The sequence below is a fragment of the Arachis stenosperma genome, chromosome 9, assembly GCF_014773155.1.
Source record: "Arachis stenosperma cultivar V10309 chromosome 9, arast.V10309.gnm1.PFL2, whole genome shotgun sequence".
Lineage (NCBI taxonomy): Eukaryota > Viridiplantae > Streptophyta > Magnoliopsida > Fabales > Fabaceae > Arachis > Arachis stenosperma.
The window spans coordinates 70,944,702-71,016,790 of NC_080385.1; the positions used below are offsets into that span (position 1 = coordinate 70,944,702).

A 72,089-nucleotide genomic window follows, 5' to 3' on the forward strand; every position below is an offset into this window, starting at 1 on the left:
TCCAAGGTAATGGCTTCAAAAACTTGGTGCTTAATACCATGGTCTAAACATAATTTCACAACTTCGCACAACTAACCAGCAAGTGCACTGGGTCGTCCAAGTAATAAACCTTACGCGAGTAAGGGTCGATCCCACGGAGATTGTTGGTATGAAGCAAGCTATGGTCACCTTGTAAATCTCAGTCAGGCGGATTCAAATGGTTATGGATGATTTACGAATAAAACATAAAATAAAGATAGAGATACTTATGTAATTCGTTGGTGAGAATTTCAGATAAGCGTATGGAGATGCTTTGTCCCTTCCGTCTCTCTTCTTTCCTACTGTCTTCATCCAATCCTTCTTACTCCTTTCCATGGCAAGCTGTATGTTGGGCATCACCGTTGTCAGTGGCTACAGTCCCGTCCTCTCAGTGAAAATGTTCAACGCGCTCTGTCATAGCATGGCTAATCATCTGTCAGTTTTCAATCAGGTTGGAATAGAATCCATTGATTCTTTTGCGTCTGTCACTAACGCCCAGCCTTCAGGAGTTTGAAGCTCGTCACAATCATTCAATCATTGAATCTTACTCAGAATACCACAGACAAGGTTTAGACCTTCCGGATTCTCTTGAATGCCGCCATCAATTCTAGCTTATACCACGAGGATTCCGATTAAGGGATCCAAGAGATATCCACTCAATCTAAGTTAGAACGGACGTGGTTGTCAGACACACGTTCATAGGTGAGAATGATGATGAGTGTCACGGATCATCACATTCATCAAGTTGAGGAACAAGTGATATCTTAGAACAAGAATAAGCTGAATTAAATAGAAGAACAATAGTAATTACATTAATACTCGAGGTACAGCAGAGCTCCACACCTTAATCTATGGTGTGTAGAAACTCCACCGTTGAAAATACATAAGAACAAGGTCTAGGCATGGCCGAGAGGCCAGCCTCCCAATGATCTATGAACTAGATGTCCAAAGATGATCATAAGATTTAAAGTGATCAAAAGATGAAAATACAATAGCAAAAGGTCCTATTTGTAGAGAACTAGTAGCCTAGGGTTTACAGAAATGAGTAAATGACATAAAAATCCACTTCCGGGCCCACTTGGTGTGTGCTTGGGCTGAACATTGAAGCTTTCATGTGTAGAGACTTTTCTTGGAGTTAAACTCCAGCTTTTGTGCCAGTTTGGGCGTTTAACTCCCATTCTTGTGCCAGTTCCGACGTTTAACGCCGGGCAGTTTTGAGCCAATTTAGAATGCCGGTTTGGGCCATCAAATCTTGGACAAAGTATGAACTATTATACATTTCTGGAAAGCCAAGGATGTCTACTTTCCAACGCAGTTGAGAGCCCGCCAATTGGGCCTTTGTAGCTCCAGAAAATCCACTTCGAGTGCAGGGAGGTCAGAATCCAACAACATCTGCAGTCCTTTTCAGCCTCTGAATCAGATTTTTGCTCAGGTCCCTCAATTTCAGCCAGAAAATACCTGAAATCACAGAAAAACACACAAACTCATAGTAATGTCCAGAAAGGTGAATTTTAACAAAAAACTAATAAAAATATAATAAAAACTAACTAAAATATACTAAAAACATACTAAAAACAATGCCAAAAAGCGTATAAATTATCCGCTCATCAAGGGCTTAACTGCAGTTGAAGATGGCTCTGCCACTAATGCTCTTTTTGTTCCTCTCTTTGCTGTGGATTTGGGGGTAGCTTTCTCATTGCCTTTCTTGGTGGCCATCCTGAAAGGAAACGAATAAGGGCATGAATATTTCAAGGGTTATAGCAAAGAAAAGAATAGGAACGGTGGTAATCAATGCACAGGAAGGGATAATGATGTGAACACATGGTCATGACTACTTGTGGCAAATCAACAATTGAAATATACCAAGTGCATAGGATAACAGTTAAATGCTAGGTGTTTATTGGCATGCCGGCAAGGGCATGAGTAGCATAGATCAAGCATACAATGTCCAAGTTAGATTACCAAGTCATTCAAACTAACAATATGTTTGTAATAATAATTATATTTAATTAATAAAATAGAAAAAGGGTTTTGTGAAAAGCAAGCATTTAGGGTAGGAGAAAAAATAGTGCACAATGCTAAATAAGGTATGGAAATTATTAAGTTGAACATGCAAGCAACCCTATAATAATATTATATACTTGTTAAACAAGTCCTAAACAATCCACAAGCAACATATAAATATAATTACCCAAATAAATCTCCAACACCAATATGAGGAAGAAGAAATAAAAAGAAAATATGGATGAGGAAAGTAGAAGAGAAAGAGAAAGAAAACATGAAAATAAAAAGAAGAATGAAGAACTAAGGAGGGGAGAAGAGAAGAAAAACCTTGACAATGGGGGTAGGAAAGAGGGAGTAAAAGGGAAGAAGAAAGGGGAAGGAAGAAGAGGGAGAATTAGGATTGGGGTGAGAAAAGAAAAGACAATCTGGCAGATTTGAATGAGTTGGGCGGCGCAAGTGACGCGAACGCGTAGGGCACGCGGTCGTGCGAAGAGCCCTTGAAGGAAATGACGCGGACGCGTCGGTCACGCGGACACGTGATATGATTTGTGCTAGGGGCGTGGGGGTAGCTTCGTGCTCGCACAACTCTCTGTTTGAAATATGTTTTTACCAAATTCAGGGTGACGCGATCGCGTGGGGCACGCGATCGTGTGAATGGTCAACTGGAGAAAATGGCACGGACGCGTGGGGCACGCGTTCGCGTGACAGGGCTTGTGCGGCTATCACAGGTTCAGCCCAGCTCCAGCGCAACTCACTGCCAAACACCCTTTTACGTCGAATTGCAGAGCCACGCGTTCGCGTGGTTGACGCGGACGCGTGAGGAGGCCATGTTACAAAGGACGCGATTGCATCATCCACGCGGTCGCGTGGGTCAAATTGTGCCAAAGGCACGCCTCCAGCCAAAGTCCTAATACTTTCCCTTGGGAAGGATTAGAGTTAGTGACTAACAAGCCAACCAACAATGAATCAATTACAATTGAACTCTTGAGTATTCCAACTCAAAGTTCTCCTTTTAATCAACTCCCAATCAAGTTGGGGGACTACTCCATCATCATAAATATAGACTTCACAAAGTTAATGGGAGAAATAAGAAGAGACATAATAAATAATAATGAAAGAGATTAGTTAAAAGAAAAAATAGTTTTTGTATTAATAAATTCTTAAAATAATCCAATATCATCTCTAAGCAAATTAAGAATATGGAAGAGTAAATGAAAAATAGATAACAAACTATAATAACCAGTTCTGGAGGTAGACTCTTCTCAAAAGCTAATGCCAAAAATCTTCAACTCCTAATTTATGAATATCAAAGAGAGAAAACCTAGGGGAGGAGCAAATTCCGATCTAATAACATGAAATTATGCGGAATGAATTGTTGCCTTCTGTTCCGAGGGTTACCTGAAACGTGTATCTCGGTCGTTCAGGCAAGGTCCGAGGTAGGGGTCTGTGACCCGAGCTTGGTGTGCTGAACGGCGGGGGGGTGTACCTGCAATGACACTCCGATGCTTAAGTTAGCATGGGTCCAAGCAGATATCGAGTAGAATTAGAGTATGAGTTATACCTGGGTGCTCCAGTGTATTTATAGTAGTTGGTCGTGATCATCCCTGGATAAGATATTCTTATCTTATCTTATCTTTTGGGAGTTTTATCTTTATCTCTGTGGAACCGCCTTTCCCAGGCCTTTTCGGCCTTTAGGTTTTGGGCTTCGCTCCTTTTGATGGGCCTTTTCCTTTGTTGGTCTGAGGTCCGACCTCAGGCGTGGGCCTTTGGGACGACCTCGGACCTTCTGTGGATTAGCCGGGTTAGGAGAGCTCGGTCAGGGTATGAACACCTTCTGTCTCTGCATGTTCCCTGGCTCTAATTTGTGTTTCTGGGCTGAAAACTGGGTTGAAATGCGACCCAGAATCTGTGCTAGCGACTTCTGTATTTCTGCAGATCGCGCACGTCACGCGACCGCGTCGTCCATGCGTTCGCGTCACTCAGCGTTCTTCATATCACACGTGCGCGTCGTCCTTGCATTCGCGTGGTTCGTGCAGCTTCCAATCTGCGCGGTCGTGTCAGGCATGCGAATGCGCCACTATGATTTCTTCCATTTTGCGTAGTCGCGTGGGCCATGTGACCGCGTGACTTCTTGCTGGTCATCTCCTTAATTCCTTGTGTTCCTTCCACTTTTGCACGCTTCCTCTTCATTCCTTATGCCATCCTTGCCCTATGAAGCCTGAAACAGTTAACAGACAGATCACGGCATCGAATGGTACGAAGGAAAATAAAAATGTACAACTAAAAGGTCTTTAGGAAGCAAGTTTTCAAGCATAGAATATTTTTAGGAAGGAATTATAAATACATGCAAATCATATGAATAAGCGGGTGAAGACTTGATAAAACCACACAATTAAACACAATATGAATCATAAAATAGTGGTTTATCACTCTTCTCCCCCCTAAGGTCATTCCTCTTGACAAACTGGAAGACGAGGAAGAAAGTCATCAGCAACATGTCAAGCTAATGACACTAAAAGAGCGCTTATTGGGAGGCAACCCAAGTAGAGGTAGTTTTCCTTTCTTAGTTATTTCAATAATGAAGTTAATTAGATTTCTCTGTATTGCAAGGAGCTAAGTTTGGTGTTGCACACGAAATAACTTCAAGGGTGAATGTGTGATGCTAAGTTTGTTGTTCCACCACATATTTCATTTAAAAACACATTGCAACCCTCCTATAACTAGTCATTGACTCCCAATAATCAGAGAAGCTACTTAACCATTGTTTAGTTTCTAGTTCACAGTTAGTTTTCTTAGTAAAAGCACATGAGATTTTTTGCATGTATTTAATCTACTGCATATAGAAATAAGCAAAGAACTAAGTTTTGTGTTCCCACACCAACTTAAGTTCAGAAAATTACAAGCATACATGCATGCTAACCACTTCTCAAGTGCTTGGGGAACAAGCAACTTTCAATATCTTTGCAGGAAGTTACTCAATCTCTTGAGGGGTAAGATGCATCATCATGTGGAAAGACAAGGGAAAAACAAAAAAGCCAACAATGATGATGACATAGAGGAAAAAGTGCACTTCAAGAGGTTGTATTATTACTTAAATGCCTGTTGATGAGGGAAAAATGATTCCACACAAACTCACTGGTAAGTGTATCGGATCGCATCAAGTAGTAATTACTCACAAGAGTGAGGTCGATCCTATAGGGATTGATGGATTGAGCAATTTTAGTTAGGTGATGAATCTAGTTAAGCAGATATTTGATGATTTGAGTGAATTTTGATTAACAGAATCTAAATTGCAAGTAAATGAAAAGGAGAGGGGAAATTGACAAAATGTTAAAGTGCAGAAAGGGTAAATTGCATGAAACTTAGAGTGCAAGAAAGTAAATAAACTGAAACTTAAATTGCAAGAAAAGTAAATGACTAAAACTTAAAGTGCAAGAAATGTAAATTGCAGAATCTAAATTGCTGAGAAATGTAAATTGCTTGAAGAATTAAAGGGATTTGGGTACTGGGATTCAGAATTGAACTAGAAATTGTAAATTGAAGTAAATCAGAGAACTATGAGATGAAGAGAATTGCAGAAGAACTAAAACAGAATTTAAAAATTGCAGAAGAAGTAAAATCAAAGAGAAACAATCGAGATCCGATCTTTAATTCTTAAATTCAGAAAACAGAAAAGAAATGGAACTCCAAGATAAAGAACTTCAGAGAATTCTTCAATCAGAGTTCAAAAACCCAAAATCCTCAAGTAGGAGTTGCAGAAGAAAGAAAGTGAAAACAGAAAATAAGCTCAGATTTGATCTCAATTACTCAGAATTCTAAAAGGAAAATTTAAAAGAGAAAAGCTAAAAATGAGCTAAAGGTCCTCTACAAATTAGATTTGATCCTATTTATACACTTTCTACTTTGGCCTTCAAAACTTGGAATGGGCTTTTCAAATTTGTGAAAAAGTGGATCCAAGATGGCCCTTGATTGAAATTGGGTTAGCAGTGGCTTGGTTCAAGCTCCAGTGGAGCGTTCAGTTCATTTTAGTGAATGCTACATTCACTACTCCAAGCATGTGCTTCCCTCGTGCCAATTTTCCTTCATTGGTGTGTGCTTCTTCGAAAACGTTCACAAAAGTGAACGCGACGTTCATTAAATTGAACGTTCCTTCCTTGTTGCGTCCTTGATGTTCACTTAGCGTTCACAAAGTGAACGCTGCGCTCAAATTGTGAGCGCTACACTCATGATGCATGGCCCCTTGGGTGCTCCCCCTTCGAGCCTTGGCATTGCCTTTAGTGAGTGCTACGTTCAATTCTTTGAACACTCCTTAGTGAGCTTTGAAGTGCACCTTTCTTCCCAAGCTAAAATCCACGAAAAAGGTGGAAGGAGTGAACGCTACGTTCGGACTTTTGAGCGCTACTCCTTTGATTCCTTGGGCGCGCCTTGCTATCCTTGGCCAAGAGCACGAAAAAGCTCACAAAAGTAAATGTGGCATTCACTTTAGTGAACGTTTCTCCCTTTGTTGCGTGCCTTGTTGAGCGCTACGTTGCCTTCCCTAGTGAGCGCTGCTTCCTTTGGGTGCTTGGTGCGCACCTTCTCCTTGGGCCAGCTATGCCCAAAAACGTTTATATTTGTGAACGTGGTGTTCACTTGTTTGAACGCTGCTCTTGTTGCGCGCCTTGGTTGAGCGCTCCCTTCTAGTGCTCCCTTGGTTGAGCGCTCCCTTGTGTTGCTTTGGTGATCGCCACGCTTCGAATGCAACGCTTTCCTGGTTCTTTCCTTTTTTCGTCATTTCTTCACCTACAAGCAACCAAACAACCAATCATAGTCTCACCAAAATCACTAGATATTTGCATCATTTATAAAATCAATTAATTCTAGCATAAAACCTATGATTTTGTGTAAAATAAATTATGTTTGATTGATTTAAAATAATCATAAAAATCCACTCCAATCACTCACTTATTGTGCAAGAAGGTGCATAAAATCAAATGAAACTAACGAAAAATGCTTGTAAAACTAGCATAAGATGACTGGTGCACGAAATTGTTATCATCAATGGAGCCATCAACATGGTACGCTCAATTGCAATCTCAACTCTTTATCACAACTTTGCATAACTAACCAGCAAGTGCACTGGGTCGTCCAAGTAATAAACCTTACGCGAGTAAGGGTCGATCCCATGGAGATTGTTGGTATGAAGCAAGCTATGGTCATATTGTAAATCTCAGTCAGGCAGATTCAAATGGTTATGGAGGATGAATGATTAAAAGATAAATAAAACATAAAATAAAGATAGAGATACTTATGTAATTCATTGGTGAGAATTTCAGATAAGCGTATGGAGATGCTTTGTCCCTTCCTTCTCTCTGCTTTCCTACTGTCTTCATCCAATCCTTCTTACTCCTTTCCTTGGCAAGCTGTATGTTGGGCATCACCGTTGTCAATGGCTACAGTCCCGTCCTCTCAGTGAAAATGTTCAATGCGCTCTGTCACAGCACGGCTATTCATCTGTTGGTTCTCAATCATGTCGGAATAGAATCCATTGATTCTTTTGCGTCTGTCACTAACGCCCCACAATCGCGAGTTTGAAGCTCGTCAAAGTCATTCAATCCTTGAATCCTACTCAGAATACCACAGAAAAGGTTTAGACTTTCCAGATTCTCAAGAATGCCGCCATCAATTCTAGCTTATACCACGAAAATTCTGATTAAGGAATCCAAGAGATAAACATTCAAGCCTTGTTTGCATGTAGAATGGAAGTGGTTGTCAGGCACGCATTCATAAGTGAGAATGATGATGAGCGTCACATAATCATCACATTCATCATGTTCTTGGGTGCAAATGAATATCTTAGAACAAGAATAAGCTGAATTGAATAGAAGAACAATAGTTATTGCATTAATACTCGAGGTACAGCAGAGCTCCACACCTTAATCTATGGTGTGTAGAAACTCCACCGTTGAAAATACATAAGTGATAATGGTGATCATTGGCTTCAGCCCCAGAGAGAGAACCAGAAGAACCAAGATGAAAATACAATAGCAAAAGGTCCTATTTATAGAGAACTAGTAGCTTAAGGTTTACAAAAATGAGTAAATGACATAAAAATCCACTTCCGGGCCCACTTGGTGTGTGCTTGGGCTGAGCATTGAAGCTTTCATGTGTAGAGACTTTTCTTGGAGTTAAACTCCAGCTTTTGTGCCAGTTTAGCCGTTTAACTCCCACTTCTGTGCCAGTTCCTGCGTTTAACGCCGGGCAGTCTTGAGCTGATTTGGAAAGCCGGTTTGGTCCATCAAATCTCAAGCAAAGTGTGGAGTATTATGTATTGCTGGAAAGCCCAGGATGTTTACTTTCCAACGCAATTGGGAGCACGCCAATTGGGTTTCTGTAGCTCCAGAAAATCTACTTCGGATGCAGGGAGGTCAGAATCCAACAGCATCTGCAGTCCTTTTCAGCCTCTGAATCAGATTTTTGCTCAAGTCCCTCAATTTCAGCCAGAAAATACCTGAAATCATAGAAGAACGCACAAACTCATAGTAAAGTCCAGAAAAGTGAATTTTAAATAAAACTAATAAAAATATAATAAAAACTGACTAAAACATACTATAAACATACTAAAAACAATGCCAAAAAGCGTATAAATTATCCGCTCATCACAACACCAAACTTAAATTGTTGCTTGTCCCCAAGCAACTGAAAATCAAACAGGATAAAAAGAAGAGAATATACAATGAATTCTAAAAACATCTATGAAGATCAGTATTAATTAGATGAGCAGGGCTTTTAACTTTTTGCCTCTGAACAGTTTTGGCATCTCACTTTATCCTTTGAAATCCAGAATGATTGGCTTCTATAGGAACTCAGAATCCGGATAGTGTTATTGATTCTCTTAGTTAAGTATGATGATTCTTGAACAAAGCTACTTTATGAGTCTTGGCCGTGGCCTAAAGCACTCTGTTTTCCAATATTACTACCGGATACATCCATGCCACAGACACATAACTGGGTGAACCTTTTCAGATTGTGACTCAGCTTTGCTAGAGTCCCCAATTAGTGGTGTACAGGGTTCTTAAGCACACTCTTTTTGCTTCGGATCACGACTTTAACCGCTCAGTCTCAAGTTTTCACTTGACACCTTCACGCCACAAGCACATGGTTAGGGACAGCTTGGTTTAGCCGCTTAGGCCAAGATACTATTCCTGTGGGCCCTCCTATCCACTGATGCTCAAAGCCTTGGATCCTTTTTATTTTTACCCTTGCCATTTGGTTTAAAGGGCTATTGGCTTTTTCTGCTTGATCTTTTTTTCTTTTTCTTTGAATTCACTGCTTTTTCTTGCTTCAAGAATCATTTTTATGATTTTTCAGATCCTCAGTAACATGTTTCCTTTTTCAACATTCTTTCAAGAGCCAACAATTTTAACATTCATGAACTACAATTTCAAAAGACATATGCACTGTTCAAGCATACATTCAGAAATCAAAAGTATTGCCACCGCATGAAAATAATTAATCTGCTATAAAATTCGAAATTCATGCAATTCTTCTCTTTTTCAATTAAGAACATTTTTCATTTAAGAAAGGTGATGGATTCATAGGACATTCATAACTTTAAGGCATAGACACTAAGACACTAATGATCATGTAATAAGACACAAACATAGATAAACATAAGCATAAAAATTCGAAAAACAGAAAAATAAAGAACAAGGAGATTAAAGAACGGGTCCACCTTTATGATGGCGACTTGTTCTCCCTCTTGAAGATCTTATGGAGTGCTTGAGCTCCTCAATGTCTCTTCCTTGCCTTTGTTGCTCCTCTCTCATGACTCTTTGGTCTTCTCTAATTTCATGGAGGATGATGGAATGTTCTTGGTGCTCCACCCTTAATTGTCCCATGTTGGAACTCAATTCTCCTAGGGAGGTGTTGATTTGCTCCCAATAGTTTTGTGGAGGAAAGTGCATCTCTTGAGGCATCTCAGGGATTTCATGATGAGGAATTTCCTCATGTCCATGAGTGGGATCTTTTGTTTGCTCCATCCTCTTCTTAGTGATGGGCTTGTCCTCATCAATGAGGATGTCTCCCTCTATGTTAATTCCAATTGAATTACAGAAGTGACAAATGAAATGAGGGAAGGCTAACCTTGCCAAGGTAGAAGACTTTTCCACCACCTTATAAAGTTCTTGGGATATAACCTCATTAACTTCTACTTCCTCTCCAATCATGATGCTATGAATCATGATAGCCCGGTCTATAGTAGCTTTGGATCGGTTGCTAATGGGAATGATTGAGCGTTGGATAAACTCCAACTATCCCCTAGCCACGGGCTTGAGGTCATGCCTTCTTAGTTGAACAGGCTTCCCTCTTGAATCTCTCTTCCATTGAGCGCCCTCTTCACAAATGTCTATAAGGACTTGGTCCAACCTTTGATCAAAGTTGACCCTTCTAGTGTAGGGGTGTTCATCTCCTTGCATCATGGGCAAGTTGAATGCCAACCTTACATTTTTCAGACTAAAATCTAAGCATTTCCCCCGAACCATTGTAAGCTAATTCTTTGGGTCTGGGTTCACACTTTGATCATGGTTCTTGGTGATCCATGCATTGGCATAAAACTCTTGAACCATTAAGATTCCGACTTGTTGAATGGGGTTGGTAAGAACTTCCCAACCTCTTCTTTGGATCTCATGTTGGATCTCCGGATATTCACTCTTTTTGAGTTTGAAAGGGACCTCGGAGATCACCTTCTTCATGGCCACAACTTCATAGAAGTGGTCTTGATGCACCCTTGAGATGAATCTCTCCATCTTCCATGACTCAGAAGTGGAAGCTTTTGCCTTCCCTTTCCTCTTTCTAGAGGTTTCTCCGGCCTTAGGTGCCATAAATGGTTATGAAAAAACAAAAAGCAACACTTTTACCACACCAAACTTAGAAGGTTTACTCGTTGATGACAAGTCATCATATACCCATTTTTCAAGCTAATTTCACTTGTTTTGTTAGCATTTATGCACTTTCTTGCATCCTAAGTAAGTGATTTGGAGTGAAAATGCATAACTTCTCTAAATCAAGCAACCACCATGAAATCAATGTTAAATCATGAGGTTTAAGCTAATTTTAATTGAATTTTAATTGATTTATAAGCCTCTTGAATTTAGTGATACTTTGAGTGGTTGTTTTGGTTTATTATAGGTGAAGAAAAGAAAAGAAAAGGAAAAGCGTGGCCTAAGAAGTGTAGCCCAAGGAAAGGAAAGTGTGGTCAAAGAGAAAGGAAGTGTGCCGCATGCAAAGGGGAGGCAAACATTGCCCTCCACAAGGGCACACTGACCTCTAGCAGGGCAACATAAGGGAACCAAGGAGAGAAGGCAACTCTGCCCTGCCCACTCCAAGGGCAGAGCATAATTTTGTGCCTTGGAACCAAGAAGAACAAAACCTTGCCCTGCCCTCCACAAGGGCAGAATCGGGCTCACCAAGGGGGAAATTCAAAGGAAAAATGTCACCCATGCATGCCACAAGAATCGAACACGGAACAAGGGAGAAGCAAGGAACTAAGGTTGAGTGCCGTGCCAAGAAACCAAGGAAAATTGAGTAGCGTGTGCGTCCGCCCAGGTTCGAACACGGGACATCAAAGTTGGAAACACTGCCCTGCCCTCCGCGAGGGCAGGGCAGCATTTTGTTGGTGCATGGATCTGGCGCACCAAGAAACATTTCTGGCGCACCAAATCCCTCTCCTGGCAGCATCAGCGCGCACCACACTCATTCCTGGCAGCACCAATTTTTTCTGCCCTGCCCTCCGCGAGGGCAGGGCAGCATCCTATGCACCAAGGCAAATTCTGGCGCACCAATTCTTGATTCTGGCCGCACCAACAGCGCACCAAGGCAATTTCTGGCGCACCAACTTTTTCTGCCCTGCCCTTGGCGCGGGCAGGGCAACATTCTGCGCATCAAGCCCAATCTTCCACGCCAAGCACGCACCAAGCACCAATTTTCTGCCCTGCCCTCAACAAGGGCAGGGCAGCCTCCTGGGAGCAACTTCTCATGGGCCGAAAATGCAAATTAAATCCCCATTTTAATTCATTTCTTCACCAATTCAAAAGCCCATCCAAATCCAAAAATCCAAGAATAGAAAGTGTATAAATAGGAGCTAGTTTGATGTAATTAGGACTTTTGGACGGGACCTTTACTTTCACTTTTAATTTTTTGACTTATTTGGCACTTCTCTTTGAGTTTTGAATTCTACAACTTCTCTTGGTGACTCCACCGAGATTTCAGAGAATTGGGGAGGGGAATTGATCTCTCTTCTTCCTCATTCTTGCTAGAGCATTTTTAATTTCCTTGTTTTGAGTTTTGGGTGTGAGAAATTGAGGAAATTCTGTCTCAATTCCCATTCAAATTCTCTTTTAATTCCTTTCTGCATAATTACAATCAATTTCAATTTCCTTTACTGCTTCTTCTTCAATTTCTTGTCAATTGCTTTGTGAACTTGGATCTAGGAAGGCAAATAGAGGTCTAGGCTCTGCTACCTAGTCTCTTGAGACCTGAGACCCAATTTTACTTTTGGTTCTTCTGTGAACCTTGCTGCATTTCAATTTCAACTTCTGTTTGAATTACCATTGCTTCCAATTCAATTTCTGCTCTATTAATTGTTGCAATTTACTTTCTCTTTGTTTAGATTTTGCAATCCCAGTCCTCAAATCCCTTTTACATTCAAGCAATTTACATTTCTTGCCATTTAAGTTACTGCAATTTATATTTCTTGCACTTTAAGTTTCAGCCATTTACTTTCTTGTTCTTTAAGATTCTGCAACATTTACTTTCCTGTTCTTTAATTTACTGCACTTATCCCTTTCCCCTTTACATTTACTGTCATTTACTTCCTGCTAAACACAAATCACTCAACCAAATCTTGATTCGCTTGACTAAATCAACCACTAAACTAAAATTGCTCAATCCTTCAATCCCTGTGGGATCGACCTCACTCATGTGAGTTATTATTACTTGATGCGACCCGATACACTTGCCAGTGAGTTTTGTGTTGGATCGTTTTCCACACAACAAGTTTTTGGCGCCGTTGCCGGGGATTGAAATAGATTGACAATGATTAAGTGAAGTGAAGGTCTAGATTAAGCACTTTTCCTTTTCTGTTATTCTAATTCCTACTAACACACTAACTGTTTGAATTTTTGCTTAAACTAACTAAAACCTCATTCTAGCAATAGATTGAAGTTTTATTGGTTTTTTTTTTTGGGTCTGTGTGTTTATTGTTGTGTGTTTGTATGTCAGGTACAGGAAGATCTTCCCCTATCTTCTCTGAAATTGATCAAAGAACTCTTCGGAGAATAAGAAGAGCTGAAAGAGGGAAGAACGTTATTGGAGAAGAAGAATCTGAGGAGGAATACCAAGAAATGGAAGGAGATACCTCAAATCCCAATCAACCAGAAGGAGGAGCCAATAATAATCAACATCAAAGAAGAGTCCTGGCTTCATACACATTTGCCAATGCTAGACACTGTGGAAGCAGCATTCTCCCTCCTAATGTCAATGCAAACAATTTTGAATTAAAGCCACAACTCATCACTTTGGTTCAAAACAACTGTTCTTTTGGAGGAGGACCTTTGGAGGATCCAAATCAACATCTGTCTACCTTCTTGAGAATCTGTGACACGGTGAAAACCAATGGTGTACCTCCTGATAGCTACAAGTTGCTGCTCTTTCCATTTTCTCTCAGAGATAAAGCCACTCAATGGCTAGAGACCTTTCCAAAAGAAAGCATCAACACTTGGGATGACTTGGTGAGCAAGTTTCTTGCCAAATTTTATCCCCCTCAAAGAATCCTAAGGTTGAAGACTGAGGTTCAAACGTTCACTCAATTGGAGGCTGAAAACTTATATGAAGCATGGGAAAGATATAAGGCTCTATTGAGGAAATGTCCACCAGAGATGTTCACTGAGTGGGACAAGTTGCAGAACTTCTATGAGGGACTCACTCTTAAAGCTCAAGAGGCTCTTGATCACTCTGCCGGAGGCTCATTACAACTCATGAAGACCACAGAGGAAGCTCAAAACCTCATTGATATGGTGGCCAACAACCAATATTTCTTTGCTCATCAAAGACAACGCCAACCATCACAGAGAAGAGGAGTAATGGAGTTGGAAGGAGTTGATTCTATTCTGGCTCAGAACAAGATGATGCAGCAGCAAATTCAACAACAATTTGAGCAAATGGCCAAAAAAATTGATGGCTTGCAAGTGGCAGCAGTGAGCACCACAAGCCAACCTCCAACCACTTGGGTGCAAAATGAAGAAACTCAACAAGAGCAACAGCAAGAGCAAGTCCAATACATGCACAACCAAAATCCTGGAGCAAATGAAGTTTATGGGGATACTTACAATTCATCTTGGAAGAACCATCCCAACCTCAGATGGGGAGATAACCATACTCAAAACCAACAACCATGGCAGAGAAACACAGGCCAGAACAATTGGAAGAACACAAACCACAACCCCCAACCAAACACTAACCAAAATGCATACAGAAAACCACAAAACAACTACCCAAACTCTAACCATTACCCACCCAATAACCACCCAACTAACCAAAACACCTATCATCATCCATCAACACCCCAAAATCAACCCATCTCACAAGACTCACAGAGAATCACCAATCTAGAGCTGCTCATGGAGAAACTGATGAAGAACCAAAAATTGACAACAAAGAACCAAGAAGCCTCTATGAAGAACCTAGAAAGGCAGATTGGACAAATCTCCAAGAAGATTTCTGTTGAACAACCATCAAGTTCACTACCTAGTGACACCATTCCCAACCCAAAAGAAGAATGCAAGGTCGTGCAACTAAGAAGTGGAAAAGTGTTAACAGATGGTAACCAAGGAGCAACCAAGCATAATGACACTGAGCCGACAAAGAATGATGAAGCCATCAACAAGGAAATGATAACCGAGAATGTTCCAGAAAAATTCACAGAGGAAGACAACAAACCACAGAATTTGAAGATAGGAAAGCAAATCTTGGAAGAACCAATTCCAAAGCATCAAGTAGAGAAGAGCTCAACACCACCACTGCCTTATCCACAGAGATTTCACAAAGAAACCAAGGATCAACATTTCCACAAATTTCTTGAGACTTTCAAGAAGTTGGAAATCAACATACCTTTGGCCGAGGCTTTGGAGCAAATGCCTCTGTATGCCAAGTTCTTGAAGGAGCTCATCAACAAGAAAAGAGATTGGAATGAGAAGGAAACGGTGATGCTTAGTGAGGAATGTAGTGCCATGCTCCAAAAAGGAATCCCACCAAAACTTAAGGATCCAGGAAGTTTTGTAGTAGCATGCACTATAGGCAAACTATCCTTGGACAAGGCTCTCTGTGATCTTGGAGCTAGTATCAACTTAATGTCTCTGTCCATGATGAAGAAGCTTGCTATAGAAGATCTCAAACCCACCAAGATGTCACTAGTCATGGCCGACAGATCAATCAAAATACCCAATGGAATTGTGGAAAATTTGTTAGTAAAGGTTGGAGAGTTTATCTTCCCTGCGGACTTTGTAATTCTAGACACTGATGAGGAAGGAAACAACTCAATCATCTTGGGAAGACCATTTCTAGCAACTGCAAGAGCCATTATAGATGTGGAAAAAGGAGAAATGATTTTCAGAGTACACAATGAGCAAATGATCATAAATGTTTTTAAGTCAATGCAACATCCTCCTGAGCAAGAAGATCATGTGAGAGTGGATATGATAGAGAGCCTGGTAGAAGAAATATTAGATCTTGATCAGCACGAGCAAGAAAGAAATAATCAAGAAACAATAGAGGAACATGTAGCTGAGGTGTCCATAGACAAAGAGGTGGAACCAAGCAAGAAAGAAGAGGTGCCAAAGCAAGAACTGAAGCCATTACCTTCTCATCTCAAATATGCATTTCTTGGCACTTCAGAGAGCTTCCCAGTGATCATCAATTCGTCCTTGACAAAGAAAGAAGAAGGAGAGCTTCTTGATGTTCTCAGAGCTCACAAGGATGCTTTAGGATGGACCATTGATGACCTGAAAGGCATCAGCCCTACAGTATGCATGCATAAGATTCTTTTGGAGGACAATTCCAAAGCAGTAATTCAACCTCAGAGAAGACTCAACCCTGCAATGAAGGAAGTCGTCCAGAAGGAAGTAATGAAATTGTGGAATGCAGGAATCATATATCCTATTTTCGATAGCTCATGGATAAGCCCAGTCCAAGTGGTACCAAAGAAAGGTGGAATGACAGTCATTATTAATGAGAAGAGTGAACTCATTCCCACCAGAACTGTGACAGGGTGGAGGATGTGTATTGACTATAGAAGGTTGAATGATGCCACACGCAAAGATCACTTCCCACTTCCTTTCATTGATCAAATGCTTGAAAGGTTGGCTGGCCATGCTTATTATTGCTTCTTGGATGGCTATTCTGGGTATAATCAGATAGTGGTAGATCCAAAAGACCAAGAAAAGACTTCATTTACATGCCCTGTTGGAGTTTTTGCTTATAGAAGAATGCCATTCGGATTATGCAATGCCCCAGCCACTTTTCAAAGGTGTATGCTTTCCATTTTCTCAGATATGGTTGAAAAATTTTTAGAGGTTTTCATGGATGACTTCTCTGTTTTTGGTGATAATTTCAATACTTGCTTAAACCATCTAACTCTTGTTTTGAAACGGTGCCAAGAAACTAATTTGGTTTGAACTGGGAGAAGTGCCATTTCATGGTACCTGAGGGGATTGTTCTTGGTCATAAAGTTTCAAGAAGAGGAATAGAGGTTGACAAGGCAAAAGTGGAAATAATAGAAAAACTCCCTCCACCAACTAATGTGAAATCTGTTAGAAGTTTCTTGGGGCATGCAGGATTTTATAGAAGGTTTATCAAAGATTTTTCTAAAATAGCCAAACCTTTGAGTAACCTTTTGATGATTGATCATCCTTTTGTTTTTGATAAAAATTGCCAGCATGCTTTTGAAACTTTAAAACAGAAACTCACAACAGCACCAATTATCACACCCCCGGATTGGAACTTACCATTTGAACTCATGTGTGATGCAAGTGAAATTGCAATTGGTGCTGTACTTGGACAGAAGAAGGGAAACTTGCATCATGTCATATATTATACAAGTAAAGTATTGAATGAAGCTCAAAAAAATTACACTACAACAGAGAAGGAATTGTTAGTTGTAGTCTATGCATTTGATAAGTTTAGATCGTACTTGATAGGATCTAAAATTGTGGTTTATACTGATCATGCTGCTCTCAAGTATTTGATGTCAAAGCAGGATGCTAAACCAAGACTCATCAGGTGGATTCTACTCTTACAAGAATTTGACATTGAGGTAAGGGACAGGAAAGGCACTGAAAATCTAGTTGCTGATCATTTGTCAAGGCTGCCACCAGAAACAATTCAAAAGGCTTCATTACCTGTGAATGAAAGCTTCCCAGATGAACATCTTATGCTGATCCAACAAACACCATGGTTCGCTGATATAGCAAACTACAAAGTAGGGAGAAAGATACCGCAAGAATTCACTAAGCAACAAGTGAAGAAACTAATCAATGAAGCAAAGAAGTTCTTGTGGGATGAACCCTATCTGTTCAGAAGGTGCTCTGATGGAATAATCAGGAGATGTATTCCTGAAAGTGAAATAAGAGATATATTATGGCATTGCCATGGCTCAGCTTATGGTGGACACTTTGGTCCAGAAAGAACAGCAGCAAAGATACTACAAAGTGGGTTCTATTGGCCAACCATCTTCAAAGATGCCAGGGAGTTTGTCCACCAATGTAATGAATGCCAAAGAGCAGGAGGACTAACAAGAAGGAACGAGATGCCACAGAACTTCATTTTGGAAGTAGAATTGTTTGATCTATGGGGCATTGATTTTATGGGACCCTTTCCCCCCTCATATTCATTCAGATATATCTTGGTAGCAGTAGAGTATGTTTCAAAATGGGTGGAAGCCATAGCCACAACTACCTGTGATGCACAAATTGTCCTTCAATTCCTAAAGAAGCACATCTTTACTAGATATGGAGTACCCAAGGGTCTCATCAGTGATGGTGGTGGTCATTTTTGTAATAGACAAATGGAGAAACTTCTCCACAAATATGGAGTTATTCATAAGGTAGCCACACCATATCATCCTCAAACTAATGGGCAGGCAGAATTAGCAAACAGGGAACTGAAGAAGATCCTAGAAAAAACAGTTGGTAGCACAAGAAAGGATTGGGCTAGGAAGTTGGAAGATGCACTTTGGGCATACCGAACAGCTTTCAAAACTCCTATTGGGAAGTCCCCATTTCAACTGTTATATGGCAAATCTTGTCATCTCCCTGTAGAGCTTGAGCACAAAGCCTTTTGGGCCACTAAACTTCTAAATTTGGATTCTGAAGCAGCAGGAGAGAAAAGATTGTTGCAGCTGAATGAGCTAGATGAGTTTAGGCTAGAAGCCTATGAAAATACCAAGATATACAAGGAGAAAGCTAAAAGATGGCATGACAGGAAGATTTTGAAGAAAGAATTCAAACCTGGACAACAAGTACTCCTGTATAACTCACGGCTCAAGATATTCCCTGGCAAGCTTAAGCCTAAGTGGACTGGTCCATACTTGGTGACTAAGGTTTTTCCTTATGGGAGTATTGAATTGTTAGATGAAGCAACAAAGAGTCGGTTTACAGCAAATGGTCATAGAGCAAAACTGTACCTAGGGGGGCAATGGAACAAAGAAAAGGAGGTCCATAACCTAAATCCCCCTTGAAGCAAAAATAGAAGATGTCAAGCTAGTGACAATAAAAGAGCGCTTGTTGGGAGGCAACCCAACCTGAGGTAGTTTTTCTTTCATAGCTCTTTCAATAACAATGTTGAATAATTGGTATGGATTGCAAGGAGCTAAGTTTGGTGTTGCACACCAAAACAGTTTAAGGGAGAATGAAAGATTCTAAGTTTGGTGTTCCACCAAAAATATCATTTAAAAACACATTCTCACCTCTTGCATGATTCTAGCTCCAAGCAATCAAACACATTATTCAACTGTTGAATTATTTTCTAGCTTTAATTTCATTAACCTTCAGCGAGGATACATGGTTTCAAATATGGTTAATTTGTTGTATCTGAGGCAGTGGCAAACAATTAAGTTTGGTGTCCCTACACCAAAAATCAATCCTAGAACCACACTCAGTTTATGCATACTAACCATACAATTAAGGGCTTGAGAAGCAAGCAACTTTGAGGATTATGCAGGACATGAGTCAACAATTGAAGACATTATGCATTTTAACTCAAAGAGGACACAACAGAAGGAAAAATCAAAGGGCTGCAACTTCAAAGGTTGTATCTAAAACTTAATCCTTGCTGCTGTGAAATGTGCTGAATCTGGAAACCATTGTATGTCTTGCTAAAGTGTTTATCTAGCTGCAAGTGAAATTGTTTCTTAAAAATGCTAAATCTGCATAATGCTTGTTATCCATCACTTTGCTTTAAATTTTGTCTTGTTTCCCATATGCTTAAATAAAAGAGTTTGGTTTGAATTGAAAAGTGAAATATCCAATGTTGCATAAGTATGAATGGAAGTTGGTGGTGGTATATGTGTTTGATTAAATGCATAACTCATGAAATAATTGTTACATAATATCATTCTCATTCAAATGTGAGTTAGCTTGCTGTTACAAAGACTCTCATCAATAATGAAAAAGCCCTTGGTAACAAAAACAGAAAGAAAAGGGAAAGAAAAAGCCAAAATGGCAAGAAAAACAAAGAATAAAGGTTGGACACCAATAGCTTGGACCCTAGGACACATGCCTGTGGTGTTCTTGTACTAAGATCTGCTTGGATGAGTAAATTCTAAGGGGTATTTTAAAACCCGGTCACTTAGATCAACTGATTTGGGATGGCCAATTGAAAATCCACAATAAAGAGTAACTTAGATACAAAACACTTAGTTATCCAAAGAGATGTTGGGCATCAATGATCCTAGGAAGAATTAGTGAGCCAAGTGTCTGTGGTGGAGAGATGTTGAGTAAAAGAAAGAAACAAATAAAGCCAAAGGCTATTACTGCAACATTTGACACCAAACCTCCAAAAGAATAAGCTTGTTAAGCATTATAAGAAAGAAAAGTTAGCAAGGGAGTGAGTAAAAAGTGAGTCTTATAACAGCAAGTTTAGCAAGCCTTTGAGGAAAGATGTATATTATGTAACAGCAACAATAAGTGAGTTGTCATTGTCTGCATAAAGACCCCATAAATCAAGTTCTGCTATATGCCTAATAAGGATATGTGTTTTTTTTTATTCATGCCATTTACTCTTATTTTTGATGCTTGCTTGGGGACAAGCAAGATTTAAGTTTGGTGTTGTGATGACAAGTCATCATATACCCATTTTTCAAGCTAATTTCACTTGTTTTGTTAGCATTTATGCACTTTCTTGCATCCTAAGTAAGTGATTTGGAGTGAAAATGCATAACTTCTCTAAATCAAGCAACCACCATGAAATCAATGTTAAATCATGAGGTTTAAGCTAATTTTAATAGAATTTTAATTGATTTATAAGCCTCTTGAATTTAGTGATACTTTGAGTGGTTGTTTTGGTTTATTATAGGTGAAGAAAAGAAAAGAAAAGGAAAAGCGTGGCCTAAGAAGTGTAGCCCAAGGAAAGGAAAGTGTGGTCAAAGAGAAAGGAAGTGTGCCGCATGCAAAGGGGAGGCAAACATTGCCCTCCACAAGGGCACACTGCCCTCTAGGAGGGCAACATAAGGGAACCAAGGAGAGAAGGCAACTCTGCCCTGCCCACTCCAAGGGCAGAGCACAATTTTGTGCCTTGGAACCAAGAAGAACAAAACCTTGCCCTGCCCTCCACAAGGGCAGAATCGGGCTCACCAAGGGGGAAATTCAAAGGAAAAATGTCACCCATGCATGCCACAAGAATCGAACACGGAACAAGGGAGAAGCAAGGAACTAAGGTTGAGTGCCGTGCCAAGAAACCAAGGAAAATTGAGTAGCGTGTGCGTCCGCCCAGGTTCGAACACGGGACATCAAAGTTGGAAACACTGCCCTGCCCTCCGCGAGGGCAGGGCAGCATTTTGTTGGTGCATGGATCTGGCGCACCAAGAAACATTTCTGGCGCACCAAATCCCTCTCCTGGCAGCATCAGCGCGCACCACACTCATTCCTGGCAGCACCAATTTTTTCTGCCCTGCCCTCCGCGAGGGCAGGGCAGCATCCTATGCACCAAGGCAAATTCTGGCGCACCAATTCTTGATTCTGGCCGCACCAACAGCGCACCAAGGCAATTTCTGGCGCACCAACTTTTTCTGCCCTGCCCTTGGCGCGGGCAGGGCAACATTCTGCGCATCAAGCCCAATCTTCCACGCCAAGCACGCACCAAGCACCAATTTTCTGCCCTGCCCTCAACAAGGGCAGGGCAGCCTCCTGGGAGCAACTTCTCATGGGCCGAAAATGCAAATTAAATCCCCATTTTAATTCATTTCTTCACCAATTCAAAAGCCCATCCAAATCCAAAAATCCAAGAATAGAAAGTGTATAAATAGGAGCTAGTTTGATGTAATTAGGACTTTTGGACGGGACCTTTACTTTCACTTTTAATTATTTGACTTATTTGGCACTTCTCTTTGAGTTTTGAATTCTGCAACTTCTCTTGGTGACTCCACCGAGATTTCAGAGAATTGGGGAGGGGAATTGATCTCTCTTCTTCCTCATTCTTGCTAGAGCATTTTTAATTTCCTTGTTTTGAGTTTTGGGTGTGAGAAATTGAGGAAATTCTGTCTCAATTCCCATTCAAATTCTCTTTTAATTCCTTTCTGCATAATTACAATCAATTTCAATTTCCTTTACTGCTTCTTCTTCAATTTCTTGTCAATTGCTTTGTGAACTTGGATCTAGGAAGGCAAATAGAGGTCTAGGCTCTGCTACCTAGTCTCTTGAGACCTGAGACCCAATTTTACTTTTGGTTCTTCTGTGAACCTTGCTGCATTTCAATTTCAACTTCTGTTTGAATTACCATTGCTTCCAATTCAATTTCTGCTCTATTAATTGTTGCAATTTACTTTCTCCTTGTTTAGATTTTGCAATCCCAGTCCTCAAATCCCTTTTACATTCAAGCAATTTACATTTCTTGCCATTTAAGTTACTGCAATTTATATTTCTTGTACTTTAAGTTTCAGCCATTTACTTTCTTGTTCTTTAAGATTCTGCAACATTTACTTTCCTGTTCTTTAATTTACTGCACTTATCCCTTTCCCCTTTACATTTACTGTCATTTACTTCCTGCTAAACACAAATCACTCAACCAAATCTTGATTCGCTTGACTAAATCAACCACTAAACTAAAATTGCTCAATCCTTCAATCCCTGTGGGATCGACCTCACTCATGTGAGTTATTATTACTTGATGCGACCCGGTACACTTGCCGGTGAGTTTTGTGTTAGATTGTTTTCCACACATCACTCGTCCTCGAGCAAAAGAAGAAAGAAGAGAGTAGAAGAAGAAGAAATAGAGGAGATGGAGGGGGTATTGTGTTTCGGCCAAGGGGGAGAAGTAGTGTTTAGGTTGTGTGAAAATAAAGGAGTGAAGATGGGTTTATATAGGGGTGGAGAGAGGGGTAGGGTTCGGCCATTAGGGGTGGGTTTTATAAAGGATGGATGTGAGTGGTGAAGAGAATGGTGGGATTTGATAGGTGAGGGGTTTTTGGGGAAGAGGTATTGAGGTGATTGGTGAATGGGTGAAGAAGAGAGAGAGTGGTAGGGTAGGTGGGGATCCTGTGGGGTCCACAGATACTGAGGTGTCAAGGATAGCTTATCCCTGCACCAAGTGGCATGCAAAACGCCCTTTCTGCCAATCTTGGCGTTAAACGCCGGGCTACTGCCCTTTTCTGGCGTTAAACGCCAGTTTCTTGCCCATTCCTGGCGTTAAAAATGCCAGTCTGGTGCCCCTTTCTGGCGTTAAACGCCCAGAATGGTGCCAGACTGGGCGTTAAACGCCCATTTGCTGCCCTTACTGGTGTTTAAACGCCAACAAGTTTTTCCTCCAGGGTGTGCTGTTTTTCATTCTGTTTTTCATTCTGTTTTTGCTTTTTCAATTGTTTTTGTGACTTCACATGATCATCAACCTACAGAAAACTTAAAATAACAAAGGAAAATAGATAAATATAACATTGGGTTGCCTCCCAACAAGCGCTTCTTTAATGTCAGTAGCTTGACAGTGGGCTCTCATGGAGCCTCACAGATGGTCAGAGCAATGTTGGAACCTCCCAACACCAAACTTAGAGTTTGAATGTGGGGGTTCAACACCAAACTTAGAATTTGGTTGTGGCCTCCCAACACCAAACTTAGAGTTTGACTGTGGGGGCTCTGTTTGACTCTGTTTTGAGTAAGCTCTTCGTGCTTCCTCTCTATGGTTACAGAGGGATATCCTTGAGCCTTAAATACAAGGGATTCTTTATTCACTTGAATGATCAATTCTCCTCTGTCAACATCAATCACAGCCTTTGCTGTGGCTAGGAAGGGTCTGCCAAGGATGATGGATTCATCCATGCACTTCCCAGTCTTTAGGACTATAAAATCAGCAGGGATGTAATGGTCTTCAACCTTTACCAGAACATCCTCTACAAGTCCATAAGCTTGTTTTCTTGAATTGTCTGTCATCTCTAGTGAGATTCTTGCAGCTTGTACCTCAAAGATCCCTAGCTTCTCCATTACAGAGAGAGGCATGAGGTTTATGCTTGACCCTAGGTCACACAGAGCCTTCTTGAAGGTCATGGTGCCTAATGTACAAGGTATTGAGAACTTCCCAGGGTCCTGTCTCTTTTGAGGTAATCTCTGCCTAGTCAAGTCATCCAGTTCTTTGGTGAGCAAAGGGGGTTCATCCTCCCAAGTCTCATTACCAAATAACTTGTCATTTAGCTTCATGATTGCTCCAAGGTACTTAGCAACTTGCTCTTCAGTGACATTTTTGTCCTCTTCAGAGGAAGAATACTCATCAGAGCTCATGAATGGCAGAAGTAAATCCAATGGAATCTCTATGGTCTCAATGTGAGCCTCAGGTTCCCATGGTTCCTTATTAGGGAACTCATTGGAGGACAGTGGACGTCCATTGAGGTCTTCCTCAGTGGCGATCACTGCCTCTTCCTCCTCTCCAAATTCGGCCATGTTAATGGCCTTACACTCTCCTTTTGGATTCTCTTCTGTATTGCTTGGAAGAGTACTAGGAGGGAGTTCAGTAACTTTCTTACTCAGCTGACCCACTTGTGCCTTCATGTTTCTAATGGAGGACCTTATTTCAATCATAAAACTTTGAGTGGTTTTGATTAGATCAGAGACCATGTTTGCTAAGTCAGAGTGGCTCTGCTTAGAATTCTCTGTCTGTTGCTAAGAAGATGATGGAAAAGACTTGCCATTGCTAAACCTGTTTCTTCCACCATTATTGTTGTTGAAACCTTGTTGAGGTCTTTGTTGATCCTTCCATGAGAGATTTGGATGATTTCTCCATGAAGGATTATAGGTGTTTCCATAGGGTTCTCCCATGTAGTTCACCTCTTCCATTGATGGGTTCTCAGGATCATAAGCTTCTTCTTCAGATGAAGCGTCCTTAGTACTGCCTGGTGCAGCTTGCACTCCAGACAGACTTTGAGAAATCATATTGACTTGCTGAGTCAATATTTTGTTCTGAGCCAATATGGCATTCAGAGAATCAATCTCAAGAACTCCTTTCTTCTGATTCGTCCCATTGTTCACAAGATTCCTTTCAGAAGTGTACATGAATTGGTTATTTGCAACCATTTCAATGAGTTCTTGAGCTTCTGCAGGCGTTTTCTTCAGATGAAGAGATCCTCCAGTAGAGCTATCCAATGACATCTTGGACAGTTCAGACAGACCCTCATAGAAGATACCTATGATGCTTCATTCAGAAAGCATGTCAGAAGGACACTTTCTGATCAATTGTTTATATCTTTCCCAAGCTTCATAGAGGGATTCACCTTCCTTCTGTCTGAAGGTTTGGACTTCCACTTTAAGCTTACTCAATTTTTGAAGTGGAAAGAACTTTGCCAAGAAGGCATTGACTAGCTTTTCCCAAGAGTTCAGGCTTTCTTTAGGTTGTGAGTCCAACCATATCCTAGCTCTGTCTCTTACAGCAAAAGGGAATAGCATAAGTCTGTAGACCTCAGGGTCAACCCCATTGGTCTTAACAGTGTCACAGATTTGCAAGAATTCAGCTAAAAACTGATGAGGATCTTCCAATGGAAGTCCATGAAACTTGCAGTTCTGTTGCATTAGAGAAACTAATTGAGGCTTAAGCTCAAAGTTGTTTGCTCCAATGGCTGGAATAGAGATGCTTCTCCCATAGAAGTTGGGAGTAGGTGCAGTAAAGTCACCCAACACCTTTCTTGCATTGTTGGCATTGTTGTTGTTTTCGGCTGCCATGTCTTCTTCTTGTTTGAAGATTTCTGTTAGGTCCTCTCCAGAGAGTAGTGCTTTAGCTTCTCTTAGCATCCGCTTCAAGGTCCTTTCGGGTTCAGGGTCAGCCTCAACAAGAATGCTTTTGTCTTTGTTCCTGCTCATATGAAAGAGAAGAGAACAAGAAAATATGGAATCCTCTATGTCACAGTATAGAGATCCCTTGAGGTGTCAGAGAAAAAGAATAATAGAAGGAGGAGGTAGAAGAATTCGAACTTATCAAGAGGGATAGAATTCGAATTGTGCATTGAGGAGGAGTGTTAGTCCATAAATAGAAGGATGTGATAAGAGGGGAAGAATTTTCGAAAATAAATTAAAAAGATTTTAAAAGAAATTTTGAAAATTTGATGAATGATTTTCGAAAATTAAAGTTGGGAAAGAAATAAAGTGATTTTGAAAAAGATTTTGAAATTAGAAATCAAAAATATATGATTGAAATTTATTTTGAAAAAGATGTGATTAAAAAGATATGATTGAAAATTTATGGTTTTAAAGAGATATGATTGAAAAGATATGATTGAAAAACAATTTAAAAAGATTTGATTTTTAAAATTAATGACTTGGATAACAAGAAATTTAAAAGATGTGATTCAGACATTAAACCTTTCTCAACAGAAAAGGCAACATACTTGAAATGTTGAATCAAATCATTAATTGTTAGCAAGTATTTTTGAAAAAGGAAAGAAATTGATTTTGAAAATATATGATTTGAAAAAGATTTGATTTTGAAAAATTATGGAAACTTGAAAAAAATTTGAATTAAAAACAAAATCTTCCCTCTTGTGCCATCCTGGCGTTAAACGCCCAGAATGGTATCCATTCTGGCGTTTAACGCCCAAAACTCTACCCTTTTGGGCGTTAAACGCCCAGCCAGGCACCCTGGTTGGCGTTTAAACGCCAGTTTTCCTTCCTCACTGGGCGTTTTGAACGCCCAGCTTTTTCTGTGTAATTCCTCTGCTGTATGTTCTGAATCTTCAATTCTCTGTATTATTGACTTGAAAAGACACAAATTAAAAAATTTTTTTCAATTTTTAATGATGAGGAATAATCAAAATGCAACTAAAATCAAATAAACAATGCATGCAAGACACCAAACTAAGAAGTTTGTATACTATTGACACTAACAATTTGAGAATGCATATGAGAGACAACAAAACACTCAAGACAAGAGAATTTAAAGATCAGAGAAAGGAAATCATCAAGTACAACTTGAAGATCAATGAAGAACATAATGCATGTAATTTTCGAAAATTAAAAGACTAAAAACATGCAATGGACACCAAACTTAAAATTAGACACTAGACTCAAACAAGAAACATAAAAATATTTTTGATTTTAAGATTTTATGATTTTTTTGGATTTTTTCGAGAATTATAAGGAAAAGAAAATAAAGAGATTCAAAATTTTTAATAAGAATTCCAGGAATCATCCAATGTTAGTCTAAAGCTTTAGTCTAAAGAAATTAGACATGGCTAGCCAAGCTTTAGCAGGACATTAAATTCAAGAGCTAAATTGATGAGAATCAATCAGCTTTGGTGATGATGAAAACATCACCTTGAAACTCTAGAATTCATTCTTAAAAATTCTGAAGAAAAATACCTAATCTAAGCAACAAGATGAACCGTCAGTTGTTCAAACTCGAACAATCCCCGGCAACGGCGCTAAAAACTTGGTGCACGAAATTGTGATCATCAATGGCGCCATCAACATGGTACGCTCAATTGCAATCTCAACTCTTTATCACAACTTCGCACAACTAACCAGCAAGTGCACTGGGTCGTCCAAGTAATAAACCTTACGCGAGTAAGGGTCGATCCCACGGAGATTGTTGGTATGAAGCAAGCTATGGTCATCTTGTAAATCTCAGTCAGGCAGATTCAAATGGTTATGGAGGATGAATGATTAAAAGATAAATAAAACATAGAATAAAGATAGAGATACTTATGTAATTCATTGGTGAGAATTTCAGATAAGCGTATGGAGATGCTTTGTCCCTTCCGTCTCTCTGCTTTCCTACTGTCTTCATCCAATCCTTCTTACTCCTTTCCATGGCAAGTTGTATGTTGGGCATCACCGTTGTCAATGGCTACAGTCCCGTCCTCTCAGTGAAAATGTTCAACGCGCTCTACCACAGCACGGCTATTCATCTGTCAGTTCTCGATCATGTCGGAATAGAATCCATTGATTCTTTTGCGTCTGTCACTAACGCCCCACAATCGCTAGTTTGAAGCTTGTCACAGTCATTCAATCCTTGAATCCTACTCAGAATACCACAGACAATTTTTAGACTTTCCGGATTCTCAAGAATGCCGCCATCAATTCTAGCTTATACCACGAAGATTCTGATTAAGGAATCCAAGAGATAAACATTCAAGCCTTGTTTGCATGTAGAACGGAAGTGGTTTTCAGGCACGCGTTCATAAGTGAGAATGATGATGAGCATCACATAATCATCACATTCATCATAATCTTGGGTGCAAATGAATATCTTAGAACAAGAATAAGCTGAATTGAATAGAAGAACAATAGTAATTGCATTAATACTCGAGGTACAGCAGAGCTCCACACCTTAATCTATGGTGTGTAGAAACTCCACCGTTGAAAATACATAAGTGATAATGGTGATCATTGGGTTCGGCCCCAGAGAGGGAACCAGAAGAACCAAGATGAAAATACAATAGCAAAAGGTCCTATTTATAGAGAACTAGTAGCTTAAGGTTTACAAAAATGAGTAAATGACATAAAAATCCACTTCCGGGCCCACTTGGTGTGTGCTTGGGCTGAGCATTGAAGCTTTCATGTGTAGAGACTTTTCTTTGAGTTAAACTCCAGCTTTTGTGCCAGTTTGGGCGTTTAACTCCCACTTCTGTGCCAGTTTCGGCGTTTAACGCTGGGCAGTCTTGAGCTGATTTGGAACGCAGGTTTGGGCCATCAAATCTCAGGCAAAGTGTGGACTATTATATATTGCTGGAAAGCCCAGGATGTCTACTTTCCAACGCAATTGAGAGCGCACCAATTGGGCTTATGCTGCTTAAGAAAATTTACTTCGAGTGCAGGGAGGTCAGAATCCAACAACATCTGTAGTCCTGTTCAGCCTCTGAATCAGATTTTTGCTCAGGTCCCTCAATTTCAGTCAGAAAATGCCTGAAATCACAGAAAAACACACAAACTCATAGTAAAGTCCAAAAAAGTGAATTTTAAATAAAAACTAATAAAAATATAATAAAAATTGACTAAAACATACTAAAAACATACTAAAAACAATGCCAAAAAGCGTATAAATTATCCGCTCATCAATGACTTGTCATCACAACACCAAACATAAACCTTGCTTGTCCCCAAGCAAGCACTAAACATGAGAAGAACTGAAATGAAACAGAGAAGCATACATGTCCTTATTAATCAGGTAATTGAATTAATACTGTGAGATTTTATGCCGACAAGATGCAGCTAAGTTATTCTTTGCTGATAGATAAGAAATGTCCCTCTTAGGATTCACTAGAGTTGCTTTTATATTACCTTGTTCTTCTATTGATCCCTGTTAGCTTTTTCTTTCTTTCTTTTGCTTAGAAAGCTTATTTCTCAATGATAGCTTACTGTCAAGTGTTGTAGCAGCCTTTGGCTCAATTTTTCTCAACACTTCTTCACTACAGACACTTGGCTCACAAATCTTCTTAGGAACATTGATGCCCATCACCTATTTGGGTTACTAAATGCTTTGTAGCTGGGTTGCTCTTGATAATGGACTTTTGGTTGATAATCTCGAATTAGTTAATCCAAGTTTTAAAAGACTCCTCAGAACCTAATTGTCCAAGCAAATCCTAGTACAAGAAGCACCACAGGCATATGTCCTAAGGTCCAAGCTATTGGTGTCTAGCCTTATTGTTTGTTTCTTTGCCAATTCTTGGCTTTTCTTTTCTTTTCTTTCTCATTTTTCTTCATTTTTCAGGGATGTTCATTAATGACAGGTTTTATAACAGCAACTTAGTTCACACTACAAGAGATATTCTATTATGTAGCTTTTATTATTGAGCTTGTCATCAAATCAGGCAATTACCACCACTAAACTTCATTCTAATTCCTACCACATTGAACAATCACTTTTTATTTCAAACATTTTCTCTTATTGATGCAAAAGGGGAAACAAGACATGAATTTAAAGCAGATGAATGATAACAAGCATTATGCAGATCACCTATTTTGAATAACACATGACAGTAAACTAATAGAGTGCACATAAGGTAAGCTTTATCAAAAAGGAGAATAATTTGACTTTCAACTAAAGCATAGCAGATGGAGACAGTTGAGTAGTAATACAACCTCTTGGTATCTTCTTGTTTAGTCCTTCATCTTCCTTTTCAGCTCTTATGTCTTCTTTGCTCATGATGTATAATCCTTCCAAAAAGTTGAGTATTTCTCTGCACTGATAGTGGAAGTTGCTTGTCCCCCAAGCACTTAACAAAATAGTTAGCATGCATGAATGTTTGCAAACTTTTGAACTTACTTTGGTGTGTGAACACCAAACTTAATCCCTTGCCAACATCTCTTATGCAACAAATCATCCATATACATGAAACCTTGTGCTTTTGCTAAAAGTAATAGAACTAAAAACTAGAGAGCATAAAATGGCTTAGTAGTTTCCCTGATTTCTTGGAGCTAGTACTCATTTATGCATAGGGTTGAAATGTGTTTTTAAATGAGAATTTTGGTGGAACACCAAACTTAGCATCCTTCATTCACCCTTAAATTGTTTTTGGTGTGCAACACCAAACTTAGCTCCTTGCAATACAGATAAATCTACTTAACCTTTTTATTGAAATGGTTAGGAAAAGAAAACTACCTCCGGTTGGGTTTGCTTCCCAACAAGCGCTCCTTTAATGTCACTAGCTTGACATCCTTCATTCTTGCTCAACTTAATTCCTGAACCTCCTTTTCTTTGTTCCAATGGCCTCCCAAGTAATGCTTTGCCCTGTGATCGTTTGCTATGAAGGTATTCTTTGTTGCTTCCTCCATAAGTTCAAGGCTTCCATAAGAAAGAACCTTTGTCACCAAGTAGGGACCAGTCCATTTGGACTTGAGTTTGCCAGGGAAAACTTTGAGCCTGGAGTTATACAAGAGTACTTGTTGTCCTGGTTTGAACTCCTTATTTGAGATGTTTTTGTCATGCCATCTCTTAGCCTTTTCCTTATAAATCTTGGCACTTTCATAGGCTTCCAACCTAAACTCATCCAGCTCATTTAGTTGCAATAGCCTCTTTTCTCCTGCTGCTTGAGAATCAAGGTTGAGAAGTTTAGTAGCCCAAAAGGCTTTATGCTCAAGCTCTACATGGAGGTGACAGGACTTGCCATATAATAACTGAAAAGGGGATTTTTCAATGGGAGTTTTGAATGCTGTTCTGTATGCCCACAGAGTGTCATCCAATTTTTTTGCCCAGTCTTTCCTTGTGATCCCCACTGTTTTCTCTAAAACTTTCTTCAGCTCCCTGTTTGCCAATTCAGCCTGGCCATTAGTCTGAGGGTGATATGGTGTGGCCACTTTATGAATCACTCCATATTTATGAAGCAGCTTCTCCATTTGTTTTGTTACAAAAATAGCTACCACCATCACTGACAAGACCCTTAGGCACTCCATATCTAGTAAAAATGTGCTTTTTAAGGAATTACAGAATGATTTGTGCATCACATGTGGTTGTGGCTATGGCTTCCACCTACTTTGAGATATACTCTACTGCCACAAGTATATACTTGAAGGAGTATGAAGGTGAAAAAGGGCCCATAAAGTCTATGCCCAAAGATCAAAGAGTTCTACTTCCAAGATGTAGTTCTAAGGCATCTCATTCCTTCTTGTCAATCCTCCAGCTTTCTGGCACTCATTGCATAGGTGAACAAACTCCCTGGCATCCTTGAAGATGGTTGGCCAATAAAACCTACTTTGGAGTACCTTGGCAGTCGTTCTTTCTGGCCCGAAATGACCACCATAGGCTGAGCCATGACAATGCCACAATATGTCTTTCATCTCATTTTCAGGAACACATTTCCTAATCATCCCATCTAGACATCTCTTGAATAAGAATGGTTTATCCCACAAGAACTTCTTGGCTTCATTGAGCAACTTCTTCACTTGCTGCTTGGTAAATTCTTGAGGGATCTTTCTTCCAACCTTATAGTTTGCAATGTCTGCGAACCAAGGGGCTTGTTAAATTTGTAAGAGATGTTCATCTAGAAAGCATTCATTTACTAGATGTGAAGCTTCTTGATTTGTTTTTTGTGGCAGCCTTGATAAATGATCAGCAACTTGGTTTTCACTCCCTTTTCTATCCTTTATCTCAATGTCAAACTCTTGTAGGAGCAATATCCATCTGATGAGTCTTGGTTTGGCATCCTGTTTTGACATCGAATACTTAAGGGCAGCATGGTTAGTGTTCATACCCTGACCGAGCTCTCCTAACTCGGCTAATCCACAGAAGGTCCGACCTCGTCCCAAAGGCCCACGCCTGAGGTCGGACCTCGGACCAACAAAGGAAAAGGCCCATTAAAAAGGAGCGAAGCCCAAAACCTAAAGGCCAAAAAGGCCTAGGAAAGGCGGTTCCACAGAGATAAAGATAAAACTCCCAAAAGATAAGATAAGATAAGAATATCTTATCCAGGGATGATCACGACCAACTACTATAAATACACTGGAGCACCCAGGTATAACACACACTCTAATTCTACTCGATATCTGCTTGGACCCATGCTAACTTAAGCATCGGAGTGTCATTGCAGGTACATCCCCCCGCCGTTCAGCACACCAAGCTCGGGTCACAGACCCCTACCTCGGACCTTGCCTGAACGACCGAGCTACACGTTTCAGGTAACCCTCGGAACATTGGCGCCGTTGCCGGGGAACTGGAAGTCATCCCTTTACCATGGCGGACAACCCTCCCAACAATAACCACGCTACATCCGAACAAGAAGAGGAAGTTGACACCGGAGAACGGCCGGACAGCCCTCTATCACCACGCACTCCAGGGGGAAACAAACAGAATCGCCCAAAGACAACACTCCTAGACAAAGATCCACAAAATCCCGAAAAAGAAAAGAGTTCGGAGATTCTGGAAACAGTTCGGGCACAACAAGACCGGCTGAAACAACTCGAAGAGGACATAAAAAAGCAGAAGGAAACTGAACAAGATCTGAGAAGGGAGGCTCGCAAGCGCAGAGAATTAGAAGAAAATCTGCGGAGAATAGAGGCCAACCTGAAAGACCGGACGGAACGCGGCACCACCCCCGAAAACAATCATGACCCCTTCACACAAGAGATCATGAAGGAGAAAGTACCGCGAAACTTCAAACCACCAGATATGGACCTCTACGACGGCACCACCGATCCAAGTCACCACCTCAGCAACTTTAGAAGCAGAATGTACCTCGTCGACGCCTCCGACGCAATTCGGTGCAAAGCCTTCCCCACCACTCTCACCAAGTCAGCCATGAAGTGGTTCGACAACCTACCACCAGGGTCAATCTCCAGCTTTGAGGACCTGACCAAAAAATTCTTAACAAGGTTCTCTATTCAAAAGGATAAGGCAAAACATGCCCCCAGTCTACTCGGGATCAAACAAGGCAACCAAGAAACCCTCCGAGAATACATGGAGCGATTCAACAAAGCCTGCCTGGACATACAACACTTGCCCACTGAAGCAGCCATCATGGGACTAGCAAACGGCCTAAAAGAAGGACCGTTTAGCCAATCCCTATCCAAACGATACCCGACCTCCTTATACGAGGTGCAAGAGCGGGCAGAAAAATATATCAACATGGAGGAAACCTCCCAGCTAAGAGACTCTTCCAGGAAAGAGTCAACCCACTCATTCCGAGATCGAGATCGGGAACAGAAAAAAAAAAAGAATCCAGCTCGGACAGGCCACGGAAGTACCACAGCTACACCCCCCTCCGAGTCGCCCTGGTAGACGTCTACAGAGAGGTGTGCCACACCGAAAAAATCCCACCACCCAGACCTCTGAAGCACAAAAGGGCAGGAAGAGATCGATCCGAATACTGTGAATATCATAGACTCTACGGTCATTCTACTAACGACTGCCACGACCTAAAGAATGTTATAGAAAAGCTAGCCAGAGAAGGAAAACTCGACAGATACATAGCAGAGAAAGGAGAAGAGACCAGGAAGAGGAGACGAGGAGATAACGAAGATCGGGCCGAACCGACCCCACGAACCCCTGAAAGGCACGTACACATGATAACGGAGGTTTCGCAGGCGGAGGAACATCCAGATCCTCGCGAAAGAGACACCTCAAGGAAATATATCACGTCCGAGAAGACAGTCCCCTGCCCGAGCTGCCAACCATCTCGTTTACCCGAGAAGACGCTCTGGGGATAATACCCGGGCACGATGATCCTATGGTAATCACCATCATCCTAGCGAATGCCAACTTACATCGAACCCTGATCGACCAAGGAAGCTCAGCAGATATCCTATTCAAAACGGCCTTCGACAAGCTCGGACTTGAAGAAAAGAGCTAAAAGCCTATCCCACCGACCTGTTTGGACTAGGAGATACCCCGATCCGTCCCTTGGGATACATCTCGTTACACACTACCTTTGGAAAGGGCGAGCAAACCAAAACATTAAATATCGACTACATTGTAGTCGACGTCACTTCGGCATACAACGCCCTCATCGGACGACCAACCCTAAACAGACTAGCAGCTATAGTCTCGACCCCACACCTCTGCATGAAGTTCCCTACCGCAAAGGGAATTGCTACCCTAAAAGGCGACCAAAAACTAGCACGGCGATGCTACAACGAAAGTCTGAGCCTAAAAGGGAAAGAGGTCAACGCAATAGAACTCGGGCGAGTTCAGACCCGAGAAGATCTTCGGCCACAACCAGAAGGGGAAACCGAGAAGATCCAAATCGGGAACACACCCGAAAAAATAACAAACATAGGGGCAAACCTCGAAGCAGGCCTAAAGAAGGAACTCACAACCCTCTTAAGGGAAAATTCCGACCTCTTCGCCTGGAAAGCCTCCGACATGCCAGGCATAAGCCCCGACCTAATGTGCCACAAGCTATCGGTGTATCCGGGTTCCCGACCTGTCCAACAAAGACGCAGAAAACTCGGGCCCGAACGCATGCAGGCAATAGAGGAACAAGTACAAGCACTACTAGACGCAGGGTTCATTAGGGAGGTAAAATACCCCCTATGGCTCGCAAACGTGGTTCTGGTAAAAAAGCCCAATGGAAAATGGAGGATGTGCGTCGACTACACAGATCTCAACAAAGCCTGTCCCAAAGACCCATATCCACTACCAAACATCGACGCCTTAGTCGATGCAGCTTCGGGCTACAGATACCTTTCCTTCATGGATGCATACTCGGGATACAATCAAATCCCGATGTATGGACCCGATCAAGAAAAAACCTCGTTCATAACCCCAAAGGCAAACTACTGCTATGTAGTAATGCCCTTCGGGCTGAAGAACGCAGGGGCAACCTACCAGAGGCTAATGAACAAAGTGTTCTCAGAACACATCGGGCTACAGCTAGAGGTGTACGTCGATGACATGCTGATAAAGACACAGGAAGACAGAAACTTGGTGGCCGACCTCACCAGTATCTTCGACACTCTCAGGAAACACGACATGAGACTTAACCCAACAAAGTGCACCTTCGCCGCAGAAGCCGGAAAGTTCTTAGGTTTCATGCTAACTCAAAGAGGCATCGAAGCAAACCCGGACAAATGCCAAGCAATACTCAATATGAAAAGCCCGACGTGTGTCAAAGAAGTACAACAACTGAATGGGAGGCTAGCCGCCCTATCAAGATTCTTGGCAGGATCAGCGATAAGATCACTACCTCTCTACTCACTCCTAAAGAAAGGGAAACCCTTCTCATGGACCCCGGAGTGCGAAAAAGCCTTCAAAGAATTCAAGGAGTTCCTCGGGCAGCCACCAATCCTGACCCGACCTCTAAAGGGGGAAGAGCTCGTACTATACCTCTCGGTCGGACATCGGGCAGTCGCTTCGGCACTAATACGAGAGAATAACCAGGGGCAACACCCCATATACTTCGTAAGCAAGGCGCTACAAGGGGCCGAATTAAACTATCAGAAAATAGAGAAATTCGCCTACGCACTAGTGTACACAGCTCGAAGGCTCCGTCCCTACTTTCAAGCCCACACCATCAAAGTCCGGACAAACCAACCCATGAGACACATCCTACAAAAGACAGACATGGCAGGACGAATCCTACAATGGGCGGTGGAACTGTCCGAGTTCGACCTCCACTATGAAGCCCGGACTGCTATAAAATCTCAATATCTAGCCGACTTCGTCGCAGAATACACTGAGACCCCGGGAACCCCACTCTCATGGAATCTGTATGTCGACGGGTCCTCGAACAAAACAGGAAGCGGAGCCGGTGTTATACTCGAAAGCGATCAAGGCACACAGATAGAGCTATCCCTAAAATTCGAGTTCCAGGCTTCGAACAACCAAGCCGAATACGAGGCCCTATTAGCAGGACTAAAGCTAGCCGAAGAGGTCGGAGCCAAGAAAATCACGATCTTCAGCGACTCCCAGGTCGTCACATCACAAGTAAACGGAAGCTACCAAGCCAAAGACCCTACTATGAAAAAATACCTGGACCAAACACAGGCGCAATTACGACAATTCCCGGAGATACAAATCCGGCACATACCTCGGGAGCAAAACGCCCGGGCAGACGCCCTCTCAAAGCTTGCTAGCACCAAGCCCGGAGGGAACAACAGAAGTCTCCTCCAAGAAACTCTACAATCTCCCTCCGTGTTAAGGGAGGAAGAAATACTAAATATATCCGACCAACAACAAGGATGGATGACCCCCATACTCAACTACCTGAAGTCGGGAACTCTCCCCGCCGAAAGAAGAGAAGCTAAAAGGCTTACAAAAGACGCCCAGAATTATACGCTAATCCACGACGTATTATACAGAAGAGGATTCTCAAACCCCCTCCTGAGGTGCGTCCCGACCTCAGAAGCAAAAAGTGTCCTCGAAGAAGTCCACGAAGGTATGTGTGGGAACCATCTCGGAGCTCGGGCCCTATCCAAAAAAATAGTCAGGGCCGGGTTCTACTGGCCGACCTTGCAAAGAGACGCAGCGGAGTTTGTGAAAATATGCCCCCCTGCCAAAAACATGCCAATTTTCACAAAGCGCCACCCGAAGACCTCATAAGCGTCACTGCACCATGGCCCTTCGCAAAGTGGGGACTCGACCTACTCGGCCCGTTCCCACAAGGACCGGGGCAGGTCAAATACCTCATAGTAGGGGTCGACTACTTCACAAAGTGGATCGAGGCTGAACCCTTAGCCACTATTATGGCTCAGAAAAGCCGTAAATTCCTATACAAAACATTGTCACGAGGTTCGGAGTCCCCTACTCCATCACAACAGACAATGGAACACAGTTCACAGACACAAGTTTTCAGAACTTGGTGGCCGAGCTAAAAATCAAACAGCAGTTCACATCGGTCGAGCACCCACAAGCCAATGGACAAGCAGAGGCTGCAAATAAAGTCATCCTGGCCGGATTAAAACGAAGACTCCAAGAGGCCAAAGGAGCATGGGCCGACGAACTCCCCCAGGTATTATGGGCATATCGGACAACCCCGCACTCTACAACGGGAGAATCCCCATTCCGACTAGCTTACGGAATGGAGGCAATGATTCCCGTCGAAATAGACGAAGGATCACCCAGAGCCATCTTCTACAATGAAGGAGGGAACCCTCAGGCACAAAGGGAAGAACTCGACCTCCTCCCCGAGGTCCGAGAAAGAGCCCGAATCAGAGAAGAAGCCTTAAAGCGGCGAACGGCCCTCAGATACAACCAAAAGGTAATAAAGCGAAGCTTCTCCACTCACGACCTGATTTTAATCCGAAATGACATCGGAACACAAAAGTCGGGAGAAGGAAAGCTAGCCGCAAATTGGAAAGGGCCCTACAAGGTAACAGAAGTCTTAGGGACAGGCTACTACAAGATATCCGACTTAGAAGACAATGAGCTACCCAGAGCCTGGCACGCCTGTAACTCAAGACGGTACTATAGCTAGAAAAACTTAACCCGAGGTGTACTCTTTTTCCCCACGAGGGTTTTTTAATGAGACACCCGGTTAAGTAAGACACCCAACCTAGTCAAAAGGGTAAACACCTTGTAAATATTCTTCTTTTTTAATACTAATCAAATTTCTTTATTTTCTCTTCCTCATGATGAAGCATATCCTAAAAAGTACCCCACCAAGGCGCATTAATTTATGCTCGGCAAAACGCAAAAAATCATTTGCCAAAAGACCATACAAGGTCGGCAAAGATAAAGCGACGAGGTTCAAATTAATGTGAGAAGTTATAAAAGTAACTCTGAAATGGCTCGAAAAAGCCAAGTAGAAAAGAAGTTACGAAAATAACTTAAAAAGGCCGACCAAACGACGAAGTCGGACCTGACTAAAGGAGGTACTCAAGGATCCCGATGTCCGAGAATAAGCTCGGACAAAAGAAAGAAGCCTTAAAACGGCAAGAACCAGGACTTCGAGAAAACGCTAGCTAAAAAGTTGTTACCCGAAAACAACTAAAAAGCACAAAAGCGAAAACAAGAAGTCAAAACGCTAGCTAAAAAGTTGTTACCCGAAAACAACTAAAAAAGCACAAAAGCGAAAACAAGAAGTCAAAACGCTAGCTAAAAAGTTGTTACCCGAAAACAACTAAAAAGCACAAAAGCGAAAATGAGAAGTCAAAACGCTAGCTAAAAAGTTGTTACCCGAAAACAACTAAAAAGCACAAAAGCGAAAACGAGAAGTCAAAACGCTAGCTAAAAAGTTGTTACCCGAAAACAACTAAAAAGCACAAAAGCGAAAACGAGAAGTCAAAACGCTAGCTAAAAAGTTGTTACCCGAAAACAACTAAAAAGCACAAAAGCAAAAACGAGAAGTCAAAACGCTAGCTAAAAAGTTGTTACCCGAAAACAACTAAAAAGCACAAAAGCGAAAACGAGAAGTCAAAACGCTAGCTAAAAAGTTGTTACCCGAAAACAACTAAAAAGCACAAAAGCGAAAACGAGAAGTCAAAACGCTAGCTAAAAAGTTGTTACCCGAAAACAACTAAAAAGCACACTCTCTCCTCGGACTCCGGGGCTACTAGCTCGTAATCCCGCTCAGACTCCCTGTTCTCACAAATACTACACTCCCTACGGAACCTAATCAGGTACTCAGAATCTACAACAGACGGGACCCTTAGAGGAACAGGATCTACCCAACCAAGACCACTCGGAATCTTGGTCGACATCGCCTGAAACACCTTTTCGAGACATAAAAAAATCTTGCCTACAAAGAAAAGTACAAACAGCAAAGCCAAAAATCACATAATAGGCAGACAGCAAAAAACTCATTCAGCAGAAGCAAGAAAACAAAGTTCTTTAGAAGGAAAATGCAGCAACCCGATAAATAAGGTAATCAGAGAAAAGAGCCCCCACCACACACAGGCAAAACAAAACAGTGGCGGCGCCTCTTTTCGAGGCAACCCAAGCAATAGAAGAAAAAGAAACAGAAGCATATGGGAACAGCGAAAAGCAAAAACAAACCTGGGAAAGAGGAGAAGGACGACGAGCTCCGACGCAAAGGAGAGCAAGAACGGCGGCGCAGAAGAAACTCCGAAAAGGCGCACAAAAAGAACCGGAGAAAAAGAATAGAGAGATGATGAAGGTGCTCGGAAGAGAAGAGGTGAAAAACTCAGAAAAAGGGAAACGAATAAACAAAAGAAAACGAGGAAAGGGGCAAATATATAATGCCTTCACAGAGCCCGCACGGAAATCAAGGAAGAAACGGTAACAAGCAATAAATGCTGAAACGACCGTTTTCAAAATTTTGAAACTACTATGCCCGAGCTCGACCTCTCAAAAGGACGAACTCGGGCAGGGGCACTGTTCATACCCTGACCGAGCTCTCCTAACTCGGCTAATCCACAGAAGGTCCGACCTCGTCCCAAAGGCCCACGCCTGAGGTCGGACCTCGGACCAACAAAGGAAAAGGCCCATTAAAAAGGAGCGAAGCCCAAAACCTAAAGGCCGAAAAGGCCTAGGAAAGGCGGTTCCACAGAGATAAAGATAAAACTCCCAAAAGATAAGATAAGATAAGAATATCTTATCCAGGGATGATCACGACCAACTACTATAAATACACTGGAGCACCCAGGTATAACACACACTCTAATTCTACTCGATATCTGCTTGGACCCATGCTAACTTAAGCATCGGAGTGTCATTGCAGGTACATCCCCCCGCCGTTCAGCACACCAAGCTCGGGTCACAGACCCCTACCTCGGACCTTGCCTGAACGACCGAGCTACACGTTTCAGGTAACCCTCGGAACAGTTAGTATAAACTACAATCTTAGATCCAATAAAGTATGATCTAAACTTATCAAATGCATAAACCACAGCCAACAATTCCTTCTCTGTTGTGGTGTAGTTTTTCTGAGCTTCATTCAATACTTTGCTTGCATAATAAATGACATGGTGTAAATTGCCATCCCTTTGTCCCAACACAGCACCAATTGCAAGGTCACTTGCATCACATATGAGTTCAAAAGGTAATTCCCAATCTGGGGGTGTGATGATTGGTGCTGTTGTGAGTTTGGTTTTTAGAGTTTCGAAGGCATGCTTACAGCTTTCTTAAAAAAAAAAAAAAGGTTGTCAACCACCAGCAAATTGCTCAATGGTTTAGCTATTTTAGAAAAATCCTTGATGAATCTTCTATATAATCCAGCATGTCCTAGGAAACTTCTAACAACTTTCACATTAGCAGGCAAAGGAAGTTTCTCTATGACTTCTACTTTTGCCTTGTCAACTTCTATCCTTTTTCTTGAAATTTTGTGACCAAGAATAATTCCTTCAGGTATCATAAAATGGCATTTTTTCTAATTTAAAACCAAATTAGTTTCTTGGAACCATTTCAAGACTAAGGTTAGATGATGCAAGCAAGCATTAAAAGTGTCACCAAAAACAGAGAAATTGTCCATGAAAACCTCTAAGAATTTTTCAACCATATCTAAGAAGATAGAGAGCATACACCTTTGAAAGGTGGCTGGAGCATTACATAGCCCAAATGGCATCCTTCTGTAGGCAAAAATTCCAAATGGACATGTGAAGAAGGTCTTTTCTTGGTCCATGGGATCTACCACTATCTGATTATACCCAGAATATCCATCCAGGAAGCAGTAGTAGGCATGGCCGGCCAATCTTTCAAGCATTTGATCAATGAAGGGGAGGGGGAAGTGGTCTTTTCTTGTGGCATCATTTAACCTTCTATAATCAATACACATTCTCCATCCTATCACTGTTCTTGTGGAAATGAGTTCATTCTTCTCATTAGTGATGAGAGTCATCCCACCTTTTTTTGGCACCACTTGAACTAGGCTCATCCATGAGCTATCAGAAATAGGATAGATAATCCCAGCATTCCAAAGCTTCATCACTTCCTTCTGGACAACCTCTTTCATTGTGGGGTTTAGTCTTCTCTAAGGTTGCACCACAGATTTAAAATCTTCCTCTAAAAGTATCTTGTACATACATATAGCAAGACTTATGCCCTTCAGATCATCAATGGTCCATCCTAGTGCATCTTTGTGAGTTCTTAACACATCAAGGAGCCTTCCTTCTTCTTCTTCACTCAAGGTGGAGTTGATGATCACAGGGAAGTTATCTGTTGTACCAAGGAATGCATATTTGAGGTGTGGAGGCAAAGGTTTCAATTCTTGACTTGGCTTCTCCTCTGCCTTTCTTTCAGAAGAAGCTTCAGTCACTTGTTCCTTTAAGGTATCTTGAGCTATTTTTATCTCTTCTCCTTGTTCTTCTTGACTGATTGCTTCAAATTCTTCTTCCACCAGACCCTCTATCATGTCCACTCTCATGTAGTTCTCTTGCTCAGGAGGATGTTGCATTGATTTGAAAATACTGATGATCATTTGCTCATTGTGCACCCTGAAAATCATCTCTTCCTTTTCTACATCAATAATGGCCCTTGTTGTGGCAAGAAAGTGTCTTCCCAGGATGATTGAATTATTTCCTTCTTCTTCTGTGTCCATTATCACAAAGTCGGCAGGGAAGATGAACTCTCTAACCTTCACTAATAAGTTTTCCATAACTCCATTGGGAATCTTGATTGATCTATCTGCCATTACAAGTGACATCCTGGTGGGTTTGATTTCTTCTATGGCAAGCTTTTTCATCATTGAGAGGGGCATCAAATTGATGCTGGCACCCAAATCACAAAGAGCTTTCTCTAATGTTATTTTGCCTATGGTGCATGATATGACAAAACTCCCTGGGTCTTTAAGCTTTGGTGGAATACCCCTTTGAATCACTGCACTGCATTCTTGAGTGAGCATTACTGTTTCTTTTTCATCCCAGCATCTCTTTTTGTTAATGAGTTCTTTTAAGAATTTTGCATACAAGGGCATTTGTTCCAATGCCTCTGCAAGTGAAATATTGATTTCCAGCTTCTTAAAGACTTCTAGGAATTTGGGGAACTGTTGGTCTTTTAGCTCATTGTTGAACCTTTGAGGATATGGAAGGGAGGGAGTGGAAGGCTTCACCATCTTCCTCTGTTCTTGTGGTTGCTCCTCCATGATCTGCTTTCCCTTCTTTGAAGCTTTGAGCTCTTCCTCTTTCTCCTTGAACTTTTCTTGATCCTTCTCCTCAAGTGTTACTTATTCCTTGCTGTTGGCCTCATCATTCTTAGCTGGCTTCTTGTTGGTTTCCTTGTCATTCACCAAGGTTCTTCCGCTCCTTAATTGGATTACTTTGCATTCTTCTTTGGGATTAGGAATGGTGTCACTTGGCAATGCATTGGGTGCTCTTTCAGCCACTGTTTGCTTGGACAATTAACCAATTTACCTCTCTAGATTCCTTAGTAAAGCTTTATGGTTCTTGTTGGCTAGCTCTTGATGTTTCATCATCTTCTCCATCATCATCTCGAAGTTGGAGATTCTTTGGGAGTCCTGAGGTGGTTGTGGTTGATTATGGGATGTTGAGGGTAGATGAAAGTGGTTTTGGTTAGTGGATGGGTTATTGGGTGGATAGTAGTTGGGTTGAGGTTGATTGTTTTATGGTTTTCTGTATTGGTTTTGGTTATTGTTTTGATGGTTTTGATGGTTTGTGTTTCTAGAATTATTTTGGTTTGAGTTCCTCTGCCAAGTTTGTTGGTTTTGGTTGTCTCCCCACCTCAAATTTGGGTGGTTCCTCCAGGATGAGTTATAAGTGTCTCCATGAAATTTATTTTGACCAACTCCTTGATTGTGCATATAATTGACTTGCTCTTGCTGCTGCTCTTCATGTATTTCTTCATTCTATCCCCATCCAGCTGATGGTTGATTTGTAATGCTCACTGCTGTAACTTGAAGACCATCAATCCTCTTGGCCATCATTTCTATTTGCTGCTGGATTTGTTGGTGCATCACCTTGTTTTGAGCCAAAATGGTGTCCACACCTTCCAGCTCCAATACAGCCTTCCTTTGAGATGGTTGGTGTTGCCTTTGATGAGCATAGAAGTATTGGTTGTTTGCCACAGTTTCTATGAGATTGAGCTTTCTTTGCTGTCTTCATTAGTTGCACTGATCCTCCAACAGAGTAATCCAAAGCTTCTTGAGCTTTGAGAGTCAATCTTTCATAAAAATTCTGAAGTTTGTCCCATTCATTGAACATCTCAGGTGGACACTTCCTAATCAAGGCTTTGTATCTCTCCCAAGCTTCATAAAGTGATTCTCCTTCCATTTGTGTGAAGGTTTGCACCTCTGTCTTCAATCTTATGATCTTTTGAGGTGGGTAGAACTTGGCTAGGAATTTGCTCACTAAATCCTCCCAGTTGTTGATGCTTTCTTTGGGAAATGTCTTTAAACATTGAGTAGCCTTATCCCTCAAGGAAAATGGAAACAACAGTAACTTATAGATGTCTGGATGTACACCATTTGTTTTAATTGTGTCACATATCCTTAAGAAGATGGCTAGATGTTGGTTTGGATCTTCCAAGGGACCTCCTCCATAAGAGCAGTTGTTTTGCACCAAGGTGATGAGTTGAGGCTTCAATTCAAAGTTGTTAGCATGCACATTTAGAGTGAGTATGCTACTCCCACAGTGTCTTGCATTAGGGAAAGTGTAGGAGGCTAGAACTCTCCTCTGAGGTTGGCCATTGTTAGCCACTTCATCTGGTGGATTTGGGACATTCCCCTCCATCTCTTGATTCTCTTCTTCTGAGTCTGCTTCTCCAACAACTCCTTTCCTTCTTGCTTCTCTTCTCAGTCTTCCGAGAGTTCTCTCGTCTTGTTCACCAAAGGTGAAGACCTCTCTCCTTGCTTCTGACATACACAAAAACCAACAACACAAGCAGAATACTCTATTGCTAGAGTGATTTTAAAGTTAGTGAAACAAAAACTCAAACAGTTAGTGTGCTTAACAAAAATAAAAGAAAAATAAAAGAAAAAGGGCTTAATCTATATTATCACCCTACTTAATCATTGTCAATCTTTATCAATCCCTGGCAACGGCGCCAAAAACTTGATGAGGGAAAAATGATTCCACATAAACTTACCGACAAGTGTACTGGGTTGCATCAAGTAGTAATTACTCACAAGAGTGAGGTCGATCCCACAAGGATTGATGGATTGAGCAATTTTAGTTAGGTGATGAATTTTGTTAAGCAAATATTTGATGATTTGAGTGAATTTTGATTAACAGAAGCTAATTGCAAGTAAATGAAAGGGAGAGGAGAAATTGACAGAATATTAAAGTGTAGAAAGGGTAAATTGCATGAAACTTAGAGTGCAAGAAAGTAAATAAACTGAAACTTAAATTGCAATAAAAGTAAATGACTGAAACTTAAAGTGAAAGAAATGTAAATTACAGAATCTAAATTACTGGGAAATGTAAATTGCTTGAAGAATTAAAGGGATTTGGGTACTGGGATTCAGAATTGAACTAGAAATTGTAAATTGAAGTAAATCAAAGAACTGTGAGATGAAGAGAATTGCAGAAGAACTAAAACAGAATTTAAAAATTGTAGAAGAATTAAAATCAAAGAGAAACAATCGAGATCCGATCTTTAATTCTTAAATTCAGAAAACAGAAAAGAAATGGAACTCCAAGATGAAGAATTTCAGAGAATTCTTCAATCAGAGTTCAAAAACCTAAAATCCTCAAGTAGAAGTTGCAGAAGAAAGAAAGTGAAAACAGAAAACAAGCTCAAATCTGATATCAATTACTCAGAATTCTAAAAGAAAAATTTAAAAGAGAAAAACCAAAAATGAGCTAAAGGTCCTTAACAAATTAAACTTGATCCTATTTATACACTTTCTAATTTGGTCTTCAAAACTTGGAGTGGGCTTTTCAAATTTGTGAAGAAGTGGATCCAAGATGGCACTTGATTGAAATTGGGTTAGGATTGGCTTGGTTCAAGCTCCAGTGGAGCGTTCAGTTCATTTTAGTGAACGCTACGTTCACTACTCCAAGCATGTGCTTCCCTCGTGCCAATTTTCCTTCATTGGTGTGTGCTTCTTCAAAACGTTCACAAAAGTGAACGCTACGTTCATTAAATTGAACGTTCCTTCCATGTTGCATCCTTGATGTTCACTTAGAGTTCACAAAGTGAACGCTGCGCTCAAATTGTGAGCGCTACACTCATGATGCATGGCCCCTTGGGTGCTCCCCCTTCGAGCCTTGGCATTGCCTTTAATGAGCGATTCGTTCAATTCTTTGAACACTCCTTAGTGAGCTTTGATGCGTGCCTTTCTTCCCAAGCTAAAATCTACGAAAAAGGTAGAAGAAGTGAACGCTACATTAGGACTTTTGAGCGCTACTCCTTTGATTCCTTGGGCGTGCCTTGCTATCCTTGGCCAGGAGCACGAAAAAGTTCTCAAAAGTGAACGTGGCGTTCACTTTAGTGAACGTTTCTCCCTTTATTGCGTGCCTTGTTGAGCGCTATGTTGCCTTCCCTAGTGAGCGCTGCTTCCTTTGGGTGCTTGGTGCGCACCTTCTCCTTGGGCCAGCTATGCCCGAAAATGTTCACATTTGTGAACGTGGCGTTCACTTGTTTGAAGGCTGCTCTTGTTGCGCGCTGGTTCATGAAATTGTGATCATCAATGGCGCCATCAACATGGTACGCTCAATTGCAATCTCAACTCTTTATCACAACTTCTCACAACTAACCAGCAAGTGCATTGGGTCGTCCAAGTAATAAACCTTACGCGAGTAAGGGTCGATCCCACGGAGATTGTTGGTATGAAGCAAGCTATGGTCACCTTGTAAGTCTCAGTCAGGCAGATTCAAACGGTTATGGATGATTTATGAATAAAACATAAAATAAAGATAGAGATACTTATGTAATTCATTGGTGAGAATTTCAGATAAGCGTATGGAGATGCTTTGTCCCTTCTGTCTCTCTCCTTTCCTACTGTCCTCATCCAATCCTTCTTACTCCTTTCCATGGCAAGATGTATGTTGGGCATCACCGTTGTCAGTGGCTACAGTCCCGTCCTCTCAGTGAAAATGTTCAATGTGCTCTGTCACAGCACGACTAATCATCTGTCGGTTCTCAATCAGGTTGGAATAGAATCCATTGATTCTTTTGTGCCAGTTTGGGCGTTTAACTCCCATTCTTGTGACAGTTCCGGCGTTTAACGCCGGGCAGTTTTGAGCTGATTTGGATCGCCGGTTTGGGCCATCAAATCTCGGGCAAAGTATAAACTATTATACATTGCTAGAAAGCCCAGGATGTCTACTTTCCAACGCAGTTAAGAGCGCGCCAATTGGGCTTCTGTAGCTCCAAAAAATCCACTTCGAGTGCAGGGAGGTCAGAATCCAACAGCATCTGCAGTCCTTTTCAGCCTCTGAATCAGATTTTTGCTCAGGTCCCTCAATTTCAGCCAGAAAATACCTGAAATCACAGAAAAACACACAAACTCATAGTAAAGTCCAGAAAAGTGAATTTTAACTAAAAACTAATAAAAATATAAAAAAACTAATAAAAATATAATAAAAACTAACTAAAACAAACTAAAAACATACTAAAAACAATGCCAAAAAGCGTATAAATTATCCACTCATCACGCGCCTTGGTTGAGCGCTCCCTTGGTTGAGTGCTCTCTTCTAGCGCTTCTTTGGTTGAGCGCTCCCTTGTGTTGCTTTGGTGATTGCCACGCTTTGTATTGCAACGCTTTCCTAGTTCTTTCCCTTTTTCATCATTTCTTCACCCACAAGCAACGAAACAACCAATCATAGTTTCACCAAAATTACTAGATCTTTGCATCATTTATAAAATGAATTAATTATAGGATAAAACCTATGATTTTGTGTAAAATAAATGTTGTTTGATTGATTTAAAATAATCATAAAAATCCACTCCAATCACTTACTTATTGTGCAAGAAAGTGCATAAAATCAAATGAAGCTAATGAAAAATGCTTGTAAAACTAGCATAAGATCACCCAAAGAGCTACTTTGAGACAAAGCATTTAGTGTCCCAAAGAGGTGCTGGGCACCAATGTCCAAAAAACAAAACAAGCTAAATGCCTGTGATGTGTGTGTGCTAAGGAGAGGCTTGAGCAAGTAAGCCCTTAGGGGTGTCTCAACACCTAGCATCTTGAACCCACTGGGGCAGGAATGCTGGTGGAAAGCTTACTTTAAAGAGCTGCCTTAACACATAACATTTAGCCTCAACAAGCAATAAATCTCAATCATAAAAGAGAGCAAGAAAAAAAACTAAGGACCAATCCATACCAAGTCTCATTTTTTGTGTAATTTAAGTAAGGATCCAAAAGAGTGTCTAGACTCCAATCACAAATAAAAATCACTAAGAATATCATGCATGAAAACCCCATTAACCAGAATTGAATGTCATCCAATAAAGGGTTTGTTGAGCGGATAATTTATACGCTTTTTGGCATTGTTTTTAGGTAGTTTTTAGTAAGTTCAAGCTACTTTTAGGGATGTTTTCATTAGTTTTTATGTTAAATTCACATTTCTGGACTTTACTATGAGTTTGTGTGTTTTTCTGTGATTTCAGGTAATTTCTGGCTGAAATTGAGGGACTTGAGCAAAACTCTGAAAAGGAGGCTGACAAAGGACTGCTGATGCTGTTGGAATCTGACCTCCCAGAACTCGAAATGGATTTTCTCGAGCTACAGAACTCCAAATGACGCGCTCTCAACGGCGTTAGAAATTAGACATCCAGAGCTTTCCAGAAATATATAATAGTCCATACTTTATTCGGAAATTGACGACGTAAAGTGGCGCTCAACGCCAAGTACATGCTGCTGTCTGGAGTCAAACGCCAGAAACACGTCATAACCCGGAGTTGAACGCCAGAAACACGCTATAACTCGGCGTTCAACTCCAATAAAAGCCTCAGCCCGTGGATAGATCAAGCTCAGCCCAAGCACACACCAAGTGGGCCCCGGAAGTGGATTTATGCATCAATTACTTACTCATATAAATCCTAGTAGCTAGTTTAGTATAAATAAGACTTTTACTAGTGTATTAGTCATCTTTTGATCACTTTAGATCTGAGGAACATCTCTCTGGACGCCTAGTCGTTAGACCTTCATGGGGGCTGGCCATTCGGCCATGCCTGAACCTTTCACTTATGTATTTTTAACGGTGGAGTTTCTACACACCATAGATTAAGGGTGTGGAGCTCTACTGTACCTCAAATTTCAATACAATTACTATTATTTTCTATTCAATTCTCTTTTATTCTTATTCCAAGATATACGTTGCACAACAACTTGATGAATGTGATGATCCGTGACACTCATCATCATTCTCACCTATGAACGTGCGTGACTGACAACCACTTCCGTTCTACCTTAGGCCGGGCGCATATCTCTTAGATTCCCCAGCAGAATCTTCATGGTATAAGCTAAATAGATGGCGGCATTCATGGGAATCCGAAAAGTCTAACCTTGTCTGTGGTATTCCGAGTAGGATTCTGGGATTGAATGACTGTGACGAGCTTCAAACTCCTGAAGGCTGGGCGTTAGTGACAGATGCAAAAGAATCAAGGGATTCTATTCCAACCTGATTGAGAACCGACAGATGATTAGCCATGCTGTGACAAAGCATTTGGACCATTTTCAGTGAGAGGATGGGATGTAGCCATCGACAAGGGTGATGCCTCCAGACGATTAGCCATGCAGTGACAGCACATAGGACCATTTTCCCGAGAGGATGAAAAGTAGCCATTGACGATGGTGATGCCCTACATATAGCTTGCCATGGAAAGGAGTAAGAAGGATTGGATGAATGTAATAAGAAAGTAGAGATTCAAGAGGAGCACAGCATCTCCAAACGCCTATCTGAAATTCCCACTATTGATTTACATAAGTATTTCTATCCTATTTTATTTTCTGTTTATTATTAATTTTCGAACCTATCATGAATCAATTTAATCTGCCTAACTGAGATTTACAAGGGGACCATAGCTTGCTTCATACCAACAATCTCTGTGGGATCGACCCTTACTCATGTAAGGTATTACTTGGATGACCCAGTACACTTGCTGGTTAAGTTGAACGGCGTTGTGTCCACACATAGCCAATAGCAATTAAATAAATCTCATGCAAATACAAAGAGGGTCGCAATTTCGTCCACCAAGTTTTTGGCGCCGTTGCCGGGGATTGTTCGAGTTTGGACAACTGACGGTTCATCTTGTTGCTCAGATTAGGTAATTTTCTTTTCAAAAATTTCTTTTTCAAAATTTTCTTTTCTTTTTCGTTTTTTTTTAAAATATTTTCGAAAAAAAAATTTAATAAAAATACAAAAAATTAGAAAATCATAAAAAACCAAAAATATTTTATGTTTCTTGTTTGAGCCTTGAGTTAATTTTAAGTTTGGTGTCAATTGCATGCTTTAAAAAAAAAAATTTCTAGCATATTTTCGAAAATTCCATGCATTCAAAGTGTTCTTCATGATCTTCAAGTTGTTCTTGGTAAGTCTTCTTGTTTGATCTTGATGTTTTCTTGTTTTGTGTTGTTTCTTCTTTTTCATATGCATTTTTCATTTGTTAGAGTCCATGCATTAAAGATTTCTAAGTTTGGTGTCTTGCATGTTTTCTTTGCATCAAAAATTTTTCAAAAATATGTTCTTGATGTTCATCATGATCTTCAAAGTGTTCTTGGTGTTCATCTTGACATTCATAGTGTTCTTGCATGCATCATGTGTTTTGATCCAAAATTTTTAAGTTTTGGGTCATAATTGTGTTTTTCTCTCTCATCATTAAAAATTCAAAAATAAAAAAAATATCTTTTCCTTAATTTTCTCATAATTTTCGAAAATTTGAGTTGACTTAGTCAAAAATTTTCAAAATTAGTTGTTTCTTACAAGTCAAGTCAAATTTTCAATTTTAAAACTCTTATCTTTTCAAAATATTTTTCAAAAATTAAATCCTTTTCATTTTTTTCTATTTTTCAAAAATTTCAAAAATCTTTTTCAAAATATCTTCAAAATCTTTTTCTTATCTTTATATCATATTTTCGAAATTAGCTAACAAGTAATGTGATTAATTCAAAAATTTGAAGTTTGTTACTTTCTTGTTAAGAAAGGTTCAATCTTTAAATTCTAGAATTTTATCTTTTAGTTTCTTGTTAGTCAAGTAATTAATTTTAATTTTTAAAATTAAATCTTTTTCAAAATATCTTTTTCTTAAAAATCTTATCTTTTATCTTGTCTTTTTCTTTCTTTTTTTTTAAAAAAATTTTTTATCTTTTTCAAAATTTGATTTCAAAATATCTTATCTTATCTTATCTTCTTATCTTTTCAAATTTGATTTTAATATCTTTTTCAACTAAGTATTTAACTTTTTGTTTGTTTTTTATCTTTTTCAAAACCAACCAACTACCTATCCCTCTCTAATTTTCGAAAATATCTCATCCTTTTTCAAAAATTCTTTCTAATTAATTAATTGTTTTAAATTTTAATTTTAATTCTATCTTATCTTTAATTTTCGAAAATCACTAACTCCTTTTAAAACTTATTTTCGAATTTCTCCCTCTCTCATCTCTTTTTATTTATTTAATTATTTACTAACACTTCTCTTCATCTCTTATCATCTCCCCTGTCCTTACTCTTTATACAGACTATTCATTCTTCTTCACTCTTCCCCCCTTTCTTCTTCTACTAACATAAAGGAATCTCTATACTGTGACATAAAGGATTCCTCTTCTTTTCCTGTTTTCTTCTCTTTCATATGAGCAGGAACAAGGATAAAGGCACTCTTGTTGAAATTGATCCCGAACCTGAAAGGACTCTAAAGAGGAAACTAAGAGAAGCTAAATTACAACAATCTAAAGGTAACCTTTCAGAAATATTAGAACAAGAGAAGGAGATGGCAGCCGAACCCAACAACAATAATGCAAGGAGAATGCTTGGTGACTTCACAAAACCAACGTCCAAATTTGATGGAAGAAGCATCTCCATTCCTGCCATTGGAGCCAATAATTTTGAGCTTACACCTCAACTAGTTGCTTTAATGCAACAGAACTGCAAGTTTTATGGACTTCCATCTGAAGATCCTTACCAGTTTTTAACTGAGTTCTTACAGATTTGTGAGACTGTTAAGACGAATGGAGTTGATCCTGAAGTCTACAGACTCATGCTTTTCCCTTTTGCTGTAAGAGACAGAGCTAGAATATGGTTGGATTCACAACCTAAGGATAGCCTGGACTCCTGGGAGAAGCTGGTCACGGCCTTCTTGGATAAATTCTTTCCTCCTCAAAAGCTGAGCAAGCTGAGAGTGGATGTTCAAACCTTCAAATAAAAAGATGGTGAATCCCTCTATGAAGCTTGGGAAAGATACAAGCAGCTGACCAAAAGGTGTCTATCTGACATGTTTTCAGAATGGACCATATTAGATATATTCTATTATGGTCTATCTAAATTTTCGAAAATGTCATTGGACCATTCTGCAGGTGGATCAATTCACCTAAAGAAAACGCCTGCAGAAGCTCAAGAACTAATTGACATGGTTGCAAATAACCAATTCATGTACACTTCTGAGAGGAATTCCGTGAATAATGGGATACCTCCGAAGAAAGGAGTTCTTGAGATTAATGCACTGAATGCCATATTGGCTCAGAACAAAGTGTTGACTCAGCAAGTCAACATGATCTCTCAAAGTCTGAATGGATGGCAAAATGCATCCAACAGTACTAAAGAGGCAACTTCTGAAGAAGCTTATGATCTTGAGAACCCTGCAATAGCAGAGGTAAATTACATGGGTGGACCTTATGGAAACACCTATAATTCATCATGGAGAAATCATCCAAATTTCTCATGGAAGGATTAACAAAAGCCTCAACAAGGCTTTAACAATGGTGGACACAATAGGCTGAGCAATAGCAAGCCTTTTCCATCATCTTCTCAGCAACAGACAGAGAATTCTGAACAAAGCACTTCTAATTTAGCCAATCTAGTCTCTGATCTGTCAAAAGCCACTTTCAGTTTCATGAGTGAAACAAGATCCTCCATCAGAAATCTGGAGGCACAAGTGGGCCAGCTGAGTAAGAAAGTCATTGAAACTCCTCCCATTATTCTCCCAAGCAATACAGAAGAGAATCCAAAAGGAGAGTGCAAGGCCATTGATGTAATCAATATGGCCGAATGCACAAGGGAGGAGGAGGACGAAAATCCTAGTGAGGTAGACCTCTTGGGACGTCTCTCAAGCAAGAAGGAGTTTCCAATTAAGGATCCAAAGGAATCTGAGGCTCATATAGAGACCATAGAGATTTCCTTCTACCGTTCATGAGCTCTGAAGACTATTCTTCCTCTGAGGAGGATGAAGATGTGACTGGAGAGCAAGTTGCTCAATATTTAGGAGCTATCGTGAAGTTGAATGCCAAGTTGTTTGGTAATGAGACTTGGGAAAGTGAACCTCCCTTGCTCATTAGTGAACTAGATACCTGGATTCAGCAAAGTTTACCTCAAAAGAGACAAGATCCTGGCAAGTTCTTAATACCTTGTACCATAGGCACCATGACCTTTGAAAAAGCTCTATGTGATCTGGGGTCAGGGATAAATCTTATGCCACTCTCTGTAATGGAGAAGCTGGGGATCATTGAGGTACAACCTGCCTTGTTCTCATTACAATTGGCAGACAAGTCATTAAGACAAGCTTATGGAATAGTAGAGGACGTGTTAGTAAAGGTTGAAGGCCTTTACATCCCTGCTGATTTCATAATCTTAGACACTAGGAAGGAAGAGGATGAATGCATCATCCTTGGAAGACCTTTCCTAGCCACATCAGGAGCTGTGATAGATGTCAACAGAGGTGAATTAGTCCTTCAATTGAATGGGGACTACCTTGTGTTTAAGGCACATGGCCATCCCTCTGTGACAAAAGAGAGTAAGCATGAAGAGCTTCTCTTAGTTCAGAGTCAAGAAGAGCCCCCACAGTCAAACTCTAAGTTTGGTGTTGGGAGGCCACAACCAAACACTAAGTTTGGTGTTAAGACCCCATATCCAAACTCTAAGTTTGGTGTTGGGACTATACAACATTGACCTGATCACCTGTGAGGCTCCATGAGAGCCCACTGTCAAGCTAATGACATTAAAAGAGCGCTTGTTGGGAGGCAACCCAATTTTATTTATCTAATTTTTATTTTATTTTATTTTATTGTTATTTTGTGTTTTATTAGGTACATGATCATGTAGAGTCACGAAAAAAAAATATAAAAATTAAAAATAGAATCAAAAATAGCAGAAGAAAAATCACACCCTGAAGGGAGGACAGACTGGCGTTCAACGCCAGTAAGGAGCATCTGGCTGGCGTTCAACGCCAGAACAGAGCATGAATCTGGTGCTGAACGCCAGAAACAAGCAACATTCTGGCATTTGAACGCCAGGAATGTACCTTGAGGAAAGCTGGCGCTGAACGCCAGTAACAAGCATGGAACTGGCGTTCAACGCCAGAACATGCTACACATGGGCGTTGAACGCCCAGAGTGTGCATCATCTCGGCGTTTAAATGCCAGAATGGTGTGCAAAGGCATTTTACATGCCTAATTGGTGCAGGGATGTAAATCCTTGACACCTCAGGATCTGTGGACCTCACAGGATCCCCACCTACCTCGCCCTCTCTCTCTCCATTCATGGTCATCCCTTCTGTTTTCCATTCACCACTCACATCCATCCACTCTTCCCCATACACCCCACCTACCTTCAAAATTCAAAATCTCTTTCCCACCCAATCCCACCCATATAGCCGAATACACACATCCCTTCATCTCCTCCATATCTTCTTCTTATTCTTCATCTTTTCTTTCTTCTCTTGCTCGAGGGCGAGCAATTTTCTAAGTTTGGTGTGGTAAAAGCATAAGCTTTTTGTTTTTCCATAACCATTGATGGCACCTAAGGCCAGAGAAACCTCAAAAAAAAAAAAAAAGAGAAAAGGGAAGACAAAAGCTTCCACCTCTGAGTCATGGGAGATGGAAAGACTCATCTAAAGGGATTATAGCTCAGTGGTAGAACATTTGACTGCAAATCAAGAGATCCCTAACTAAGAAAATGCTTAGACCCATGGCCAAGACTCATGTTATGTGTCTGTGGCATTTATGTATCCGGTGGTAATATTGGAAAACAAAATGCTTAGACCCACGGCCAAGACTCATGAGTAGCTGTGTTCAAGAATCAACATAACTAAGAAACTCAATAACACTATCCAAAATTCTAAGTTCCTAGAGAAGCCAATCATTCTAAACTTCAAAGGAAAAAGTTAGATGCCAAAACTATTCAGAAGCAAAAAGCTACAAGTCCCGCTCATCTAATTAGAATTAATATTCATTGATATTTTGGAATTTATAGTATATTCTCTTGTTTTTATCTTAATTGATTTTCAGTTGCTTGGGGACAAGCAACAATTTAAGTTTGGTGTTGTGATGAGCGGATAATTTATACGCTTTTGGGCATTGTTTTTAGGTAGTTTTTAGTAAGTTCAAGCTACTTTTAGGGATGTTTTCATTATTTTTTATGTTAAATTCACATTTCTGGACTTTACTATGAGTTTGTGTGTTTTTCTGTGATTTTGGGAAATTTCTGGCTGAAATTGAGGGACTTGAGCAAAACTCTGAAAAGGAGGCTGACAAAGGACTGCTGATGCTGTTGGAATCTGACCTCCCTGCACTCGAAATGGATTTTCTGGAGCTACAGAACTCCAAATGGCGCGCTCTCAACAGCGTTAGAAATTCGACATCCAGAGCTTTCCAGCAATATATAATAGTCCATACTTTATTTGGGAATTGACGACGTAAAGTGGCGCTTAACACCGAGTACATGCTGCTGTCTGGAGTCAAATGCCAGAAACACGTCATAACCCGGAGTTAAACGCCAGAAACACGCTATAACTCGGCGTTCAACTCCAATAAAAGCCTCAGCTCGTGGATAGATCAAGCTCAGCCCAAGCACACACCAAGTGGGCCCCGGAAGTGGATTTATGCATCAATTACTTACTCATGTAAACCCTAGTAGCTAGTTTAGTATAAATAAGACTTTTTACTGGTGTATTAGTCATCTTTTGATCACTTTAGATCTGAGGAACATCTCTCTGGATGCCTAGTCCTTAGACCTTCATGGGGGCTGGCCATTCGGCCATGCCTGAACCTTTCACTTATGTATTTTCAACGGTGGAGTTTCTACACACCATAGATTAAGGGTGTGAAGCTCTGCTGTACCTCAAATTTCAATACAATTACTATTATTTTCTATTCAATTCTCTTTTATTCTTATTCCAAGATATACGTTGCACAACAACTTGATGAATGTGATGATCCGTGACACTCATCATCATTCTCACCTATGAACGCGCGTGACTGACAACCACTTCCGTTCTACCTTAGGCCGGGCGCATATCTCTTAGATTCCCCAGCAGAATCTTCGTGGTATAAGCTAGATAGATGGCGGCATTCATGGGAATCTGGAAAGTCTAACCTTGTCTGTGGCATTCCGAGTAGGATTCCGGAATTGAATGACTGTGACGAGCTTCAAACTCCTGAAGGCTGGGCGTTAGTGACAGACGCAAAAGAATCAAGGGATTCTATTCCAACCTGATTGAGAACCGATAGATGATTAGCCGTGCTGTGACAGAGCATTTGGACCATTTTCACTGAGAGGATGGGATGTAGCCATCGACAAGGGTGATGCCTCCAGACGATTAGCCATGTAGTGACAGCGCATGGGACCATTTTTCCGAGAGGATGAAAAGTAGCCATTGACGACGGTGATGCCCTACATACAGCTTGCCATGGAAAGGAGTAAGAAGGATTGGATGAATGTAATAAGAAAGTAGAGATTCAAGAGGAGCACAGCATCTCCATATGCCTATCTGAAATTCCCACTATTGATTTACATAAGTATTTCTATCCTATTTTATTTTCTGTTTATTATTAATTTTCGAACCTATCATGAATCAATTTAATCTGCCTAACTGAGATTTACAAGGTGACCATAGCTTGCTTTATACCAACAATCTCTGTGGGATCGACCCTTACTCACGTAAGGTATTACTTGGATGACCCAGTACACTTGCTGGTTAAGTTGAACGGAGTTGTGTCCACACATAGCCAATAGCCATTAAATAAATCTCATGCAAATACAAAGAGGGTCACAATTTCGTCCACCAGGGTTATACCTCTCTTTGTTTTCAATCATTCTCATTATGATTTACTACTTGCTTGGGGACAAGCAAAAATTAAGTTTGGTGTTGTGATAACAAGCCATCTTAGGCTAGTTTAACAAGCCTTTTTCATCTATTTTTACTTGGTTTTCATGCATTTCTTAGGATATAAGTAAGTGTTTGGATGAGAAATTCATGGTTGTCTTGATTCAATCAAATATTGTTAATTTTATGCATTTTCATGAGATTTTTGCAAGATTTAGTTGATGTTATGAATGATGCACAATCTTGTAATTATGCCAAGGCTTTGATGAGATTGTTTGGTTGATGATAGGTAAAAAGAAGCAGAGGTAGAGCAAGGAAGAAGAGAAGGAGAGGCCAACGTTGGCCCACCAACGTTGCTGGCAAACGTTATATGCCAAATGTGGGTACCAACATTGGAGGGAGCGTTGGTGAACCAACATTACCTCCAACGACTGTTATAATTTTATGTTATAGAGCTGAAGGATTTTTGATCAATGTGTACGCGTGAAAGAGGAAAAATTTTCAATCTATGCGTAAGCATGAGCTATGCGCATGCGTGAAATGGCAAAATTGACCATCCACGCATACGCATGACCAAGCCAACGTTGGGGGGAACGTTGTTGATCAAATGCTGCCTCCAATGTCGTCGATGAGAAGCCTAGAATTTGGAATTGAGAAACTCGAATCGATGCGTACGCGTCTATGACGCATACCCGTGGAATGGAAAAATGGCAATGCACGCGTAAGCGTGTTGTACGAGCACGCGTGAAAGGCAAAAACTTAGCCTTCACGCGTACGCGTGATATACTCACACGCGCGGATGAGCCAATGTTAATGCACCAACGTTGAGTCAAACGTTGCAAGCAGCACCCAAAATTCATCTGTCATGCAACGTTTGGGCTCAATGTTTTCACACAAACGTTGCCACCAACATTAAGGCCAATTTCAGTTACAAAATGGCACCCTGCAAGTTATGAACGTTTAGCCAAGGTCAACGTCAGCTAGAGTGATTCCTTCCTGCTTCAATCAAGGCCAATGCCCAAATCCAAGTACACTGAAGACCCAATTGAAGATGAGAAGAAGACTATAAATATGAGAATGTATGAAGATGAAATTAAAGGAGGTGAGTTTAGGGAGTTGATGAGCGGATAATTTATATGCTTTTTGGCATTGTTTTTAGTATGTTTTTAGTATGTTTTAGTTAGTTTTTATTATATTTTTATTAGTTTTTAGTTAAAATTCACCTTTCTGGACTTTACTATGAGTTTGTGTATTTTTCTGTGATTTCAGATATTTTCTGGCTGAAATTGAGGGACCTGAGCAAAAATCTGATTCAGAGGCTGAAAAGGACTGCAGATGCTGTTAGATTCTGACCTCCCTGCACTCGAAGTGGATTTTCTGGAGCTACAGAAGCCCAATTGGCGTGCTCTCAACTGCGTTGGAAAGTAGACATCCTGGGCTTTCCAGAAATGTATAATAGTTTATACTTTGCTCAAGATTTGATGGCCCAAACCGGCGTTCCAAATCAGCTCAAAACTGCCCGGCGTTAAACATCAGAACTGGCACAAGAATGGGAGTTAAACGCCCAAACTCGCACAAAAGCTGGCGTTTAACTCCAAGAAAAGTCTCTACACATGAAAGCTTCAATGCTCAGCCCAAGCACACACCAAGTGGGCCCGGAAGTGGATTTTAATGTCATTTACTCATTTCTGTAAACCCTAGGCTACTAGTTCTCTACAGATAGGACCTTTTGCTATTGTATTTTCATCTTTTGATCATTTCAGATCTGAGGATCATCTTTGGACATCTAGTTCTTAGATCATGGGGGCTGGCCTCACGGCCATGCCTGAACCTTGTTCTTATGTATTTTCAACGGTGGAGTTTCTACACACCATAGATTAAGGTGTGGAGCTCTGCTGTACCTCGAGTATTAATGCAATTACTATTGTTCTTCTATTCAATTCAGCTTGTTCTTGTTCTAAGATATCACTTGTTCCTCAACTTGATGAATGTGATGATCTGTGACACTCATCATCATTCTCACCTATGAACGTGTGCCTGACAACCACCTCCGTTCTACCTTAGATTGAGTGGATATCTCTTGGATTCCTTAATCAGAATTTTTGTGGTATAAGCTAGAATTGATGGCGGCATTCAAGAGAATCCGGAAGGTCTAAACCTTGTCTGTGGTATTCTGAGTAGGATTCAATGATTGAATGACTGTGATGAGCTTCAAACTCCTGAAGGCTGGGCGTTAGTGACAGACGCAAAAGAATCAATGGATTCTATTCCAACCTGATTGAGAACCAACAGATGATCCTCAAAAGCTGAGCAAGCCTAGAGTGGATGTTCAAACCTTCAGACAGAAAGAAGGTGAATCCCTCTATGATGCTTGGGAAAGATACAAGAAACTGACCAAAAAGTGTCCTTCTGACATGCTTTTAGAATGGACCACATTAGATATATTCTATGATGATCTGTCTGAATTTTCCAAGATGTCACTGGACCACTCTGCAATTGGATCCATTCACCTAAAGAAAATGCCTGCAGAAGCTTAGAAACTTATTGAAATGGTTGCAAATAACCAGTTCATGTATACCTCTGAGAGGAATCCTGTGAGTAATGGGACGCCTCAAAAGAGAGGAGTTCTTGAAATTGATGCTCTGAATGCCATACTGGCTCAGAACAAAATATTGACCCAACAAGTCAATATGATCTCTCAGAGTCTGAATGGATTGCAAAATGCATCCAACAGTACTAAAGAAGCATCTTCTGAAGAAGAAGCTTATGATCCTGAGAACCCTGCAATGGCAGAGGTGAATTACATGGGTGAAGCCTTTGGCAACACCTATAATCCTTCATGGAAAAATCATCCAAATTTTTCATGGAAGGATCAACAGAAGCAAGGCTTCAATAATAACAATGGTGGAAGAAACAGGTTTAGCAATAGCAAACCTTTCCCATCCTCATCTTAGCAATAGACAGAGCATTCTGAGCAGAATCCTTCTAGCTTAGCAAACATAGTCTCTGATCTATCTAAGGCCACTCTTAGTTTCATGACTGAAACAAGATCCTCCATTAGAAATTTGGAGGCACAAGTGGGCCAGCTGAGTAAAAGGATTATTGAAACTCCTCCTATCACTCTCCCAAGCAATATAGAAGAGAATCCCAAAGGAGAGTGCAAAGCCATTGATATAATCAACATGGCCGAAACCTTAGAGGATGAAGAGGACGTGAATCCTAATAAGGAAGACCTCAGGGAACGTCCATGGTCAGTACGGAATCCCCTAATAAGGAACCAAAGGAATCTGAGGCTCATACGGAGACCATAGAGATTCCCTTGGACCTCCTTTTACCATTCATAAGCTCTGATGACTATTCATCTTCTGAAGAGGATGAAGACATTGTTGAAGGGCAAGTTGCCCAAAATTTAGGAGCAATCATGAAGCTGAATGCCATGCTGTTTGGTAATGAGACTTGGGAGGAAGAGCCTCCCTTGCTCACCAATGAACTGAATACATTGGTTCAGTAAAATTTACCTCAAAAGAAACAGGATCCTGGTAAATTCTTAATACCCTGTACCATAGGCACCATGACCTTTGAAAAAGCTCTGTGTGACCTGGGGTCAGGGATAAACATGATGCCCCTCTCTGTAATGGAGAGACTGGGAATCTATGAGGTACAGGCTGCCAAATTCTCATTGGAGATGGCAGATAAATCTATGAAAAAGGCTTATTGACTAGTAGAGGACGTGCTAGTGAAGGTTGAAGGCCTTTACTTCCCTGCTGATTTCATAATCCTAGACACTAGGAGGGATGAGGATGAATCCATCATCCTTGGAAGACCCGTCATAGCCACAGCAAGAGCTGTAATTGACGTTGATAGAGGAAAGTTGATCCTTCATGTGAATGAAGAATGCCTTGTTGTAAAGACTCAAGGTTCTCCATCTGTAACCATGGAGAGTAAGCATGAAGAGCTTCTCCCAATACAGAGTCAAGCAGAGCCCCCACATTTAAACTCTAAGTTTGGTGTTAGGAGGCCACAGCCAAACTCTAAGTTTGGTGTTGAGAGATCTCAACCATACTCTGATCATCTGTGAGGTTCCATGAGAGCTCACTATCATGCTATTGACATTGAAGAAGCACTTATTGGGAGGCAACCCAATTTCATTTTAATTTTATCTATATTATTTTGTTTTCTTTTAGGTTGATGATCATGTGAGGTCACAAAGACAATTACAAAAATAAAGAAAAAAATCAAAAACAACATTAAAAATAGCACAACCTAGAGGAAGGACTTACTGGCGTTTAAACGGCAGTAAGGGTAGCAAAATGGGCATTTAAACGCCCAATCTGGCACCTTTCTGGGCATTTAAAAGGCAGAATAGGACACCAGATTGGTGTTTAAATGCCAAAATAGGGCAATAAACTGGCATTCAGATGCCAGAACAGGAAGGAAAGCTGGCGTTTAAACGCCAGAACAGGATAGCAAACTGGCGTTTAAGCGCCAGAATTGCACTCTAAGGCATTTTAAATGCCCAATTGGAGCAGGGATGAGAATTCCTTGACCCTTCAGGATCTGTGGACCCCACAGGATCCCCACCAACCTCAACTCACACTCTCTCTTTTTCACACCTTTCTACAACACTCTTCACCAAATACCCTTCACCAATCACCTCCATATCTCTTCCCCAAATACCCTTCACCAATCACTTCCTTAACTCTTCCCCAAAAACCCCACCCACCTTCAAAATTCAAAATCATTTCCCTCCCAAACCCACCTAAACCTTTCGGCCACTATCCTTCCCTTTTCCTATAAATACTCCTCTCAACTCCTTCATTTTCACACGTCATACACACCTTCCCCTACCCTTCGCCGAACCCTATACACCCTCCATCTCTTCCATTTTCTTCTTCTACTACATCTTTCTTTCTTCTTTGCTCGGGGATGAGCAAATATTTTAAGTTTGGTGTGGTAAAAACATTGCTTTTTGTTTTTCCATAACCATTTATGGTACCTAAGGCCAGAGAAGCCTCTAGAAAGAGGAAAGGGAAGGCAACTGCCTCCACCTCTGAGTCATGGGAGATGGAGAGATTCATCTCAAAGGTCCATCAAGATCACTTCTATGAAGTTGTGGCCAAGAAGAAGGTGATCCCTGAGGTCCCTTTTAAGCTCAAAAAGGGCGAATATCCGGAGATCCGACAAGAGATCCGAAGAAGAGGTTGGGAAGTTCTTGCCAACCCCATTCAACAATTCGGAATATTAATGGTTCAAGAGTTTTATGCAAACGCATTGATCACTAGAAACCATGATCAAAGTATGAACCCAAACCCAAAGAATTGGCTCACAATAATTCGAGGAAAATACTTAGATTTCAGTCCGAAAAATTTGAGGCTAGCATTCAACTTGCCAATGATGGAAGAAAACACATGCCCCTACACTAGAAGGGTCAACTTTGATCAAAGGTTAGACCAAGTCCTCATGGACATATGTATAGAAGGAGCTCAATGGAAAAGAGACTCAAGAGGCAACCCGGTTCAATTGAGGAGACCGGATCTTAAGCCTATGGCTAGAGGATGGTTGGAGTTCATCCAACGCTCTATCATTCCCACTAGCAACCGATCTGAGGTAACTGTGGATCGGGCCATCATGATCCATAGTATCATGATTGGAGAGGAAGTAGAAGTTCATGAAATCATACCTCTAGAACTCTACAAGGTGGTTAACAAGTCCTCACCTTTGGCAAGATTAGCCTTTCCTCATCTCATATGTCACCTTTGCTATTTAACTGGGATTGTCATAGAAGGAGACATCCTCATTGAAGAGGACAAGCCCATCACTAAGAAGAGGATGGAGCAAACTAGAGAGCCCATTCATGGCACTCAACAAGAGCATGAGGAAGTCCCTCATCAAGAAATCCCTGATATGCCTCAAGGGATGCAATTTCCTCCACACAATTATTGGGAGCAACTCAACACTTCTTTTGAAAGTTTGAGACTGAGTTGTTAAAGTCGTGATCCATAGCAAAAAGAGTGTGCTTAAGAGCTCTGGACACCTCTAACTGGGGACTTTAGCAAAGCTGAGTCACAATCTAAAAAGGTTCACCCAGTTATGTGTCTGTGGCATTTATGTATCCAGTGGTAATACTGGAAAACAAAGTGCATAGGGTCACGGCCAAGACTCATAAAGTAGCTGTGTTCAAGAATCAACGTACTGAACTAGGAGAATCAATAACGCTATCTAAAATTCTAAGTTCCTATAGATGCCAATAATTATGAATTTCAAAGGAAAAAGTGAGATGCCAAAACTGTTCAGAAGCAAAAAGCTACAAGCCCCGCTCATCTAATTAGAACTAAGTTTCATTGATAATGTGGGATTTGTTGTATATTCTCTTCTTTTTATCCTATTTTGTTTTCAGTTGCTTGGGGACAAGCAACAATTTAAGTTTGGTGTTGTGATGAGCGGAAAATTTATACGCTTTTTGGCATTGTTTTTAGGTAGTTTTTAGTAGGATCTAGCTACTTTTTAGGATGTTTTTATTAGATTTTATGCAAAATTCATATTTCTAGACTTTAGTATGAGTTTGTGTATTTTTTTGTGATTTCAGGTATTTTTTGGCTGAAATTGAGGGACCTGAGCAAAAATCTGATTCAGAGGCTGACAAAGGACTACAGATGCTGTTGGATTCTGACATCCCTGCATCGAATTGGATTTTCTGGAGCTACAGAACTCTAAATCGCACGCTCTCAATTGTGTTGGAAAGTCAACATCCAGGGTTTTTCAGAAATATATAAAATGGCGTCGAAACGCTAGCTCTTTGCCCTTTTCTGGCGTTAAAATGCTAGAATTAGCATAAAAGTTGGAGTTAAACGCCAGTTTGGGCCATCAAATCTCAGGCAAAGTATGGACAATTATACATTGCTTGAAAGCCCAAGATGTCTATTTTCCAACGCAATTGAGTGTGCACCAATTGGGCTTCTGTAGCTCTAGAAAATTGATTTTGAGTGCAGGGAGGTCAGAATCCAATAGCATCTGCAGTCCTTTTTCAGCCTCTGAATCAGATTTTTGCTCAGGTCCCTCAATTTCAGCCAAAAAATACCTGAAATCACAGAAAAACACACAAACTCATAGTAAGATCCAGAAATGTGAATTTTGCATAAAACTAATAAAAATATACTAAAAACTAACTAAATCATACTAAAAACAACCTAAAAACAATGCCAAAAAGCATATAAATTATCCGCTCATCACAACACCAAACTTAAATTGTTGCTTGTCCCCAAGCAACTGAAAACAGAATAGAATGAAAAGAAGAGAATATACAATGAATCTCATAGTATCAATGAAACTTAGTCCCAATTAGATGAGCGGGGCTAGTAGCTTTTTGCTTCTGAACAATTTTGGCATCTCACTTTATCCTTTGAAATTTAGAATGATTAGCATCTATAGGAACTCAGAATTTTAGATAGTGTTATTGATTCTCCTAGTTCAGTACGTTGATTCTTGAACATTGCTACTCTATGAGTCTTGGCCGTGACCCTAAGCACTTTGTTTTCCAGTATTACCACCTGATACATAAATGCCACAGACACATAACTGGGTTAACCTTTTCAGATTGTGATTTAGCTTTGCTAAAGTCCCCAGTTAGAGGTGTCCAGAGTTCTTAAGCACACTTTTTCTGCTTTGGATCATGACTTTAACCATTCAGTCTCAAGCTTTTCACTTGGACCTTCATGACACAAGCATATTGGCTTTTTCTGCTTGCTTTTTCTTTTTCTTTCTTTTTCCTTTTTTTTGCCAATTTTTTTTTGCTACTTTTTTTTCTTTTTCACTGCTTTTTCTTCCTTCAAGAATCAATTTTATGATTTTTCAGATTATCAATAATATTTCTCTTTGTTCATCATTCTTTCAAGAGCCAACAATTTTAACATTTATAAACTTCACTATAAAAAACTATGCCCTATTCAAGCAGTTATTCAGAAAACAAAAAGTATTACCACCACATCAAAATAATTAAACTAATTTTAAGATAAAATTTGAAATTCAAGTACTTCTTGTTCTTTTGTAATTAGGCACATTTTTCATTTAAGAGAGGTGAAGGATTCATGGAATTATTCATAGCCTTAAGACATAGATACTACTGATCATGTAGTGAAGACACAAACATAGATAACACATAAAGCATAAAAATTGAAAAACAGAAAAATAAGAACAAGGAAATCAAAGAACAGGTCCACCTCAGTGATGGCGGCTAGTTCTTCCCTTTGAAGATCCAACGGAACACCTAAGCTCTTCTATGTCTTTTCCTTGCCTTTGTTGCTCTTCCCTCATGGCTATTTGATCCTCTCTAATTTCATGGAGAATAATGGAGTGCTCTTGGTGCTCCATCCTTAGTTGCTCCATATTGGAACTCAAATCTCCCAAAGAGGTGTTGAGTTGCTCCCAATTGTTATGTGGAGGAAAATGCATCTCTTGAGGCATCTCAGGAATTTCTTGATGAGGAACTTCCTCATGCTCTTGTTGAGGTCCATGAGTGGGCTCTCTTATTTGCTCCATCCTCTTTTGAGTGATTGGCTTGTCCTCTTCAATGAGGATGTCTTCCTCTATGACAATTCCAACTAAATTGCATAGGTGACAGATGAGATGAGGGAAGGCTAACCTTGCTAAAGTGGAGGTTTTGTTAGCCACTTTGTAGAGTTCTAGAGATATGACCTTATGAACTTCTACTTCCTCTCCAATCATGATGCTATGGATCATGATAGCTCGATCTACAGTCACTTCGGATCAGTTGCTAGTAGGAATGATGGAGCGTTAGATGAATTCCAACCATCCTTTAGCCACGGGTTTAAGGTCATGCCTTCTCAATTGAACTGGCTTGCCTTTGGAGTCTCTTTTCCACTGAGCTCCTTCCACACATATGTTCATGAGAACTTGGTCCAACCTTTGATCAAAGTTGACCCTTCTAGTGTAGGGGCGTGCATCTCCTTGCATCATTGGCAAGTTGAATGCCAACCTTACATTTTTCGGACTGAAATCTAAGTATTTCCCTCAAACTATTGTGAGCCAATTCTTTGGGTTCGGGTTCACACTTTGATGATGGTTCTTGGTGATCCATGCATTAGCATAGAACTCTTGAACTATTAAGATTCTGACTTATTAAATGGGGTTGGTGAGAACTTCCCAACCTCTTCTTCGGATCTCATGTCGGATCTCCAGATACTCATTCTTTTTTAGCATGAAAGGAACCTCAGGGATCACTTTCTTCTTGCCACAACTTCATAGAAGTGGTCTTGATGGACCTTTGAGATGAATCTTTCCATCTTCTATGACTCGGAGGTAGAAGCTTTTGCCTTCCCTTTCCTCTTTCTAGAGGTTTCTCCGGCCTTAGGTTCTATAAATGGTTATGGAAAAACAAAAAGCAACGCTTTTTCCATACCAAACCTAAAATGTTTGCTCATCCTCGAGCAAAAGAAGAAAGAAGGGGCAGAAATGGAAAAAAATGAAGGAGATTGATAGGTGTGAGTGGTTTGGCCAAGGGGGTGGGGAAAGAAGCATTTATGTTGTGTGAAAATGAGGGTTGGGTTTGGGAGGAAAAGTTTTTGAATTTTGAAAGGTGGGGTAGGTAGGGTTTTTGGGAAAGAGTGGTTGGATGTGAGTGGTGAAGAGGTGATGGGGAAGAGAGATGGAGGTGCTTGGTGAGGGGTATTTGGGGAAGGGTGGTATGGGGAGGTGTGAAGAAGAGAAAGAGTGAGTTGAGGTAGGTGGGGATCCTGTGGGGTCCACAGATCCTAAGGTGTCAAGGATTTCTCATCCATGCACTATTTTGGCGTGTAAACGCCCTCCTAGTTCCAATCCTGGCGTTAAACGCCAGGTTGCTGCCCATTTCTGGCGTTTAACGCCAGCTTTTCTTCCCTTTCTCGCATTGAATGCCAACTTGGGCCCTTTTCTGGCGTTAAACACCCAGAATGGTGCCAGACTGGGCGTTTAACGCCCATTCTGCTACCCTTACTGGCGTTTAAATGCCAGTAAGCTCCTCCTCCAGGGTGTGCTATTTTTAATGCTGTTTTTGAGTTTGCTTTGATTTTTGTAGTTATTTTTGTGACTCCACATGATCATCAACCGAAAGAAAACATAAAATAATAATGGAAATTGGAAATTAAAAATTGGGTTGCCTCCCAATAAGCGGTATTTTTGATGTCAATAGCTTGATAGTGAGCTCTCATGGAGCTTCACAGATATTCAGGGCATGGTTGGGGCTACCCAACACCAAACTTAGAGTTTGAATGTGGGGGCTTTGGTTAACTCTGTATTGAGAGAAGCTTTTCATGCTTCTTCTCCATGTGTACAGAAGGAGATCCTTGAGCCTTAAACACAAGGTAGTCCTCATTCCCTTGAAGGACCAATTCTCCTCTGTCAACATCAATCGCAGCTTTCACTGTGGCTAGGAAGGGTCTGCCAAGGATGATGGATTTACCCTTATTCTTCCCAGTGTCTAGGATTATGAAGTCAGCAGGGATGTAAAGGCCTTCAACCTTCACTAAGACATCCTCTACAAGTTCATAAGCCTGTTTCCTTGAATTATCTGCCATCTATAGTGAGATTCTTGCAGCTTGTACCTCAAAGATCCCTAGTTTCTCCATTACAGAGAGTGGCATGAGGTTTACACTTGACCCCAGGTCATACAAAGCCTTCTCAAAGGTTATGGAGCCAATGGTGCAAGGTATTAAGAACCTTCCGGGATCCGGTTTCTTTTGAGGTATCTTCAGCTAAGCAAAGGTGTTTAGTTTATTAATGAGCAATGGAGGTTCATCCTCCCAAGTCTCATTACTAAATAATTTGGCATTCAGCTTCATGATTGCTCCAAGGTACTTAGCAACTTGCTCTTCAGTAATATCTTCATCCTCTTCAGAGGAAGAATACTCATCAAAGCTCATGAATGGCAGAAGTAGGTTCAATGGAATCTCTATTATCTCTGTTTGAGCCTCAGATTCCCTTGGTTCCTCAGAGGGAAACTCCCTAGTGGTCAGTAGACGTCCCATGAGGTCTTCCTCACTGGGAATCATTGCCTTTCCCTCCTCCACAGGTTCGGCCATGTTGGACGTGGTTATGGCCTTGCACTCTCTCTTGGAATTTTCTTCTGTATTGCTTGGGAGTGTGCTAGGAGGAGTTTCAGTAACTCTCTTACTCAGCTGACCTACTTGTGCCTCCAAATTTCTAATGGAGGATCTTATTTCATTCATGAAACTTAGTGTGGTCTTAGATAGATCAGAGACAATGGTTGCTAAGCCAGAGCGATTCTGCTCAGAGTTCTCTGTCTATTGCTGAGAAGATGATGGAAAAGGCTTGCTATTGCTAAACCTATTTCTTCCACCATTATTGTTGTTGAAGCTTTGTTGAGGCTTCTGTTGATCCTTCCATGAGATATTTTGGTGATTCCTCCATGAAGAATTGTAGGTGTTTCCACAGGGTTCTCCCATGTAATTCACCTCTTCCATTGCAGGATTCTCAGGGTCATAAGCTTCTCCTTCACAGGAGGCTTCTTTAGCACTGCTGGATGCAGCTTGCAATCCAGTTAGATTCTGAGAAATTATATTGACTTGCTGAGTCAATAATTTGTTCTGAGCCAATATGGCATTCAGAGTATTGGTAGGCGAAATTGTTATCATCAACAATGGCTCCAAAGATTTGGTGCTCTCAAACGTCAATCTCACTTTGTAACAACTTTGCACAACTAACCAGCAAGTGTACTGGGTCCTCCAAGAAATACCTTACGTAAGTAAGGGTCGATCCCACAAAGATTGTTGGTATGAAGAAAGCTATGGTCATCTTGTAAATTCCAGTCAGGCGGATTTAACTAGATTAAGAGATTATTAGTTTAAATAAAGATAATAAAACAAATAGAAAATAAAGATAAAGTTACTCATATAATTCAATGGTGAGAATTTCGGATAGGTGTATGGAGGTGCTGTGTTCCTTCTGAATCTCTGCTTTCCTACTTCTTCCTTCTAGTTTTTCATCACTCCTTTCCATGGCAAGCTGTATGTAGGGCATCACCATTGTCAATGGCTACACTCAATCCTCTCAGTGAAAATGGTCCAAATGCTCTGTCATAGCACGGCTAATCATCTGTCGGTTCTCAATCAGGTTGGAATAGAATCCAGTGATTCTTTTGCGTCTGTCACTAATGCCCAGCCTTCAGGAGTTTGAAGCTCATCACAGTCATTCAATCCCGAAATCCTACTCAGAATACCACAGACAAGGTTAGACTTTCGGGATTCCCATGAATGCCGCCATCAATTCTAGCTTATACCACGAAGATTCTGATTAAGGAATCCAAGAGATATGCGCCCGGCCTAAGGTAGAACGGAAGTGGTTGTCAGTCACACGCGTTCATAGGTGAGAGTGATGATGAGTGTCACGGATCATCACATTCATCAAGTTGAAGTGCAACGAATATCTTAGAACAGGAATAAATCAAATTGGATAGAAGATAGTAGTAATTGCATTAAAACTTGAGGTACAGCAGAGCTCCACACCCTTAATCTATGGTGTGTAGAAACTCCACCGTTGAAAATACATAAGTGAAAGGTCCAGGCATGGCCGAATGGCCAGCCCCCAGATCTAAGAACTAAACGTCCAAAGATTGAATAATACAATCAAAGATATCTAATAAACTAGTAAAAATTTCTATTTATCCTAAACTAGCTACTAGGGTTTACAAAGGTAAGTAATTGATGCATAAATTCACTTCTAGGGCCCAGTTGGTGTGTGCTTGGGCTGAGCTTGATCTATCCACGAGCTAAGGCTTCTCTTGGAGTTGAACGCCAAGTTGCAACGTGTTTTGGGCATTCAACTCTGGTTTGTGACGTGTTTCTGGCGTTTGACTCCAGAATGCAGCATGGAACTGGTGTTGAGCGCCAGTTTACGTCGTCAAATCTCGAATAAAGTATGAACTATTATATATTGTTGGAAAGCTCTGGATGTCTACTTTCCAAAACCGTTGAGAGTGCGCCATTTGAAGTTCTGTAGCTCCAGAGAATCCATTTTTGAGTGCAGGAAGGTCAGATTCCAACAGCATCAGCAGTCCTTTGTCAGTCTCCTATCAGAGTTTTGCTCAGGTCCCTCAATTTCAGCCAGAAAATACCTGAAATCACAGAAAAATGCACAAACTCATAGTAAAGTCCAGAAATGTAAATTTAGCATAAAAACTAATGAAAACATCCCTAAGAGTAACTAGATCATACTAAAAACTACCTAAAAACAATGCCAAAAAGCGTATAAATTATCCGCTCATCACAACACCAAACTTAAATTGTTGTTTGTCCCCAAGCAACTGAAAATCAATTAGGATAAAAAGAAGAGAATATACTATAAATCCCAAAATATCAATGAATATTACTTTTAATTAGATGAGCGGGACTTGTAGCTTTTTGCTTCTGAACAGTTTTGGCATCTCACTTTTTCCTTTGAAGTTTAGAATGATTGGCTTCTCTAGGAACTTAGAATTTCAGATAGTGTTATTGATTCTCCTAGTTAAGTATGTTGATTCTTGAACACAGCTACTTTTATGAGTCTTGGCCGTGGCCCTAAGCACTTTGTTTTCCAGTATTACCACCGGATACATAAATGCCATAGACACATGACTGGGTGAACCTTTTCAGATTGTGACTCAACTTTGCTAGAGTCCCCAATTAGAGGGGTCCAGAGCTCTTAAGCATACTCTTTTTGCTTTGGATCACGACTTTAACCACTCAATCTCAAGCTTTTCACTTGGACCTGCATGCCACAAGCACATGGTCAGGGACAGCTTGAATTAGCCGCTTAGGCCTGAATTTTATTTCCTTGGGCCCTCCTATCCATTGATGCTCAAAGCCTTGGATCCTTTTTACCCTTGCCTTTTGGTTTTAAGGGCCATTGGCTTTTTTTGCTTGCTTTTTATTTTTCTTTCTATTTTTTTCGCCAACTTTTTTTTTTGCAAGCTTTTGCTTTTTCACTGCTTTTTCTTGCTTCAAGAATCAATTTCATGATTTTTCAGATTGTCAATAACATTTTTCTTCGTTCATCATTCTTTCAAGAGCCAATAATTTTAACATTCATAAACAACAAGATCAAAAATATGCACTGTTCAATCATTCATTCAGAAAACAAAAAATATTGTCACCACATCAATATAATTAAACTAAATTCAAGGATAAATTCGAAAATCATGTACTTCTTGTTCTTTTGAATTAGAAACATTTTTGTTTTAAGAGAGGTGAAGGATTTATGGATTTTATTTATAACTTTAAGACATAGTTACTAAACACTAATGATCATGAAGTAGAGACACAAATATAGATGACGTAATAAGCATAAAAACTGAAAAACAGAAAAAAATAAGAACAAGGAATGAGTCCACCTTAGTGGCGTCTTCTTCTTGAAGGACCAATGATGTCCTTAAGCTCTTCTATGTCCCTTCCTTGCCTTTGTTGCTCCTCCCTTATTGCTCTTTGATCTTCTCTTATTTCATGGAGAATGATGGATTGCTCTTGATGTTCCACCCTTAATTGTTCTACATTGTAACTCAAATCTTCTAAGGAAGTGTTGAGTTATTCCCAATAGTTGTTAGGAAGAAAGTGCATCCCTTGAGGCATCTCCGGGATTTCATGGTGATGAGCTTCCTCATGCGTCTCTTAGGTTCCATGAGTGGGCTCTCTTGTTTGCTCCATCCTTTTCTTAGTGATGGTGGTGCACGAAATTGTGATCATCAATGGCGCCATCAACATGGTACGCTCATTGCAATCTCAACTCTCTATCACAACTCCGCACAACTAACCAGCAAGTGCACTGGGTCGTCCAAGTAATAAACCTTACGCGAGTAAGGGTCGATCCCACGGAGATTGTTGGTATGAAGCAAGCTATGGTCACCTTGTAAATCTTAGTCAGGCAGACTCAAGTGGGTAATGGTGATATATGAATAAAACATAAAGATAAAGATAGAGATACTTATGCAATTCATTGGTGAGAGCTTCAGATAAGCGAATGGAGATGCTTGGTCCCTTCCGTCTCTCTGCTTTCCTACTGTCTTCATCCAATCCTTCTTACTCCTTTCCATGGCAAGCTTATGCAAGGGTTTCACCGTTGTCAGTGGCTACCTCCCATCCTCTCAGTGGAAATGTTCAACGCACCCTGTCACGGCACGGCTATCCATCTGTCGGTTCTCAATCAGGCTGGAATAGAATCCAGTGATTCTTTTGCGTCTGTCACTAACGCCCCGCCCTCAGGAGTTTGAAGCTCGTCATAGTCATTCAATCATTGAATCCTACTCAGAATACCACAGACAAGGTTAGACTTTCCGGATTCTCTTGAATGCCGCCATCAGTTCTTGCCTATACCACGAAGACTCTGATCTCACGGAATGGCTGGCTCATTTGTCAGGCGAGCGCTCGGTTGTCAGGCGATCAACCATGCATCGTGTATCAGGAATCCAAGAGATATTCACTCAATCTAAGGTAGAACGGAGGTGGTTGTCAGTCACACGTTCATAGGTGAGAATGATGATGAGTGTCACGGATCATCACATTCATCAAGTTGAAGAACAAGTGATATCTTGGAACAAGAACAAGCGGAATTGAATAGAAGAACAATAGTAATTGCATTAATACTCGAGGTACAGCAGAGCTCCACACCTTAATCTATGGTGTGTAGAAACTCCACCGTTGAAAATACATAAGAACAAGAATGATCATTGGCTTCGGCCCCAGAGAGGAAACCAGAAAAACCAAGACGAAAATACAAAAGTAAAAGGTCCTATTTATAGGGAACCAGTAGCTTAAGAATTACAAAGATGAGTAAATGACATAAAAATCCACTTCCGGGCCCACTTGGTGTGTGCTTGGGCTGAGCAATGAAGCATT

The 72,089-nt window shown here is 40.7% G+C and overlaps 1 protein-coding gene across 1 annotated transcript; it reads right to left on the reverse strand.

Moving 5' to 3' along the window:
- Positions 1–31,319: 31,319 nt before the first annotated feature.
- On the reverse strand, positions 31,320–42,145 carry LOC130949596 (uncharacterized). Its single transcript, XM_057878270.1, has 2 exons — positions 41,089–42,145; positions 31,320–31,672 (listed from the first exon to the last, which is right to left on the reverse strand). The coding sequence occupies exons 1-2, from the start codon at positions 42,143–42,145 to the stop codon at positions 31,320–31,322; spliced, it is 1,410 nt and encodes a 469-aa protein (XP_057734253.1).
- Between the last annotated feature and the right edge of the window lie 29,944 nt (positions 42,146–72,089).

Coding starts and splice junctions, on each gene's coding strand:
- LOC130949596 (XM_057878270.1), bottom strand. CDS start 42,145: ATGGAGGAGCAACCACAAGAACAGAGGAAGATGGTGAAGCCTTCCACT. Junction 31,673..41,088: donor GGGCATAAGTCTTGCTATAT/GTATGTACAAGA, acceptor CTTGGTTCGCAG/ACATTGCAAACTATAAGGTT.